This window comes from Camellia sinensis, chromosome 9 (genome assembly GCF_055761805.1).
Source record: "Camellia sinensis isolate YWXY chromosome 9, ASM5576180v1, whole genome shotgun sequence".
NCBI lineage: Eukaryota > Viridiplantae > Streptophyta > Magnoliopsida > Ericales > Theaceae > Camellia > Camellia sinensis.
In genome coordinates, this window is record NC_138969.1 from 159969119 (window position 1) to 160030931 (window position 61813).

Consider the following 61813-nt stretch of genomic DNA (forward strand, 5'->3'; position numbering starts at 1 on the left):
ATCGCACCCTCTCTCATTTGGCAGTATGAAGAGGGATTTTTGTCCAGCAGCACCGAGTCAGGTAGTGAGCCGGAATCTGATTCCACCGAGTCTTGTGAGTCAGAATCAGGTTCCAGCTCGATTGAGTCTGAGTCTGGTATTCCTGGGGATGATAACCCGGATGCCACAGTCTTGTCAAGGTCATCTTTTTCTTTCTCTTTTGAGTCTGTTGTAACCGAAGAATCGGACGATTTGGATGTGCTTAATGAGAATCAAGTAGCTGTGGTTTCTGAGTACTTTTCTGTGCCCTTGATTTATTGCATTAACTCAGACTTTCAAAATTTTGATGAAAACGACGAGGACAAAATTCCTCCGATTTTGCAACGCTTAATTGAACAAGAGCAGGAAAGATTTGTTAAACCCCTAGTTGATGAAATCACTACAGTGAATATTGGTACCGAGGAGGACCCGCGGCTGGTCCAGATCGGGTCCACGTTGTCTTCAGAGAAACGCGAGCACTTAGTCGCTTTATTAAAAGATTTCAAAGATGTTTTCGCGTGGTCCTACGAAGACATGCCTGGAATCGATCCTGAGTTTGTACAGCACCGGATCCCTCTTGATCCCGAGGCCCGACCTGTTAAGCAGAAACTTAGGAGGATCTGCCCGGATTGGGCTCTCAAGATTAAGGAAGAGGTCACCAAGCAAATCGACGCAGGCTTCCTGCTGGTATCCGAATACCCGACTTGGTTGGCCAACATCGTCCCAGTGCCGAAGAAAGATGGCAGAATCAGGGTATGCGTGGATTTTAGGGATTTGAACAGAGCTAGTCCGAAGGATGACTTTCCCTTGCCGCATATTGACGAGTTAGTGGACTTCACAGCGGGGCATACTTTGCTCTCGTTCATGGATGGCTTCTCAAACAATCAGATAGTGATGGCACCAGAAGACAGGGAAAAGACTGCTTTCACCACCCCGTGGGGGACCTACTGCTACAGAGTGATGCTGTTTGGGTTGAAGAACGCTGGAGCTACATATCAACGGGCCGCGACCACAATATTGCATGACATGATCCACAAAGAGGTTGAGGTGTACATGGACGACATGATTGTCAAGTCCAAAGAAAGAGAGGGCCACTATACCGCCTTACAAAAGTTCTTTCAAAGGATCAGAGAATTTCGGTTGTGGCTAAATCCTCAGAAGTGTATGTTCGGTGTTACAGTGGGAAAAAAGCTGGGGTTTCTGATTACACAAAGGGGCATCGAGGTCGACCCTTCAAAAATCAAGGCCATCTTAGAAATGCCACCACCAAGGACTGAAAAGGAGGTGCGAGGCTTTCTAGGTAAAGTGCAATTCATAAGACGGTTTATCTCAAAATTAACCTTGACTTGTGAACCACTTTTTGGTCTCCTGAAAAAAGGCAAGAAATTCCAATGGGACGGTCGATGCCAAGCTGCTTTTGAACATATCAAAGAATATTTACAGAATCCGCCCGTGTTGTCATTGCCAGAGCCGGGGAAACCGTTGATATTATACCTTTCAGTGACTGAGACCACAATGGGCTGTATGCTCGCGCAAGAATCCGATGACAAGGTGGAGATAGCTATCTACTATCTGAGCAAGAAGATGCTAGAGTATGAGACTCGCTACACACCATTAGAGAAGGCTTGCTTAGCTTTGGTATGGGCTACTAGGAAGCTGCGGCACTACCTGTTAGCTCACTCCATAATGTTGGTTTCACGACTCGATCCCATCAAATATCTTTTCGAGAAACCAGCACTTACGGGTAGGCTAGCTCGTTGGCTGCTGTTGCTCTCCGAATTCGATCTGAAATATGTAACACGCAAGTCAGTCAAAGGAAGAGCAGTGGCAGAGTTCTTAGCCGATCATCCAGTCGAAGGAGGTGAAGCAGTTGAGTACTTATTCCCAGATGAAGCCATTTTGCACATCGACGACGAATATTGGACGATGTACTTTGACGGAGCGTCAAATCAATACGGGTACGGGATAGGAGTGTTGCTGATAGCACCCGACAATTCCCGTATCCCTCTAGCCTTCAAACTCCGGTTCAAAGTCTCGAACAACGAAGCAGAATATGAGGCATGCATTGCCGGTCTAGAAGCAGCCCTGGAATTAGGGGCAAGACGGTTGGACGTCATCGGGGATTCAAACCTTGTTGTGTCTCAAGCAAACGGAGACTGGAAAGTCAAAGAAGAAAAGATGATGATGTACCACCAGACCTTGGACTTGTTAATTCCTCGGTTTGAGAAGCTAAACTTTGCTCATCTACTAAGAGAGAACAATAGGTTCGCAGATTCTTTAGCAACTCTATCTTCCATGATAGACATCCCGTTCGGAGTCCGGATGCGTCCCGTCATCATTGACCAGAAATTTGCGCCAGCCTACGAGTCAATTGCTTCTATAGATGAGGTTCAAGACGAAAACCCCTGGTATTACGACATTTGGAATTTCTTGGAGAAGGAAGCATACCCGCCAGGGGTAAATCCCAAGGATAAAAGAGCAATCAGAAGAATGGCCGTTCAGTTCATCATCTGTGGGGGTAAGTTGTATAACAGAGGTCATCTGGGAATGCATAAGTTGTGTGTTGAAGCCGAGGAATCGAAGCGCCTGATGGAGGCCATCCATGGAGGAGAATGCGGTGCGCATATGAACGGAGTAATGCTAGCACAGAAGATCCTCAGACAGGGTTCCTACTGGTCCACCATGGAGGAGGATTGTATCGGTTTTGTTCGGCGATGCCACAAGTGTCAGATCCATGGAAACCGCATGAACATCCCGCCGTTGAAGCTGTACAACATGACTTCACCATAGCCATTTTCAGTTTGGGGAATCGATGTGATCGGGGTTGTCTCTCCGAAGGGGTCGAATGGGCATGAGTTCATCCTAGTCGCGATAGATTACTTTACAAAGTGGGTCGAGGCCCAATCATATGCCGTGTTGAAGGCGTCGCACGTTGCAAAGTTTATTAGAAATAACATCATCTGTCGCTATGGGGTCCCAAACGAGGTCATTTCAGATAATGGTTCCCACTTTAAGAAGGAAGTGATTGACTTGTTGGAAAAATACAACGTGACTTTTCATAAGTCATCCACATACCGGCCGCAAACCAACGGAGCGGTCGAGGCCGCCAACAAGAATATCAAACACATACGGCAGAAGATGGTGGAAACCTACTGGGATTGGCCAAATAAGCTGTCGTTTGCTCTGTGGGGCTACAGGACTTCAATTAGAACTACTACCGGAGCGACTTCGTATTCATTGGTTTATGGGATGGAGGCCGTTTTACCTATCGAGATTGAGGTTCCGTCATTGCGAGTATTGGCTGAGTGTCAAATAGCCGAAGCAAATTGGCAGCAGAACAGATTTGAGGAACTCATGCTCTTTGATGAGAGAAGACTGAAAGCACTGTACCATGTTCAAGGCTATCAGCGCAGAATTGTCTGGGCTTTTAACAAGAAAGTTAAGTCCAGGAATCTAAAGGAAAGAGATTTGGTGCTCAAGGACAACCGAGCTCCCATCCACGACCTAAGGGGCAAGTTCAGACCCAATTGGACTCGTCCCTACATCATCAAGTCTATCTGGTCAGGTGGAGCTGTGGTTCTGATGGACCTAGATGGCCTAGAATTTTCACAACCGATCAACAAGGACAAGTTAAAGAAATATTATTCCTGAGAGGCTCGCTAGGTCGAAAACCCGAAAGGGCAACCTAGGCAAAAGTTAGAGCATAAAAAAATTGGAAAAATATAAAAACTGAGCTCGCAAGGTTGAAAACTCGCAAAGGGCGGCCTTGGCAAAAGATAGAGCGTAAAAGGAGAGTGAAAATACTCGAGTGAACCTAAGCCTGAACTACGTAAGGCTTGATTTCCATCTTTGGGATACGTAGGCAACTTCATCCTGAAGTTCAGCCATAAACTTTTCCCCGATCAACTTTGTCCATTTGATCATCTCAGTTATCTTTGTCTATCAGCATCCATTGGAATCTCCGGTGTAGTGCTATTCAGACTAAGGGCAACTTTCCGTTGCCATGCAGTGCCGCGGTATTCTTCAGACTAGAGGCAACTTTCCAGTTGCAGGGATCTGGGGTTGTGCATTTCAGTGACAGATCTCAGGCGTGTCCAGTTCTGATCCATATCGAAAATGGTTTTGAAAAGTTTTAATAAAAGTTGTCTTTGTTCAAATTAATCTTTCTACAACTAAGACCATTTTTGGACCGAAGCAGAAAATTTTCAGTACCACAACCTTCAATTTCATTGATTTCAAAACAGAGTTCTCCTGCTCTTGCATACAATCGAAGTTACTTTTTATTACATTCATGAAGAAAACTTGAAAGTACTAATAAAGCAACAAATCAGGGGCATAGTCAAGTCAGGTGTCCCTGCACCCCCTCCCAGAGCTGGTCGAAGCCTCTGATGCCAAGCTGGGCCCAATCTGTGCCTCTTCATTGAGCCAATCCAAGCACTCGTCAGACAAAGTATAACTGAAAGTGGGAGCGGGGGCCAGGAGTTCTCTCGTCCTCCATGCTGTGGCATATCGAGCAAGCTATGCACCTCGAACCGGGAATGAAGCCGGATACTCTATCCCCTCTAGTGGACAACTCTGATCATGACCGAACTGGCACTGGAACCGAAACGGAAAGTAGAATACACAGTGGGTCAGACCAATCAACTGGATCCCGATCAGCCGGGACATGCTATAGCTCATTGCCGGGAGATTGAGCCAAAGGCAGCTCCAAGCAATGCGATCTGTAGACAAATTGCACATCCAGTCGAACCACCATCCCTTATCAAGGGCATCGACTAAACGTTGTCGAAAGAAGTAGCCGCGGGCTGAGTAGGCTGGGCAAGAGTCCACAACCTGTAACTTATCCATCAACCATACCTGAGGAGGGATGAAAAATGAGAGAATAAAGAATAGAGAGATGTACGATGAGAGAAAAGTAAGACAAGGGTTTTGTGAGAAAAATCAAGCTTGGGTGGGAAACATTACCTACAGCAGTATTGGACTTCCCACAAATCTGGTCGTCTCCCGGCGATAGAAAGCATCCAAGCCCATTAATGTTTCGGCCAATGCCATGGCAATGCAGCTCTTTCCTTCCTTCAAGCCTTGAACAACTTCAATCAGATGAATGCTAGATCCACCGAAGCCCAGAGCAAGTAGAAAGTGAGACAGCAAACACAAGCAGAGGGCATGTTGTCGGAAACCTTGCCAATGATGGTCGCCACAGTCGCCAGCATCAGAAAAGCGATGAATCAAGCCGATGATGTCCAGTCCCCCATTACAGATCAGAGACCGAGTGTCATGCAGGGTGAGTCCGCACATCCGCCCTAAAGCTTGAGCGTGGCCAAAACGAAACTGAGGCAAGATCTCCTCAGAGCGTTCAGATTCCATCAAAATTTGAAAATCTTCAAAAATTTGACATACCTCTTGCCCGCCGAAGCTAAAGACATGCGTTACTGGGTTCCAAAACCTCGCCGCGGCATGCAGAAAAGGAAGGTGCAGCGGAGTACGACTCAATGTAAATAGTGCATTCAAGCCGAAGCCCCGGAAGTTCAACTTTTTCGAGCCGTCTAAAGAAGCGATCCAAGCTGTGAGATTTTCGACGAGAAACACCTCCATTTTGGTGCAAAACTGAGATGAAATGAATCAACCACAGAGCTAGGTCTTTTAAAGGGGATAAGGCACTGTTCGGAGGGACACGTGTCGAAAAACTGGTGGTGCCTGAGCAAAGTGGCCGGCCTGCCACCTTTTCTGGTAGGCCGGCCACCCCTCTCCCCTCTAATGCAAAAAGCTGGTCGGCCAACCCCCAAAGGTGGCCGACCATGCTGCAATCTGTGTATTTGGTCCTGTTCTACCCTTTGGAAGAAAGTTCCTAACATGTCCATGCATCAGGAGTGTCGAAGGCCTCAATTTCCCTCTACTTCGGATGCGTTCCATCACCCAGATCGTCCGAAATGTGTTTTGTTTATTGAATTGGTGTTTAGTCTTGCTTATCGAGTTGTTGTTTTGCTTATCAAGTTGTTGTTTTGTTGGTCGAGCTGTTTCGTTTACCGAGTCTTGTTTATCGAGTCGCCGAGTTTTGTGCATTTGAGTTGTTACTCTTTGTTTATCAATTTTGTTGTGTTGTAAACTTGCTAAGGTTTTGTTGTCTCTTAGTAAGTTAGGTTGTTTAGTTTGTCGTGTCGGTTCGCTACCTGACTTGGCAAATACACAATGCACATTTACCGTTTAATCTCATTATTTGCAAAATGATGCGATGCGATGCTGAGAACATAAAGTACAACACTTTTTCAAAAAGCTGTTTCATTCCATCATGCTTCCTTTGTTACAACATTTTACAACAAAGGTACAAGTTTTACAGAAAATAAAACTGCCTAATAATGTACAATGTGCTACAACTACTAGTAAAAAAGGTAAATAAAGCAGAAAACAGCTGCACCAATGCTCTTAAGAGCAAGAATAAGAGGCCCTCTTCGTCCTCTTCTGCGGAACTGGCTCTGCACCACCGGCACCATCTGAGTCGGAATTGTCATCCTCAGGATCCTCCTCAGCCTCCTTTCCGCTCCCGGAACCAGGGTCGGAACCCTCCTCTCTGTCAGCAGATGTCTCTGACTGACGATCTGCAGCCTCCTCCTCCTCTTCGTCCTTATCGGGCTCCTCCTCTATGATATGTGCTCTGCGTCTGCGGGACGACTCCCCTCTCCCGACCCCGCGAGAAGGCCGAGATGGTCCGACTCTCCGAGAAGGTCGAGATGGCTCAGCTCCCCGAGAAGGCCTGGATAGCCCGGTCCGTGGCTGATATATTGGAGGCATCTGAAAATAAAAAGTGCAGTTTGAATACATCAGCTCAAATGTGTGTATCAGATACAGATACAAGCAAACTACATGAAATGAGGGTGAATGCAGATACAATATATGAATGTGGTGTGTGTCAGATGTGCTCTACACAGGCAACCTACCAATGCAGTGAAATGATCAAGTTCAGCATGTCATCGGAAGTATGATAAATGCGAGAAAATTAAAGAGTACCTGGACACCCATGATGGACAATTGTGCCTCTCTTCGTAAGACCATGCCCTCGAGTGCGGCCATCATCTCAAGCATCTCATCCATATACTCGACCGGAGGCTGCAGATACAAATGCAAAATATCAGTAAAGGAATGAATGTCCAAGTATCTGAGTGATAAATCAAAGCTATAAAGCATACCGGCGGCGAATCAGGATCTCTGACATATCTGTGGTCAGACATGGGAGGCTCTATCGGAATCGAGTAGGGAGTCCCGAATTGCCATCCCGTCAACTCAGTCGGCATGTCTGGCCACCCAGGATGATGATGAGTCGGAGGAATCAGGGGAGCCAATCCACCCCCACCTCTGGATGTACCAGCCTTACTAGTGGAAGGAACGTCCGCAGCCCGAGCCCAGCCCGATGAGGGCATACCAGCGGGTCTCCTCGTCGGGGTATGGACTCCCGTCAATGAAGGCATCAAGTATGTGTGACGATAAGTCGCATACTCTCCCTGCTCCAGATGAAGAAATGCATCAATACCCAACCTGGCGTCGACAACACCCTGGGGAGGGAGCCTATCCGCGGTTCGCATGTTGTCTGGGGATGCTGAGGGAATGTCCTGAACGGGGTAGCCCCATGTTTGGCGCAGGAAGCGCTCCCCTAAAAACTAGGCCCTGCCAACCGGCCCCTCTAACAGGATCCTGTACCGAGAGGCACCCCAGGCTCCGGCAAACTGGAACCGGAGGTCACTACCCAAAGGCGCCCGAGGCTGCCATGCGATCTGCGGGTAACCAACGCATAAGCTGATCAGAAATCGTAAATGCACAAGATAAATCAAAGATTAGAAACATGAAGAACTGAGAGTTCTGTAATACCTCTGATGGTCGTACTGTGTCAAAGTATTGCCGTAGATAGAGAAGAGACTCCCGAGGTCTCGACCGGTACGGGCCCTCAAATACCAACGAGTAAGGGGTTATGGGAGGCATCGCCACCTCGAGCTTTGGGGCTAGTGTCGGGAAGTACGCATAGATCCACAGCTGTGGAAAACAGGGCAGTAGCCATCAGAATACAGAATGCTGAGTGCAAATTGTAAATACAGAATGCTGAGGGCAGAGTACAGAGATACAAAATGTAAAGTGTACCGTGTGTGCAGTGTACAGAGAATGAAAGAAGAAATGTAAATCAAAGGGGGCAAAAAGTACCTCCCAGGCTCTCCAATAACCGCCAAGTATGTTCTTCCGTCCGCGGGAGGTCGCACTCATATAGCAATAAAGAGTGGCCAGGCTGGCGCCACCCCAATCATACCGCCGGACCTGTGATAGGTCCACTAGGGCACTCAACAGATAAAGTCCAACAGTGTTCCCCCTATCGGCGAACAGAGTAGTCCCAAAGAGGAACATCAAAAATCCACGGGTATACTGGGCTACCTCCTCAGGAGTCTCAAGCTCCATCTCCACCCTTCAAAAATGGAAAGAAAACCAAGTATATCAGACCCTGCCCGAAGATCTATCAACTGGCGGGCGAGCTCCCAATAAGTAGATCCAGGCGGCCTCCCACTGGCCCATGTCCTCATCATATGGGATCGCCCAGCCTCCCATATCAAGGCTGGTCAATACGACGAAGTCAAATGGGGTCATAGCCATGTCTCCAGTGGCAGAGAAATGAAAGGAGTTGGTGGTGTCCCACCATCTCTCCACCAAAGCACCCATCAGCGTCCTACAAGCCGAACAACGAGATATCCCAGAGCAGAAGGGCCCAAACCCTACCAAGTCAACAAAATCCCAGACAGCCTCCGGGAGCTCTACATACCACTCCCTAGCCGCAACGGAGCCGTATCCTCGTGCGATACGGGAAGTCACCTGTATTCAGAATGAATACATACATTCAGTCTCAAAATGAAATAAATGAGCTGCGTGCAAATGAAATAAATGAGTGGTGTGCAAATGAAATGTATTAACTGTGTGTAAACTAAAACAGATACAATGCAATAAGCTGCATGCAAATCAAGTATTTGGGCTGTGTGTTCAAATTTCAAAATCAGTAGGCTGCGTGTTCACCTCAAAGTTCGGGCTGCGTGTTCGACGTCAAGTATTTGGGCTGTGTGTTCAAATTTCAAAATCAGTAGGCTGCGTGTTCACCTCAAAGTTTAGGCTGCGCGTTCGACGTTAAGTGTTTAGGCTGTGTGTTCAAATCTCAAAATCAGTGGGCTGCGTGTTCACCTCAATCTGGGCTGTGTGTTCAGAGATTCAAGGTTTGGGCTGCGTGTTCAACCTGTTAATCAGTGGGCTGCGTGTTCGCCCTCAATCTGGGCTGTGTGTTCAAGAATTCAAAGTTTGGGCTGCATGTTCAAATTTCAAAATCAGTGGGCTGCTTGTTCACCTCAAAATTCGGGCTGCATGTTCGACGTCAAATGTTTTGGCTATGTGTTCAAATTTTAAAATCAGTGGGCTGCGTGTTCACCCTCAATCTGGGCTATGTATTCAGAAATTCAAAGTTTGGGCTGCATGTTCAAATTTCAAAATCAGTGGGCTGTGTGCGTGTTCACCTTAATCTGGGCTGTGTGTTCAGAAATTCAAAGTTTGGACTGCATGTTCAAATTTCAAAATCAGTGGATTGCGTGTGTGTTCACCTTAATCTGGGCTGTGTGTTCAGAAATTCAAAGTTTGGGCTGCGTGTTCAACCTTCTGTCAAGTGTGTGCTGTGTGTGCACCTTCCATTCAGGCTGTGTGTTCGGAAATTCAAAGTTTGGGCTGCGTGTTTAACTTTCTAACAAGTGTGTATGTTGTGTGTTCACCTTCAACTCATGGACTGTGTGTTCAGAAATTCAAGTGATTGAACTATGTGTTCAAGATGCAAACAGAATACGGTGTCATAGACTAAAGCATTCTAAACAAGCGGTGCACTCAAATGAGCGGATAAACATAACATGGAATGCATGGAAAATGCAGGTTACATCGCAGAAAATATGAAAGCGAGGAACATACCTCCTGGGCCTGATGGGAGAGGTGGGACTCCGGCTCCCGCAATAAAAGATCCTCGGGTGCTCGATCATCGAAATCGGTAAAATGGTAGAAAACTGCCTGGGGGAGCACATGTGTCGGAGGGTCGTACCTCTCGGGTATGAAGGGTCGAACCCTCGGAGGCAGAGCCATGATATCGGGATCATCCCTGGCGCCTGGAGGACCTCCACCGTGAGGGAAATGACCAGCCATTTCAGAAAATCTGCAAAAAGGAGCAAAAATGAGCAAAATGAGCCAAAATTGGAAAAAGTCAACAAAAGTCAACTCTCGGGAAATGAAAAAGTCAACAAAAGTCAACCCCTGAGGAAATCTTCAAAATGTTGAGACAAACTTACCTCAAGTGGTGAAAATGAGAAAAGAAGCACCGAAATCAAAATTTAATCGGTCCAAAGTGACGAAAACTGAAAGATTTCGCGAAAACAACTTGCGTGGGGCATTGGAAAACGCGTATAGAGCACAGATCTGAGAGAGAAAATGCTCTAGGAAGGTAGAGGAGGCAATTTCGGAGCTGGAGTTGTGAGGAAAAATGCTTTGGCCGAATGGATTTAAAGAAAAGAGAGTGAAAGTACCAAAATACCCACGGTTTTGGAAAAGTGGCTGGCCAGCCACCTTTTCGGGCAGGCTAGCCACCCCTCCCCCTCAACCCTGGCCAGTGGCCTCTCCTTGGAAATAAAGCTGGCCGGCGGTGTTCCCTAGGTGGCCACCAAGGTCTCTGCAAATTTTGGTGAGGATTGGAGTCCCTGGGACCCGGGAAAGTACAAGAAAAGTGCACTTTCCGGCGCGAAATCGTTTCACCAGAACCTCAACTCCAACTTTCGACGCGTGTCTCATCATCACTCGCCAAGAGCAAAGTGTATCCTTTTTGAATGTGTTGTGACCCCTCCGGGAGGTAAACCGGGGGTCGCGATTGAGCATCTATCGCCGAAACTCGCGTTTCTTTGCTCATTGTTTCATGACAAACATGCATTCTAGTTTGCACTTGCTCTGCATTGTTATGCACGTCACATGCATTCTCATGCACACCACTCATACTATTGTGCACGTTTCACGGGTATTGTTATACCCTCATGCTTAGCTCACGTTGTTACGCACATTTCTTCTCGCATTGCGATGCACTTTCCATCAACATCACGTTTGTTCACATTCGAATATCACGTTGAACATATGTTGTTAACAATGTTATGCTTGTTGAGTTTCTCTCTTTTACAGGGCACGATATTGTATGTACGGTTTATTTGAGACTGGCGCGACCAGATGAACCGCGCAGGTATTGTATCTTCTCCGTGTGAGACACGACGAGGATTGAATAATTCTCTGCATCTTTTTAACTGCATGAAATGCAGTTGTCGCTTTGCGTTCTTGCTTAAAATTATTGCATTTATTTGTGAATACTTGCTCCATTACAGCTTGCTGCATTTGCATGATCATGAGGTATCTTCGGCTTTTTGCATTGTCAGTTGCATTTTGCTCCCTGCCCGCGGGCATGCCTGCGGACACATCTCTGTTTATCTTGTCTATTTGTCTAAGTCTTCGGCCTTGTCAAAAATGGGTCGTCTCTGGGCTTTGACATTCACTCCCGTCACTTATGACTTCCGAGTTCTGTCAAAGAGGGGCAACTGTAGAACCCCATTTTTGACCGATCTTAAGACTCAGACGTCACCAGTTGAGCACTCGGTGATATTCCATATTGTGCTCGTTCAGAAGTTTCAGAGTCTCGGCTGCAAGCCTTGCCTCCGGACTTCCGGACTCTTTCGTGCCTTGCCTCGGTTTGCGAACCAAGCTCTGTTTTCTCTGTTTTCTCTTCCCAAAGGGAGGGAGAGGTCTCGTAGATCATCTCTCAGTGGCCGTAGGCTACGTTTCGTGGTCGTAGGCCATTTTTCCCGTTTGGAGGCCGGTTTCCGATTTTTCGGAGCCGACGGCCATGTGCCTCGGTTCAGGACCGCCTAACCACCTCCGTTTGCTCCGGTTTTCAGCATACATCTTATTTACTCCCTTTTGGGGGGCACTATGGCTCGAGAGACCAACTTCGTGGTCGAATGCCACCTCCGGTGTTTAACAGCCCATTTTCGGGGCCCCAGGCCGCGCGTTTCGGTCCCCGAACCTCCGTTTTGCATCCGTTTTGGTTCATTTTTGGTGGAGACCTTATTTTTATTGCTAGAAAGCTTGTAGGAGAGTGGGAGGCCAGCAATTGTTCTGAAAAGCCATCTTTATTTCTTCATCGCTCTCCGTCGCCCGTTTTCCTCACTAAAAAGCTAATATTGACCACTCCCGGGCCACTTTCTTTAGCCCTAAACCCCATATTTGTGTTGTACACACCTGGGAGGCCACCAATATTGATAGGCCGACCAGTAATTGTCTCTGACCCTTTTGAACCCCTCTATAAAGTTGGCTTTTCTCTCTCCTAGTTCACATTTTCTGGGTTTTCACCACATATGCACACAGGGGAGGCCACCTTTTTGAGATGGCCGGCCAGCAATCTTCATTGACCCTTTTGACCCCTGGCCGGCCGGCCATGGGGGATGGCCGGCCAGCCATCTGAACCTTTTGAACTTGGCTGGCCATGATCCTCTCTCCAAGTGTGTTCCAGCTGTGCAATTTGTTTTCCCCCAGATTTTGTATCCCGGGGGTTACCTTTTGGGGGGGAAACTTGAATTTGATTTTCCCCCCTTTCCTTGCCTCTCTCCCTCTATAAAACCAGCACCCCAGCTCCATTTTGAAGGGTTACAAAAAATTGTTTAGGGCCATTGCATACAATCCTCCCTCTCCCTCTCTTCTAACCCTCAAAACACCATTGGTTCTTGGCCATTTACACACCAACCCATAGCACAAGGCCTCCATCCTCCATTCCAGCATTTTGGGACTATTTTGAAGAGGTTGAGAGCTCAGAAATTTGGTCCAAGAGCTGCAGAAGTTTGGTCTTCAAGGGTAAGTTTTATTCTCCTCTTTTCTTGCCTTATTTTGCTCTATATCTAAGCCATATTTGCTAGCAGTTTTGGGCTCTGACCCAAACTATAAATGGTCTTATTTTGAGCTTATCTTCATGTTTGATCAAGGGTTTTTCTCTGTTTGAAGCCACCTGTTACCCCTTTCCCTTTATCCCTCTTTTATGGCTATTTCTTGCATGATATGTTAGCCCTGTTTGTAAGTATTTCTGGGCTTTGAGCCAAACTGTAAAGTGCTTCATTTTGAGCCCCTCTTCAACTTTGTTGAATAGCTTTTCACTATTTGAGGCCAGATACTGCCTCTTGCTTTCTATCTCTCTTTTAGGGCCTTTTTTACATCATATTGTAGCCCTACTTGTGAGCTGTTTTGGACTTGGTCATAAACTGTAAAGTGCCTTATTTTGAGCCCCTCTTAAACGTTTTTGAAGGGCTCTTCACTATTTGAGGCCAGATTCTGTCCCTTGTCTCTATTCTCTCTTTTAGGGCCATCTTTGCATGATAGTTTAGCCCTATTTGTGTTTGTTTTTGAGATTTGTTACAAACTGGAAAAAGTTTTGTTTAGAGGCCCTCTTGATGTTTGATTAAGGGCATTTTCTTGTTTGAGGTCATCTCCATCCTTGCATGCCTTATTTCTTCATGTTTTGAGCCATACATGTGAGCATTTGCATTGGCCTTGTTTTGGCCTTCTAGCCACTGAGCCAAAATTAGAGGGGGGTGACCCTCTCTCTCTTTCTCTTGTTTGGTGGCCTTTTGGGCCTTCCAAAGAGACCCTATCTTGCATCCATTGAAGCCACTTTCCAGGGTCAATTTGGTGAGTTTTAGGACTACCGTATTTGATTTTCATAGTTTTTTATGCCATGCTAAATGTCTACCTTGCATGTGCTTAATAACTCCTTGCATGGCCCTCCAAAGTAACTCATTATTTTTGCATACCATGGTTGTATATCAGTGGTTATTTGGGCCTATTTTCATATGATTTATTCACTGATTTTTTCTGGTTTGGTGAGATTACATTTGCTTCATATACTTGCCATGTAAACCATGATTGCTAGTCAAGATTGCATGCTATTTTGTCCACCATGCTAGCATCTTTTGGCCATGCTTTGAACTGAAAATGTTCATGTTTTGGGACTGCCTTGGCTCTGTGTTCATGCTTCATGATCAAATAATGCATGCTTTGTATAGCTATAAGTCATTCCATGTGCCTAGTTTCGAGTTTCGGGTTTCATCTCATGCATCGGGTGCCATTTTTCCATGTTTCGGGGCTGTTTAGCATCATATTTCAGTGCTGAAATTTGTGAGTTTGTATGCCATATTTCATGCCTTGCCATGCCTTGTTAGAGTTGCATACTATGCCTTAGGTTCGGTCCTCGATTTGCGTGCATGTGTGCACGCATTTCGATAGTCCCATTTTCACCTAATGACTACTGATGTGAGTGTGGCTGAGGTCCAATGATGTTGGTGTAAGTCCATTGTGCATTGTGGATGTCTTTTCAATTCGTAGCATTGCGTATGCTAGGTTGCGTGTTAGAGCATTGTGTATGCCATGTTACATCGAGCATTGTGTATGCCATTTCATAGCATTGCGTATGCTAGGTTACATGTTAGGATCGCATACATGCATGTCATGCATATTGCATAGTGCTTGGGATATGAGTTAGCCCAAGCACGGGAAACGAGGGATGTTTCGTACTCCGAGTGACAGAACGCGTCTTAATTCCCTGTCGTCGACATTTCGGATTACCCATGATGGAGTTTAGGCCTTGTTGTGTCCATATGTGCATTCATTTCATATTGAGTCGTGCAAATCGACCACTCGGCCATCATGCATCGAGATATGTGATTGGTGGCACGAGGATCGAAGACTACACTCCCTGAAGAGTAGTCATGCATACATATGTGAAAATACTTTGCCATGCCCCTTTGTTGCTCTCTGTTGCAGCAAATCAGAAATTGACAGCCTTCCGGAGCTTGGCACGTATCCCGAGAACAATTGCAAACAAAGGCAAATCGGGACATCGCAGTGGATTTTCACGCAAGGCGACTCAAGCATGCATCATCCATCATTCGGAACAGAGCTGAGACAGTCCATGGATTTGCGTGCCAATTTACTGCTTTCCTAGATTAATTTGTTAATTAATTAGGATTTTGTATTTATTTTGACTGTAATTATTTATTTGGGTCTATATTATTTATTCGGACCTTCCGAGTGAGGGCACAACTGTAATAAGTGTGCGTGTGTGTGATGTATGTCTTCCAACCCCACGTCATTCTTCCTTTTATTTACCCGCTTATGATGGTTAGATTAGGACATGTTTCAATTAGCATACAGTATGATAGCATGTTTGCATTCATTCATCTGTTTTGCATGCACCGGGCTCGGCGCATCATACTAACTGCATTATATTTCAAATCTAAGTTGAATACTTGTTAGTTGTAGCATTTCGCAAGCCATCTTTAGAATAGCCGAGCCTTCTATAGTTGCATTTTTGCATGTGTTGCATTAGGCATTTCTGTATAGTTAGGATCATGCATGGATTTCTAATTAGCTTCTGTTTTGGCTTGGAGTACTCGGTAAGTCTTATGCTTTAGCATCCTTGCATGTGTGTGAGTGACTGCCATGATAACCTGCTTACCACGAGGCTATGTGCTTATGTGAAATAAACTACCTGAATGCCTGTGGGTGAAGGCTGGGTTATTTGAATTGGAACAATTCGTTGACTGTGAGTTTTAAGCCCACTAGATAGTGGCAAAATCATATTTTTTAAGCCCATCCGAGAGTGGCAAATCCACGTCTTAGCCTACTTGCGGGTAGCACCATCAAATCATTTTCAAATAAACAAACATGAAATGTTTTGTTCCAATTTAGGCGACCCAATCTATACTTGTATGCTGTGCGCATCACATAGTAAATCTAGGCTAATAACCGGAATAAGAACGCATAATGTTTTCAAAAATAGATATCATGGTTAGTAGAGGCCGATCTTTAATCGGGTGATCGGGGGTGCTCACGAAGTGACCTTCCCCAATCGTACCCAAGTTCCCGAGCCGAGGCAACTTTGGTGATGACGGACACGTGGCCTTAGGCAAATGAGTCAGGATTTCTTAAATTTCCCCAAAATAAAACATTTAGGTGGCGACTCTGTATCTGGCAAAGCAGTCCATGTTTGGCACTTCTTTCAAAATCTGTTTTCTCAAAACGATTTGCCGGATTTGGACTCTTTGGTTCAGATTTAGAACCGTGACAATTTGAGAGTCCGAACATGTAGTGAGCCCAAATGAACAAAACGGGACTCATCCTCCCGGGGCGTTCGGGGACGTCTACACTTCTTTACTTGGCTAGCTATGGTGTATATCTGTCTAGTCTGGCTTTTCTGTTTTGCTTTGTTGTGCTTCTGATTTGGCTATTTTGATTATGTTGCTGGTTTGCTGTGTCCTGGATTTATTGGTGAAAATGAGCTCTAGTTTGCTGTGTTGCTGGTTTTCCAGTGTAATCAGCTACTGTAAATCTGCTATTCTGCTCTGGCTACTGTGAAGCTCTGTTTGCTGCTGTGTCACTACGTGTTCTGCTTTGTTTATCTTTGCCGATGTGACGCTGAGGTCATTGCTAAGGTTACAGGGGCTCTTCTTTGGACCATCTAGTTTAGGCATTAATGTTGATAGTATTTTTCAATGTATGGAATCTATTGTCAAGTTACATTTCCTTATGGGAAAGTATCAAGATAAAATCTATCTCGTTTCTTGCTCATCCCTACATTCTACTTCACTGCTAAGTATGGTGGCGAGGGTCAGATGTTAATGCTCACATCCTTCTTAGGACTAACAAGTGGTCATCTCACTGTCTGTATCTTCATAGAAGCTCCAATAGGTTACAAAGGTCCTAAGAAACATGTAGTAGAGCTTATGCTAGTTTGATGTTGCTATTGGGTGTTCACTTCAGTTGGCTGCTGTTGGTCTGTGTTGGCTTCATTTGGTTGGTATTGGTAAAGATGGGATACTAATAAAATGAGTAACTACCTTATGATGGCTACTGCTGCTATATTTGAACTACTGGTGAGCTGTGTGGTTGTTTTGGTTTGTTTATTGGTGAAGATGGGCTACTGATAAAAGGAGTACTTACTCTGTGGTGGCCTCTACTGCTATTTATATGGATTGTTGTCTTGATCTACTTTGATCTATCAACTAGTTTTGGTCTGTTATTTCATTATTTTGGGTGAGGTTGTTTTGGTGTTTGTGGTTAGTTTCTCACCAACTCGTGATGATGTGCTAGCATATGATTGGGCGACCTTATTAGTGCCAACCTTGATGGGATTGATTAAGTTCGCTATGATGATTTTTGCACTCATCCTCCTCTTTCTTTTTTGATGTAATAGTTTTCTGTTTCATCAATAAAGTTCCTTTTCTTTGCTGATAAAAAAAAAATCATAACCATTTCACTTTTTCTCTCACAACCATAAAGTCAACTATAAAAAAATAAATAAATAAATAAACTATCTTTCAAAATATAACTTTTTTACCAAGGCTAAAATAGCCCAACTTTCCAAATGAGACCTTAATTTGATAGTTGTGAGAGAAAAAGTAAAATAATTATGATTTGAATGTAGTATTACGCCTTATTGACTATTTTAACATATTTTGTATTTATTGACTACATTAGTCAAAAATCATCTTCCCAAATACCCCTTAAGTTACAACGTATCAAACATAGAACATTATAAAACAAAACTATTTATATTATTTGTAAACTAAAACTACAAAATTAAAACATACTTATATTAAGATATAAGTTTTTTTTTTTTTGTTACCTATTACATTAGATTATTTTTAAAAGTTTCATGAAAATTTTCTTGATAAGATATTTTTATAATGAAATCTAACATTACTCATTTCATATATCATCTCCAGATCCTTATATTTACTGCAAGCAATCAAACATAACCAGGAAATATTAGCCTAATTATATTAGAATTGTGAAATTAATTGTATTATTTTTTAAATGCAAGAGAAATAAATATAATTTGTCCTAAATTTTAAAAAATAAAACCATAAAACGTGTTTGAAGGATTAAAACACAAAGGCCAAGTCAAAATGTTCAAAACATTTTACTCGTATCGTCTGTCCTTTCAAAGCAAATACAAGTCTCTTCACAAGGTCTCATCACTGGAAATGTAGAATTCTTTTCCGTGAAAATAAAATTGAACGTTTCCTTTAATCAAATCATCTATAAATACTCACATATCCAAACATTCTCCAAACTATAAACAAACGTAACATACTTAGCTCTCTTAAGTCAATTTTTAATTTATTTTGAGTTATATTATTTTTTACATGTTTTACATACTTTTATAAAAAAGTGAAAAGAATCAAAAAGTTAGTTTTTAACCATCTTTATAAAACACCTTTTTAGTTGTACATAATCAACATCTATTCTTGAATTAGGGCAAATGCAGTTGCATTTTGATTTTTTTTCTGAAATACCCTTCTCACTCTATAACTACTTCTTTTTTTTTTTCCCGTAATTATCACATAAAATACTCTTTTTCATTTATCAAATCGTTCAAACTTGCTAATTAATTTTTTTTTTTTTTATCTAAAAATTTGAGCAAGTAACCTTAAAAACCCACAACAACATTCATACAATTATTAGGGTTTTCAAGCCTTGTTCAAGAAGCCATGCAACGTTCATTACCATACCCGCAAATTCTCCGGTACCTGACCCAAATCCAAGCCAAAAAACAGCCACGCACCGACGTTTTCATCAACCACAGGCGAGTTGACACGAACAAGAATGTTGCAGGGTTGTTGTATGATCAACTTGCTAGGCTAAAACTGAGGCCATTTTTGGACAGCAAGACATTGAAGCCCGGCGACAAGTTAATGGAGAGGATCGACATGGCGATACGTGATTCTAAGGTTGGGATCGCAATTTTTTCGCCCCATTATTGCGAATCATTTTATTGTCTGCATGAGTTGGCCATGATTATGGAGTGTAGGAAGAAGTTGATACCGATTTTTGTGGACTTAAAACCGTCGGAGCTTAGGGTTGTCGATGATGGAAGCCGGCAGGCCATGGAGTTGGCTAGGTTTAGGTGGGCTGTGGAGGAGGCTAAGCACACAGTTGGACTCACATTCGACTCATCAAATGGGTGAGAAAGCACAAACTTTTCTTTGTAATTTTCTTTGTAGCACATTACAATGGCTTCTAAATTTTTGAATGCATTCATACCTTGGTTTTAAATATTGATATATCTCGGTATATAGTAGAAATGAAAATGATATGCATATTGTCCAGTTTGAAATACGTATCGATGCATAGGTGATGCATTACTTGATTCATAGCTGAACACGGCTAGTTTACAACCGACGCTGACTTTTTCTTTTGGAGGAGGATACTCCTCACTTTAGATTTTGGATTGGAGAGCACTGTTTGGATATATAGAGCCTATCACATATTTCGTTTTAATAATTCGAATTATTTATTTTGTTTTGGATTTCATGTATTTCATTCATATAAAAAATTAGATTAATCTAATAATTGTAACTTGTTCAATTTTTTACTAAAAAAATAGACAACAATTGTGTTTTTAAAAAATATCATACAATTTTTTTAGTGACAAACGTAATGAATTGAATAAGTTACAGTTATCGAATCGTCTTAATTTTTTTTGAAAGAAATATACAAAGTGCCCAACAAAATGAATAGTTTGAATTATCGAAACGAGGCCCGCGACAAATCTCACAGACCCAAACAGGGAAAATTATTCAATATTCCTGGAGCACCATATGTCCATACTCCAAACCAATTACTAATTAGTTAGCCCCATGTTGTCCCCCCATCTCCAACATAAATCGTGAGCCCTTGTGTCTCTTCACCAATCAAAACCTTGTGTAGCACCACATGTCCATACTCCGGGAGTACTGAATAATCACCCCCCAAACAGTACCCTCCAATCCAAAATCTAGACTGAAAAGAATCCTCCTTTTTTTTTTATCGAGAAAATAAAATGTTATTTAACTTAAAAATTGGGAGCACATTCAGATAATTAGGATCAAGCTGAAAATTTCATCCCACGCAACCTATTCCAATTAAGTTGACACATGACCTAAGCAAATTCCATGCGGCTGATTTTGCTATTGTAAAACTCTTTTTCACAATTGATAATTAAATACAAAAATGGTGATCATGTCATTTGACTCATGATACATATGGTTTGATTGTTCTGATGTTGGTACATTGCGACCAATATTGAGTCATCTCCTGATGTCGCTACTTAAATTCTTAATTTATATACCTATATATATTATTATGAATATGTAATTGGTTTTATATATGGAGCTATTCTTACCAAAATAAATAAATAAATAAATAAATTATACAAAATTTGTTAACTAAATGACCTGGCGATAATATTTCTATAATTAACTCTCTCTCTATATGTAGTGTTTATATATTGATGTTGAACACATATATGGTGTTTGATAATACATTAGGTCTACAAATTCAGATAAAATAAACAGAAAATTACCAAAAAAATTTCATCAAAGACTAAGATTTATTTATACTATGAATCTACAACAACTTGGTTAAATATATACACCATTGATTTGATATTTTGGACACTTTCTGATTTTGTTTTTCTAAAACAATAGACTTTCTATTGATAATATGATGGGTATATGCAGGGATTGGTCAGATCTCTTAAGAAGTGCTTCGGATGTGGTGATGAAGAACTTGCTTGAGGTTGAAGGAGAAACACCACTCCACAAGCACCACAAGCCACTCCAAAATCTAAATATTAGAAAAAAACTACAAAAAAAATTAAAATAAAATCTTAAGATTTGAGTCTTATAATTAAATAAATTCTCGAGTTTATTTTTGTTAATTTAAATATTAATTTTTTTAAAAAAAAATTCAATCTAAACTATTTGATTATTTTTATTAAGTAAAACTGATGGAAAAATAGTATTTTAGCTATTAAACTTATTGAAAAGGAGTATTTTAGGCATTTTCTAAACAATCTTTTTCTATCAATTTTTACTTAACAAAAATAGACAAATGATTTAGATTAAAAATAAATCAAAATATTATTATTTAAATTGATAAAATTTAAAACTCGGGATTTAAATTGACAAGGCTCAAATGTTGAGGTTTTTCTTAATAGTTTTTCCTAAATACTATTATTTTGAATTTTAGACTTTCCTGACTTTAACAAGAGGCATGAACTACCTTTATTTGTTTTTTGTTTCTCAATTTAATTTATTGTATAATAAACAAAAAAATTCAAGTGGGCTACTGGCTTACTCATGTTGATAATTCCATTATACCTCTTTCAAAGGGTTTGTGGCTTCAACAAAATTGTAAAACTTCAAAAAATAAAAAAAAAAGAATCTTTCTTTCATGTAATCTATGAAAAGTTCTAGTGATCAATAAGGGCTCTCTTTCTTGAATTAGTTATATGAATCAATTCATTTATGTCACGTGTGTGTAGAAATTTCTAAAATTAACACATAATTTTTTAAATTATCAAAAATCAAAATTAATTTTCAACCATGGGTGTTGATTTTGGTTTTTTTTTTTTTCTTCTTTTTTTAAAACTTTATTAACTCGGGATTGAATATTGCACAATGAGATAATAATATAAATTAAAGAAAATGCATGATACTATTATTAATCATGATTATCGAAATTCAAGATTAATTTTCAACCATGGGTATTGATTTATTCAAGCTAATGGGTGACTAAAATTGTTATGCTACCATTTTTTCCCCCATTTAGGAACATGACATATATATTCAAAATTAATCCATGGAATGTTTCAGTTTATGTACAATGGGTTATTATTTTTTCAGCATTATAACAAACTAGTGATAAGATCTCTGAAATATACTTATTTTTTCAGCATTAAATTTATTTTTTTTAGCAACTTAAACTTTTGAAACAGTGATGATCCAATATAGTATCAGAACTATAACAACTGGGGGAGTATTAATTTGATATACAATATTTGCCTTAAATCTAACAACTTAAACTTCTGGGATAATTACTGATTTATCATAATATTTGTCTAGGATCATGACAGTTGAGTACTTTAAATAAATAAATTATACTCATGGTCCCTGTATGAGTAATTAATGATTTTCCATGCAAAAATGCCAACTATTTTTTTTCTTCTTCTTAGTCTCTCTGTCTTATTCTCTCACGAACATGATGGTGAAATGTCAACTATAGCGTGAGAACCAAACAACTTCCTAATGATCCAACATTGTCGCACGGAAATGAATGAGATGAGTGTGGACCATTTGTTTGACGGTGCCCTTCCTGCAAAATCTAAAATTTCAGTGCGTGTTGGGAATTTGTGGATAAGCTTTATTACTTTTCAAATCTTCATATTATTTCATTTTGAGTAATACTATCTAAATCAAATTTATATATAAATTCTATATAGATTGATGTGTCACATTTATATTCATTTATTACAAATAAAAATGTCTATCATTATGGTTTATAATTATATGTTAAATTTTGTATGAAATTTCTGTATAAATATTATTTTCCTTTCATTTCTTATCTTATTTTCTCATTCCTAAACACAACTGAATAGATCCTATGTGTATTTATTTTTGTGAGTCCCACTATTTTGAGTGAAAAATGAAATGAGAAATGAGATTAAATATGACATTCCAAAAAGATAAGTGAGCAAGAAAATATCTACTTACATGAATTGTTAGAGCAATCTTTTGTGTATGTTGTGTGTTTATGTAAAACCAAAAACTAGAAATCAAAATATAATTAATTATAGAAAAATTGCAGATTTACAAAATTTATCAAAAATCGAATTTGCAAAAAATATAGCAGATCAAGTCAAGTGGGATAAGTGAAACACACCAATTTTAATGGAAATCTACTAACATGAACCATTTTCAAATGGGAGTTTTTTTGATAAATCCATTTTCTAAGAGTTTTATTCCATCCAACCCATATTCTTTTTGATTATTCCATTAGGTCCAATTTGAGATAAGAAGACTAAAATACCCTTTTCATCTACTTATGTTCCATTTAGTTCACATTATTTTCTTATGTTTCAATAAGTCCTATAGGTGACATAATTACTAAAATACCCTTAATGTGAATGTTCACACCGTCAATATAAATGTTTATATCGTCAATGTGTAGGGGCCCAGCTCATGTCGATCCTCGTGGGTGCCCGGAAAAATTTGAGTCGGGCCGGGCCGACCCACAAGCCAAAAAAATAGGCCCGACCCGGCCCGTTGATAATATGAATATTCACATTGACAAGTTAACATTCACATTCATAGGAGTGTAAAATTGGCTTACGACCCGTGGGCGGCCCGAAACGAGCCCGTCGCCCAGGGCGGGCCCGGGCTAGCCCGTTCACAATATGAATATTCACATTGACATATTAACATTAACATTAATATTAACAAGAATGTAAAATTGGCCCATGACCCATGGGCAACCCGAAGCCCGGGCCCCGCCCCGGGTCGGGGTGGGCCCGGCCCGGCCCGGCCCGGCTCGGCCCGTTGACGATGTGAATATTCACATTGACATGTTAACATTCACATTGATAGGAGTATAAAATTAGCTCGCGGCATGTGGCCGGCCCGAAACCCGCCTGCGGCTCGTGGGCTGCCATGGGCGGGCCCGACCCGACCCGTTGATAATGCAAATATTCACATTGACATGTTAACATTCACATTGATAAGAGTATAAAATTAGCCCGCGTCCCGTGGCTGCCCGAAACTAGCCCACGGCCCGTGGGCGGCCCGGGGCGGGCCCGACCCGGCCTGTTGACAATGTGAATATTCACATTGACATATTAACATTCACATTGATAAGAGTGTAAAATTGACTCGCGTCCCATGGGCGGCCCGGGGCGAGCCCGGTCCGGCCCGTTGACAATGTGAATATTCACATTAACATATTAACATTCACATTGATAGGAGTGTAAAATTGGCCCATGGCCCGTGAGCGGCCCGAAGCCCGCCCGCTGCCCATGGCGGGCTCAGCCCGGCTCGTTGACAATGTGAATACTCACAGTGACATATTAACATTAACATTAACATTGATAAGAGTGTAAAATTAGCCCGTGACCTGTGGGCAGCCCGAAGCCCAGCCCCGGGCCGACGCGGGCCCGGCCTGTTGACAACGTAAATATTCACATTGACATGTTAACATTCACATTGATAAGAGTGTAACATTAGCCCGTGCTCCGTGGCTGCCTGAAACACGCCCACGGCCCGTGGACGGCCCGAGGCAGGCCCGGCCTGGCCTGTTGACAATGTGAATATTCACATTGACATATTAATATTCACATTGATAAGAGTGTAAAATTGACTCGCGTCCCATGGGCGGCCCGAAGCCCGTGGGCGGCCCGGGGTGGCCCGTGTTTGGGTCCGGGCCTACCCCGGGAAGCAGGCGAGCTTCGGGCAGCGGACAAGTTTTACACTCCTATCAATGTTAATCTTAACATATCAATGTGAATATTCACATTGTCACGGGTCGGGCCAAGCCCGCCTCGGGCTGCGATCGGGCTCGGGCCACCCCAGGCTGCGGGCCAATTTTACACTCCTATCAATGTGAATGTTAACATGTCAATGTGAATATTCACATTGCCAACAGGCCCGGCCCGCCCTGGCCCGAGGTCGGGCTTCGGGCTGCCCACGGGTCACGGGCCAATTGTACACTCTTATCAATGTGAATGTTAACATGTCAATGTGAATATTCACATTGTCAACAGGCCGGGCCGGGCCCGCCCTGGGCCGCCCACGGGCCGTGGACGAGTTTCGGGCAGCCACGTGGCGCGGGCTAATTTTACACTCCTATCAATGTGCATGTTAACATGTCAATGTGAATATTCACATTGTCACGGATCAGGCCAAGCCCGCCTCGGGCTGCGGTCGGGCTTCTGGCCGCCCACAGGCTGCGGGCCAATTTTACATTCTTATTAATGTGAATGTTAACATGTCAATGTGAATATTCACATTGTCAACGGGCCGGGCCCGCCCCGGGCAGCGGGCGGGCTTTTGGCTGTCCATGGGCCGCGGGCCAATTTTATACTCTTATCAATGTGAATGTTAACATGTCAATGTGAATATTCACATTGTCAACGGGCCGGACTGGGCCCGCACCGGGCCGCCCATGGGCCGCGAGCGGGTTTCGCGCCGCTACGGGACGGGGGCCAATTTTACACTCCTATTAATGTGAATGTTAACATATCAATGTGAATATTCACATTGTCAACGGGCCGGGCCGGGCCGAGTCGGGCCCGCCCTGGGCTGTTGTCTAGTTTTATACTCTTATCAATGTGAATGTTAACATGTCAATGTGAACATTCACATTGTCAACAGGCTGGGCCGGGCCTGCCCACGGGCCGTGGCACGGGTTTCGGACAGTTACGAGGCGCGGGTTAATTTTACACTTCTATCAATGTGAATGTTAACATGTCAATGTGAATATTCACATTGTCAACGGGCCGGGCCAGGCCCACCCTGACCTGCGGGCCGGCTTTTGGCCGCCCATGGGCCGTGGCCCAATTTTATACTCTTATCAATGTGAATGTTAACATGTCAATGTGAATATTCACATTGTCAACGGGCCGGACCGGGCCTACCCCGGGCCACCCATGGGCCGCGGGCGGGTTTTGCGCCGCCACGGGACGGAGGCCAATTTTACACTCCTATTAATGTGAATTTTAACATGTTAATGTGAATATTCACATTGTCAACGGGCCGGGCCCGCCCTGGCTCGCAGGCGGGTTTCGGGCCGCCCACGGGCCAATTTACATTCCTACAAATGTGAATTTTAAAATATGAATGTTTACATCATTAAATTGCTAATCGTTGAAAAAATATTTATAAGGGTATCAAAATTAAATATAAGGGCATAAGTGTCCAAGAAAATAGTGTAAATCAAGAAAATGGACTTTATGGAATAAACCTATACATACATGGGACTAAATGGGTTAAAAAATTCCTTCATGGACTTCTTGGGTTAAAACACTTCTAAATTGGACTTATCAATAAAAATCCCTTTTCAGGTAGCTCACTGAGAGGGTAATTTGCGCAGTGCAAATGGCCGAGCTAAGTTTGCGCAGATCTTGGTTTTGGATTGTGCAAATGAGCCGAGCTAAGTTTACATGGGCCTTGTGTTTGCGCCGTGCAACAAACCGAACTAAGTATACACAGACCATGGGTTTGGGCCGAGCTAAATTGACTGTCTTGCTCTCTATGTTATTCTAAGTTGAAAGGGCTTTGGGACCATGCTATCTTTAGAAGACCGGACAACAGTTAGCAGGTTATGATAAGGCGAAGTTGGCCATATGACCGAGCCAAACAACGGAACTGAGTCTTGTGTTTAAGGTTAGCATGGCGTAATATTTTGCTTGACAGTCTTAAAGACAAGCAAGGTTCATTCAGTACGGTTACTTGGTTCTTGACTAACTAGAATGACGTTCTTAACTTGGTTGTCAGGCTAAGAGTTGTGCTATTTTACTTGGTTTGTAGTGATCAAGGGTATTAAAGGATGGGTATTATTCTTCAGGAAATGAATTCCTAATAGGACTCTATCAGGAGGAATTAGAGTCTTATTAAGTGTGTTTGGTTTGAGCTTTTTAGATTAAGTTTTTTGAAATCTGAGTTTTTTGGTTTTCATGTTTTTTTTGTTTTTAGTGATTATTTTTAAAATTTTAAACATTTTTTTACTTTTTTAGATGCACCTTACTTAGATGTATCTAAAAAGTAAAAAATTTATAAAAAAATATTTAAAAAAATTAATATATACATAAAAATACAAAAAATGTACTAAATTCTTATATTTTTTTTATATTTTTGGTATTTAGTGAATTTTTAAAAGATTTTTTTTACAATTTTTTTTACTTTTTAGGTGTATTTATGTTAGGTGTGTCTAAAAAGTAAAAAAATTTCTTAAAATATTAAAAAAATTCAATAAAAACAAAAAAACACGAAAAATAAGAAAGTAGAATTTTCTGAAAACTATTTTTGGAAAAATGAAACCAAACAAACTTATTACGATTCTACCTTACAAGGCATAAAACCTAAAATGAGGTATTGCAATTCTAACTCTCGAATTTATAGAGCTTTCTCCCATATTGATCCTGTGAATTGACTTAGGCATCAGAGGGGTTTTCCGGCACACACCTGTCGGGTAGCTCACCAGAGTTGTTTTGTAGGAAGAACGACAATGTATTGAAGAGTTCGAGTTTGGTTACAAGGAGTATGCGTGCGGTGAATATTTCATTCCCGTACACTCACTATGATGTCAATTTCTCAATCACAGTAAATGATTTGACCAATCAAATACATATTCACCACCAGGGGTGGTGGTAAAGTGGAAACGTGTCTTCCTTCCACACAAGTAAGCAAGGCTCGACTCTTGGGAGGCTCGACTAGAGGCCCGTTTTTCAAATGGTAAAATTAACTATGTTATATTTCAATCGTGACTCTACCTCTTGTGTTGGGAATTAGTACATTCATCTCTTACTCCGATGGTGGGTTCCTTCCTTCGGGTTGGGATAAGTCTCACCTTCACACCGACGCCTAGGGGTTGCAATATGCTTGCTTGGTTCCCATTTTCTAAAAACAGTTTTCAGAAAAATCTACTTTCTTATTTTCTGTGTTTTTTTGTTTTTACTGAATTTTTTTAATATTTTATGCAAATCTTTTACTTTTTAGACATACTTAACATAAATACACCTAAAAAGTAAAAAAATTATAAAAAAAATCTTTTAAAAATTCACTAAATACAAAAAAAAATATAAGAATTCAGTACATTTTTTGTATTTCTTAATTTTTTAAAATATTTTTTCACAATTTTTTTACTTTTTAGATACATCTAAGTAAGGTGCATCTAAAAAAGAAAAAAAAAATGTTTAAAATTTTAAAAATGTTCACTAAAAACAAAAAAACGCGAAAATCAAAAAACTCAATTTTCAAAAAACTTAATCCAGAAAACTCAAATCAAACACACTAAATGATACTACCAATAAGCACCATTTTTTCCTCAATAAAAAAAATAAATAAATAAATAAATAAATAATGAAATGAAATACATATTCTTAATCTTCACATAAACATAAACAACTTTATCTCTTAAATCAATCTAAAATGTCCCACACTAATTTAGCCAGCAAGACAGTCAAAACTCATGGTTGAAAAACCATTTTTCCAATGTGAAATTTTTATACAACTCTTCAATTAGATACATATGTATCGATTCATCATACATATATTATGTGAGAGTATTGAAATTTCTAGAACTAACACATTATGATATATATATAGATTATTGAAAATCAAATAAAAAATTCAAAAATGGGTATTTATTTATTCAAGCTAATGGTGGCTTCTGATCCTCTATCTCAATTTTCTATTCCAACAATCTGTCTTATACGTTGCCATGTAGTCTGCACCTAAAAAGGGGCCAACGAGTTCACTGTGGTAAAGAATTTTTTATGCAAAATGACAATGTGACATAATACGGAAATAAAAGAGAAAGTTCTATTTTTTTTTTTTATATAATTCATTTTTACTGTTGAACTTATGAGATCAACAACTCGGATTATCGTCATGTGTTCAGACGAAACTCACAAAACAAAATTGCAGGTTAGTGGTATAGAAGAAAACGATTCCTTATTTATCACTGCTGGTGCAATGAAACTTACCCAAATGCTAATAATTAATATATATATATATATATATTTTAGAGTTGTGACCTTAAACAATTGAAAAAAATTACATATTTAGAAAAATATTTAAATTTAAAAAAATAAAGCATGAGATGCAATTTTGAATTTAGGTTTAGTTTGGTAACTTACTATTTTAGTTTAAAAGTTAAAAAATTACTAAAAAAATTAAAAAGTTAACAACTTACATAAAAAAGTCAAAAATTTTATTTTTTCTTTACTTTTTTGCACATCTTTTCATAAAAAATCAAATTATTCCAATCATATTTATTTTTTTACCTTATATTTTAATAAAAAAACAAAAAAAATTACCAAAATAATATATTCTTAAACGAGACCCAAGTACAGCGTAAATCAAACTCAAATTTTTTTTTGAGTCATACATTTTGGCTCATTTTGAAAAGTGGGGCTTTTAACCCACTTTCCTCTCTCACAAAAAAATTTAAAATCAAAAAATAATTTTTAATCATCTTTTCAAAATACTTTATAAATTATTAATTTTTGTTTCCAAATGAGTAGTATTTACCAACAATTAATTCCTATATTTAAGAGCATCCACATCAGTTTCAGTAAATTTTGAGTCAAATTATAACCCAAAATTCACTTTTGTATTTTAGCTAACCTCTTTTTTATATACACACTCCATCAAACTCTCTATTTTAAAATTCTATTTTATTAAAATATTATTTTTATATACAGCAACAACACAGGAGCCAGAGTAGTCGACCGGGCAGTCGACATGTTAAGCAAAATTTCAGCATTTTTCTTCTTCTCATGGGACATCCTCGGGGACGACCCCAGTTTTGTTTCAGTTCAGTTTTGCTGCCTGCAACATACATACAAGGAAGCTTTGCTCCAGTTCAGTAATGGTGGTATGAGAGAAAACGCAGGAAATAAAATATAATAAAAAATTGATTACCCTATGAACAGTTTATCGCTTCATCAGAGGAGGAACTGTAACTTTGTCAAAATCAATGAAATCGATAACGACTCTGATGCATCAATATATTTATAATTTGACTCTCTATAATAACGTCAAAGTTGTTGTAACGACTCTGTGAGATCAGATGCTCCAACTCAACAATGTGGTAAGCTTTCTAGAAGGAATCATGACTCAGTGTGTGAGAGAAATAGTGTGATTTTTCCAATGAAATGGTGCTTTCAAAAAAGGGCAGTGTGGTTTTCCTTTCTTGACAAGGCTTTAATTCCTTAAGATGACTGACATAATTAAAAATAAATTGAAATTACAATATATAATTGTATCCACCGACTGTTTAGTCAAATATTTTGGATATCAAAATTATAAGATTGGGGTTGGACTTTGAATATGAGAAAAAAAAATGAGGATCTGTCGGGTTTATTTCAGTTTCAATAATTTGAATTGTTGATTTTATATGATTCTTAGTGTATATTATTCATCAAAAAAATTAGTTCAATTTAAAAATTGTAATATTTTCATTTTATCACATTTATTTTCAAAAAAAAATAGACAATAAATATACGTTTGAAAATATACCATCCATATTTTTTAGACAAACTAAATAAAATAAAAATATTATGATTATGGAATCCATCAACTGTTTATTATAAATGACATATATAAAAATCTTTATAAAATAAACTGTTCAAATAACTAAAACCAAACTTATGATCACCTAAGTTCATTCAAATTCAAATATAAATTTGAAAAAAATTTAACCCATAAATTAAGCTGAACAATTAACCACATAAGAAAGTCAAAATAAGACAAACCTCTGACAATATTACAAGAATGAGATAATAGGAAGAAATAAACAAGTAAACCAAAATAATAATAATAATAATAATAATAAAGAATAAATAAAAATAATTGCAAATCTATGTATTTCAAATTCCGGAAATGCTGGAGATCCCCAGCATTCCAGCACCCCTAGTGCCACATGGGGGGTTGCCAATAGCCGAAAATAAAGAAAAAAAAATAATTTTTTCAGCCAATCACAAAGGATCCCAGCACCTCCACTGGGATCTCAAGCTTTATTCTTCAAATTAAGATAGCCTTTCTCTTTCTATCTAGATATCTTAACTGTTCTCTTTCTTTATTTAGGCATTATTTGGTAACTCATTATTTTAACTTAAAAGTTAAAAAGTTACTAAAAAAATTAAAAAACTAATAATATATATCAAATAGTCAAAAATTCTTTTTTCTCTTTAATTTTTACACATTTTTTTATAAAAAATCAAAAATTCATTCTATGCATACTATTTTTTTTTACCTCATATTTTAACAAAAAAATCAAAAAAATACTAAAATAATATGTTTCCAAACAAGGCCTTATTCTCTTTGCAATCCCTTACCTAGGGGCAAAGGGCGGTGGTTCTAGATTTTCCCCGTCTCTATTTCTTCTTTGACCATTTCTTTTTAATTCATTACTATACTATACACTACCACCAAGGAAGCTTTCATATCATATTCGTGACTAAAATTCGATGTTGCTCAACGCATTTTTATACGTTAAATGATTATTTTAGATACACAATAATTTGTTTTGAAGGTGGAGATTATAACACTATAATTATTGTGATGATTAACAGATCGTGAAGGTATTTAGTAATATTTATTTGGTATAATTATTTTTATTTTTTAATATTTTAATAATGCCTCTTTGCGTATATGTTTTTATCTTCTTGAAAGCTTTCTTCTTCGTGCATCTAAGCTCGCTTTACCCCTTTTGAAATTCATACTTTGATTTGATATATTTTAATTGAGCAACTTGTAATCGAATATATAATATATTAAGGGTTGGTTTGGAGTGTACTAAAAAAGTGTATTTTTTGTCTTTTTACGAAAAGATGTGCAGAAAAGTAGAGAGGTGATGTGATGAAAAAAAGATAAAAAGATAAAAAGATGGATTATATAGTAGATGACAAACAAGGCTTAAGTATAATACTTTAGAAAATGAGTGAGAGCACTAATTAGTGCTATCACTAATGATGTGGCAGTGAATCTCACCAGGAATGATATGATGTTTTGACCTTGGTGTTATATATATATTTTTTTTATTGAGTGCTATGTCATTAGTGATTTTTTTAGAACTCCAAAATTAATAATCTCTATCATTGTTGTAATACTTTTTAATAAACATAAATAAATAAATGAAAAATATTTATCTATGAGAAGAACTCACCTGTCCTCTCAATTGAGAGTATGGCTGACCATTGATTAAAAAGACCACTAATTGTCACAATGTACGAGAAGGTATATTTCACTTGACTATATATGGCCTAGTTTGGGAAGATTGAAAAAAGACAAAAAGTCAAAAAGTCACTATCCTATTTAAGTCACATCATCTTATTTAAGTCACATCACCTCTCTAATACATCACTTCAAACCCAACCCAAACTCAACCCATATTTCATAAAAAGTCAAAAAGTGCACTTATTTAGTCTTCCCAAACTAGGCCATAGTCTTTATTTGGAATATGTGCTAACTTTTTAATTTGTGACTTTAATTATTTTAGGTTGAGTATAGAAAAGATTTGTTTGATGCGTGAGTTGATTTTTTATATTTTTTTTTTGAGGTTTTGATTATTTTAGATCTCGTTGGATAAGTGGTTGTTTTAGTTTAAAAATTAATTTTTTTTAAAAAAAAATTAAAAAGTTAATAATTTATTAAAAAGTTAAAGATTTCTTTTTTTTTTTATTTTTTACACATCTTTTCGTAAAATATCAAAAAATCATCCCAAATATATTAGTTTTTTTTACCTCATATTTTAGTCAAAAAGCCAAAAAATTATTAAAATAGTCTGTTTCCAAACAAAGCCTTAATATGAAGTTAAAAAGGTTCGTTTGGGATAAATTTTTTGATTTTTTGATTTTTATATAAAAAAAAATAAAATGATTATGGTTTACATATGACATTTTGTCTTATTGAACTAAAAAGTTTATTCTGTCTTTTCATGACTAAAATAATCTCAATCTCATCCAAACCCATATGTCATGGGATGAATTTTTTTTAACTTTTTTGACTTTTGTAAAAAAAAAATAATTATAATTTAGTTATGACATTTTATCTTATAACTTTTTAACTTATTTTTTATTTTTTTTATTTTTTTTTCCTATTTCAATCCAAAAAAATTATGGCAAACATAACCAATTGACTTATGGGAATCCGAATCCCATTTCTTTGCTGTCTCTAGCTCGCTCCTGCAAGGAGGGAGTGCAAGGGGAGGATCTCAATTCCACACTATCATCCATATGCCAAGCTAAGAGTTTCCTACAAATAGAATCATAGGCATTGTTTGGAACATTTAAAAAAGTCAATTTTTTGGTTAAGAAAATAAAAATTAAAAATTGTCATCAATAAAATATGTTAAATATTACATCACATTTTTCATTGACAAAAAAAAGTAACGGATCGTTGCAAAAAAAAGTAACTGATCGTTGCAACTTTTCAACACATTAATTTTTTTAACTTTTTAAAAAGTTTTAAAACCACTAAATAAGCCAATCCTCAAAGAGGGGCTTCATTACATTTTTTTAATCTTAAATTATATATTTTGTGCCATTTTAACTTTCAACATTTTGATTGTAAAATGGTGTTATATATATTAATTGGTATATCAATATATATTATGATATTACTATTTCAAAATTATAGGTCTCATCCATTATACAAATTATAAGACCCAAACCTTTTAAAATTATGATACATTATCTATTAATATACGAATTAGTACATATAGTTTTATTCTTTGATTGTATCATATTCTACCCTAAATAAATGTAGTTACCTTTTGTAATTTCTTTCTTACTATTAAGATGTTATTTTTTATTCTAAAAATACTTTTAATTCTAACCATGAATATTAATGGCATTAGTCATGGAAATCTTTCCATACTTATCTAATACTTCTAAATTATATTTAGATTATGAATTTAGATATAAATTTAAAAGGAAAAAAAAGTAATAATTGTGATAGAGGCTCTCACACATACATTACCCCCACAACCCCCACTCTCAACCCAACTACTCATAATGTGGGGTCCACACATACATGAGTGGAACCCCACACACATGAGTGGACCCACACACACATCAAGGGCTAAGATCAAATTGGGGATCATAGAACTCCCCAAAAAAAAGGGATCCCAAACATTTCTGAACAAAAAACAAGAAAATGTGGTGAAATGGTAGGTGAAATTTAGCTAAATTTTATTTATATCAAAGAGGCGGAAGCAGCACATAGCACGTAAAACAAGTTAAAATAACTAAATTAAATAAAACAAGTTAAGCACATAAGACAAGTTAAAATAACTAAATTAAAATCGGATATTCATAAATAAAACAGGTAAGCAGAAATAGTAATACAAAATAAACTTACAATTGTTTATTGAAAATAACTGAAATATACATAATTGTTTATTGGAAGTAATTGGAAAATACAGCTTCAATATGCATCCTTAAAAACTGAATTTTAAGACAACAAATTAGAAATTTTTACAAAAATTGAGAGAAACTGCGAAAGAAATTTTTTAACTATTTCCAACTTTGAGTTTGCCTTGACTAAGGAGCTTTTTTTATAAGCAAAGTGGATAACTATTAGACTTGTGAACTGGGAACTGTAAGACATGTGATTGGAGCTGTGAGGCTTGTGACTTCAAAAATTGAAAAATACTATAAAACTTGTGACTTCAAAAGCTAGAAAATAAGAGGCATATGGGTGCTGAGGGCATCTTTCTATGATCGAGAACTTTTTTTTTTTTTACTTGTAGTGAGGAAACGTGACTGCACAGTTGACTGATGGGGAATCAATATATATATCAGCAGCTTTTCTCAAAGTAAGAGTAGTGATTGAAGCTGATGTATATATATGGAATCCAATGACTTTTTTAGGCATATGGGTCCTGAGCATCTTAAAATTATGGACCATATGGATCACGACTAGTTGAGGCTTCAAAGGAGGCTGAATCATCCGAGGCTTCATCTTCAATTTGTGACTTTGCTTGAGCCATCAATAATTTGGCCATTTGAATCAATTCATCACTAGAGGTTGACTTGGGCTTTGCTTTGGGCTTGGCCTTGGAAGACTTGGATTTGGAAGGTTCAATGCTGGTTGATGGGCTTCCAAGTCTAATTATAGTGAGAGGAAGTGGGCTTCCTTGTGTGACTGAAACATTTGGGTTTTGCTGAGACTTGACCATTGCAAGAGTTGGGACATGAATGTTAACTGGAAATTCTTGCTAGACTTGTTCAATAATGCGATAGGCTTTGAATGCGTCCCACCATTTAACAAAATGTTGACGACTTACTATGTTATTCGATAGATTGTATTACCATTTTAAAATCCAAGGGACTTTATATTTCGACATAAAATGGAGTAACCAAGGAAACTGACTTTTATGCTAGATGAGCTTGTAAATTGAAGAGAAGTAATTGACTTGTTCTATTAACTCAGAAGGAATGATTTCTGGGATAGCACCATGTTGTGACCACCATCTCAAGAACCAAGAAGGGAATTCTGATTTGAATTTGTGGTCAAATGAGAAAAACCGAGAATGAATATATGACTCATTTTGATATACGAGAATTTTGAACCAAGCATCAATGTAATCATAGTAATTATATTGTATATCATGGTTGGGAAGGTCTCGGAGCAAAAAAAGGAGATCCCATTCTTCCATGGAAACAATATTATGAATGTACAAAGAATGATAAATGATTTTACTTATCTAGACTCGATCATAGATAGGTTTAATGACTATTGACTTATGGTAGAAAAGAATATCCTTATAAAAGGCTATTGACTTATCGGGATAGGAAGGAATGAAATGCCATCCATTAGGGAAATAGGATTTGGCTAATTCAAGAACATTGTGGATATTTTTATGGACTGGTTCTTTGTAAAAAAAAAGGTTGAATGACTGTTTAAGAACATAATATGTTCTTGGGGTAGACTTGTTAGGAGGCATTGTTGTAATTGGCGGGCAGGTAAGATGGTCTGAAGCCAGAGCCGAAATATAATTAGGTTTATGAATATTACCAAGAATTTGGTATCGGTTTACTAGATCAATTGGAGGTGTAGCAATGGGTTGACTGGTTAGCATAATGGCAAGAGGTTTTGTAGTAGGTTTGTGGCTTGACATTTGTAATAAAAGTAACAGAAGTAGATTAGCATCCACTAAGAACATCTAATCTATCCATATGAAAATTAACTAGATTAGTGTAATGAGTAATGAAATTACGATAACTTCTAATCTAATTGAATTGAAGGTAAGGGTCTTGATGAAGGTAAGGGTCATTTTGTAGTGATTTTAAATAGGATATTTTAAACTTGTAATAGCGAATAATTTTGCGGTATTGGGTGACTTGTAACCTGTTTGTAGAACAATAAAGAGTAGGCATGGTGCACTATCCTCCCTGTAAAAATTCTCGGGTAAGGAAATCAGGGATAGAATTTTGACTACCAGGAATATATTCAATATCAAACTAAAAAATACTTAAAATGGATTGCCATCATGCAAAAATATGTTTACTAGCAATATTTTGAACATCTTTTTCCAAAACATATTTAGCACTTTTGCAATCAATACGTAATAGGAATTTTTGATTTAAGATGTCATCTTGAAATTTACTAATACATAAAACAATAGATAAAATTTCTTTTTTAATAGTACTATAATTTTTTTGTATTTTTTTCTAAACACCAGAATGAAAATGAACTATTTGTTCAGATGATTGGGGAGTGATTTTCTAAAGGAGAATCCCACCATAACCAACATCAGAAGCATCAGTCTGAATAATTTTGAATGAATTTTCAGTAGAAATGCCAGGACAAGGCAAGATCTTGACATATTTTTTGACTTGTTGAACAATAGCAGTAGGAGTAAAAGACCAAGGAGAAGGATTATCTTTCAACTTATCAAAAAGGGGTTGACAAGTTTTCCTAAGGTCTTTGTAAATTCAGCAATGTAATTTAAGGAACCTAAAAACTATTGTAACTGGGTTTTGTCTAAGATTTCATCAGGGAATTTAGAAGCAAACCCAATAGATCAACTGATAGGAAGAATAGTACTTTGGTGGATATCATAACCTAAGAATCTAACTTTAGTTTGGAATAGCTTAATCTTAGGAGCAGAAATGACTAGACCATTATATTTGATAATATAGATAAAAGAATTAAGATGTTTCCAATGTTCATCGATTGATTTAGAGAAAATGAGAATATCATATATGTAGACAATAGAAAAATGACTAAAGGGATTAAAAATTTCATTCATAATGTTTTAAAATTCACTAGGAGCATTTTTTAATCAAAATGGCATGACATTCCATTCGTAATGGCCAAAAGGTGTAGTAAAGACAGTTTTATAATGATTATCAAGATGAATTTATATTTGCCAAAATCTACTTTTAAGATTAAATTTACTAAAGATAACAACTTGACTAAGTCTTTTAATGAGATCTTTTTTATTAGGGATTGGATAGCGTATCCATTCTAAAACTTTGTTTAACGGTTTATAATTAATGTCTAATCGCGGAACACAACGTTCAAGTTCAGTATTTTTATCAACATAAAAAATAGAGCAAGACCAAGGCGACTTACTATTACTAATGATGTTATTTTTTAATAATTCATTAATATCTTTTTTTACACATTTTCACTAATTCATGATTTATTTGAATAGGTCGAGACTTATTAGGAATTTGTCTTTTACCAAAATTTTTAATATAAGACAGTGTAACTACATATTTTTTTCCTATGCCAGAAAGCACTAGGTAAAGTGGAACAAACGGTATTTTCTAATTGGTTTTTAAATTTATCAATTTTGGATATAAGAATTAGATTAGTCAATTGAGTTTCAATTCTTTCATATTTTACTTCTTCTTTGAGAAATTTGAGTTGCTTGGTTAATCGATTAATAGATTGGGATATAGAATATTCTTTTCATTGATTTAATTCTTTGATTTCAGGATGAGACAAAAATTCAAAAGTCATTGTTTGACCAAAAACTTGTGTAATTATTCCATGGTTAGTAGTGGTAAATGGATATAGTAAAAAAATAAATTGAGTTCCTAAGATGACTTTGTCGGTCATATTTCTGACTAGAACAAAGGATGTTTTAAAACAAACATTATTTTTACAAATATATACTTTGGGTAATTTATATTTAATATGCATTTGACTTCCATTAGCAGAACTTAATTGTTCACTAATTTTATGATAATATTTTGTGGGGATTAAACCTTCTTGAATACAATTTAAATCAGTACCGGTATCAATGAGGGCTATGACTTCTATTTTAAAATCATTAATAACTAATTTGACTTTTGAGTACCATTTTTGAATATGAATTCTATTAATAATATTTAAACGATGACTATCATTGCGATTATCACTATTAGATTTAGTTGATCGATTATCAAAGATGACGTTGCTAGGATCAAAACTATAGCTAGATTCATCAGAGGAAGTATCATTATTATTTTGAAAATCATTAAGATTTTTATTGATTTTAATATTGCAATTTCTTCTCCTAATGATTTGTCTTTAGCTTTTAACTCTTGAATGGTTAGTTTAATTTGGTTAATCTCATTTTGTAAATCTTGTAAAGTGATTTCTTTATATTTATTTTTTCGGAATCTTTCTAAAGTAGTTGTGAGACTAATAATTGGTTTATCATGATGAGGTTTTTTATCTTTATTTATTAGTATAGATTTTAACTTATTAGTGTATTTTCTTTTTAATTCAGGATTTTCTAATTTACTAATTAATTCTATTAAAGAATCTTATTGTTGTTGTGATTTACTAAGAACATTGATTTGTTTACAGCAAGTATCATTACATCCTAATTCAATCTCTCCGTCAGTATTCTCACTGGGAGAGTAATAAGTAGAAGTATCACTCAAGGGAGTGGTGTCACTGGATGATAGACTAGAATGATCAGGAGATTAATTTGAGGTATTGGTTAGTTTAAATATGTCGAATATTTGATTTTGATGTTCTTCAGTAATTTGTAGTTGATTAAGCTTATTCTTAAGTTTTTCTTTAACTTTACATTTATTAGAATAATGACCATTTTTTCCACAATTGTAACAAATAACATCTTAGGTAGATTTTGGCTTCTTCTTAAAATGATTAGTTTACTTGTGATATTTCTTTTTTGGGATAGCATAATACTTATCAGGTGATTTGGTAGGTGAATATTTCTTCTTATATTTAGCAGGGCATTTATGTGAAGATCTCTTGTTATTATGTTTGCGTTGTGATGGGGCAACAGGAGATAGACCATATTGTTCGCAGAAATTTCCTAATTCGTATTTAGCTTTGTGTTTATCCTTAGCAGCTTTTTGACTAAGTTTCATGTCTATGCACATTTTTAATCATTCTTTTTGAATGGTACTAATTATATCACCATAAGTAAATTATCATATTCTATAATACCAGTATGTTGACTAAGAACATCTCGAATTTTATAGGCAAAAAGATTGAGTAATCCATTAATGAATTTTTCTTTCCAAAATGACTAAGTACAATCATCTCTAAGCATGACTGTAGAGGTAAAAATATCTTTATACCATCAAAAATCGCTTAAAATAGCATGGATGCGAGAATGGACATTAGAATGTGTGCTAATAAAATGTTTGATTATAGTAAATATTAAAGCATTAATACCATAAGGCTTACTTGATCCTATATCTTCATCAAAGATTGGGATATCATTTTCATCTAATTGGATTGCATATTATATAGATTCACGTAGATTTGAAGTAAGATATTTATCCCACCAAGATTTGAGCATACCAGTAAAACCAGAGGTAAGTAAAGAGACTATTTCAGGTTGAGTGTAATCAGGATAATTACTAAGGTAACTATTTGCAACCATAGACATATGATTTAATTTTTGAAGAATTTTATTTTCACTAAGACCATCTATATTCCATTCATATAATTTCTTAGCCAAAACAGAAAATTGATTGTTAATATTGGTTTGTTCGAATTGAAGATCGGGAGGTGTAGGTTTAGGATATCAATTTTTGGTAAGAGTAGTAGGATTAACTTTGGGATGCGTGATTCGATTAAGATTAGTAGTCTGGAATTGTTGGGTTAATTTATCAATTTCATTTGTGGATGTGTCGGAGTCACTACTAAATTCAACTGGTGGTTGTTGTGTTGGGATAGTAATTCTTTTTTCGTTAGATGTAGTAGATATCTTAGTAAATAATTGTTCAATAGCTTCAACAGTATTAGTGTCTTGGGTTACTAGGCTTAACCGTTTTCTAGTGCTGGGAAGATTAATAAGAGATTTGTCTAAAAGTTTACTAGTGGATATATGACTAGTGGAGTAATCCTCAAAATAAGTTTTTATTTTATCTAATTGATTACCAATAGTTTTTAAATATTGATTGGTATAATTATTTTGTTCAATTACTTTTTTGATTTCAGATTCATCACCAGGAAGTTTAAAGGAAGAAGCATGTGCAATGGAAAATTTTATTAGCTCACACCATTTACTCTTAGTGTACATCCCTCTCAGTTCACACACTAAAATAATTATAATTTGCTCACTCCACATACAAGCACACACTTTTATTCCAAATATGTCCTTTCATAATGAAAAAATCAAAATGTACACATCCACTTTACACACGCACTCAATTATAGAGATATCGCTTCATATGATAAACCCTATCAAACCTCCATTGTTGCTTCATTCCGTAAAATCATAAACCTTAGAGAATGAAACTCCATTGTTGAGATTCATGTTAAAGATATATTATTATTGGGAAGGAGTATTAACTGTATTCAATTTTCATTTGTGGGGCACAACACCTCTTTGTATTGTTAAGAGATGATGAATGTCCCCATGTCTAGTACCTATTTTTTACTTCACCAAAGAAATTCTACAATGTTGACAAAACAAAATAAATAAATAAAAACTCTTGTCTTTATTGTCAATTTTATCGTGAAGAATGATTTCTATATTAAAAATCTAAATTTTTATCTTTCAAATCCTCCATAACAATGACACAAATGATTCAAATACTAAACTAATGAGAGGTTTGGGTGACAAAGGACTTGGAAGATGAGGACTTTTAAAAGATGTGGATTTTGAAAGGTTGAGTGAAAAATAATGGAGAATAACACTAGGGTTTAGTGTGTTTAATTTTACATTTCTAATGCATGTGTAGTGAGGGTTTTTTAATTGCAAAGATGTGTACTGAGAAAATTTAAATTTGAAGTTAAATGTGTTTACTCATGTCTATATTAGTAATTTTATTTAGTGGTAAAATTGTAATATAAAATTTATTCATTAAGTAGGTGTACATAGAGTAAATGATGTGTAGAAATAGAATCACCCATGTACAATAGCACCTTTATGTTCAATGAGAATCGTTTCTAGAGGGGGATGACTGGAAGAAACAAAAGTAGTAGGGGAAGTTTTCTATTTAGTTTTTGTAATAGTATTTATCTTTTGATAATAATTTTCAAGATAATCAAAGAAGTTAATTTCAATATTTACTTCGTTCATAAATTTATACCATTTCTTGGAATCTTGGATTGTTGGTGTTCATTATAATTATTTCTATAGGTTTTTCATTTAGACTGATTGACTTTAAATTTAAATTCAGCATGGAGTTTATTAAGATCTGGAGTAAAAGGTTTACTAAGAGTTAATAATTGTGGGTTAACAGGAGGAATGACTTCAAAGTCAGTTTGAGTAGGTCAATCCTGAGATGTGGTTTCATCTTCATGGAGATATGTGTGAGTTGAATAAACTGGTTTAATAATTTGGGAAGTAGATGAATTATCTATTCCTTTTAATTTATTATCTGAATGTTCACAAAGATGAAATTTCCTATCTTTGCGAGTAAATAGAGGTGTATTAAATATTTCATCATGCTATCAAAAGGGATGCTATTTGGGATGGCACCATGCTGTGACCACCATCTCAGGAACCAATAAGGGAATTCTGATTTGAATTTGTGGTCAAATGAGAAAAACCAAGAATGACTGTATGACTCATTTTGATGTGAGAGGATTTTGAACCAGGCATCAATGTAATCATACTAACTATATTGTATATCATGCTTGGGAAGGTCTCAAAGTAGAAAAGGGACACCCCATTCTTCCATGTAAACAATATTATGAATGTACAAGGAATGATAAATGATTTTACTGGTCTGAACTCGATCATAGATAGGTTTAATGACTATTGACTTATGGTGGAAAAGAATATCCTTATAAAAAGTTATTGACTTATCGGGATGGGAATGAATGAGATGCCATCCATTAGGGAGATAGGATTTGACTAAATCAAGAATATTGTGGATATTTTTGTAGAGTACTGGTTCTTTATAAAAAAGATTGAATGACTGTTTAAGAACATAATTTGTTCTTGGGGTAGTCTTGTTAGAAGGCATTGGCGTAATTGACTGGCAGGCAAAAGGGTCTGAAGCTAGAGCCAAAGTGTAATTAGGTTTAGGAATATTACCAAGAATTTGGTATTGGTTGACTAGATCAATTGGAGGTGTAACAATGGGTTGACTGGATGGCACAATGGCAAGAGGTTTTATAGGAGGTTTGTGGCTTGACATCTGTAAGAAAAATGAAAGAAGTAGATTAACATCCATTGAGGACATCCAATCTATCCATATAAAAGTTAACTAGATTAGTATAATGAGCAATGAAATTGCGATAACTTCTAATCTGATTGAATTGAAGGTAAGGGTTTAGATGAAGGTAAGGGTCATTTGTAGTGACTTTAAATAGGGTATTTTAAACTTATAATAGCGTATAGTTTTGCGGTATCTTGTGACTTGTAATTTGTTTATAGAATAATAAGGAGTGGGCATGATGCTCTATCCTCCATGTAAAAATCCTCGGGTAAAGAAATCAGGGATAGAATTTTGACTATCAAGAATTTATTCAATATCAATATCAAAAATACTTAAAATGGATTTCCATCGAGTAAAAATATATTTACTAGCAATATTTTGAACATTTTTTTCCAAAACATATTTAGCACTTTTGCAATCAACACGTAATATAATTTTTTGATTTAAAATGTCATTTTGAAATTTATTAATACATAGAGCGATAGATAAAATTTATTTTTTAATAGTACTATAATTTTTTTGTGCTTTGTTCCAAACACAAGAATGAAAACGAACAATTTGTTCAGATGACTGGGGAGTGATTTTCTGAACAAGAATGCCACCATAGCCAACATCAGAAGCATCAGTCTGAATAATTTTGAATGAATTTTCAGTAGGAATGCCAAGACAAAGCAAAGTCTTGACATATTTTTTGACTTGTTGAACAATAGCAGTATGAGTAGAAGACCAATGAAAATGATTATCTTTCAACCTATCAAAAAGGGGTTGACAAATTTTCTTAAGGTCTTTGTAAAATTCAGCAATGTTTTTTAAGGATCCTAAAAACCATTGTAACTGGGTTTTGTTTAAGATTTCATCAGGAAATTTAGAAGCAAACTCAATAGATCGACTGATAGGAAGAATAGTACTTTTGTGGATATTATAATCTAAGAATCTAACTTCAGTTTGTAATAGCTTAATCTTAGGAGTAGAAATAACTAAACCATTATATTTGATAATATGAAGAAAGGATTTAAGATATTTCCAATGTTCATAAAGTGATTGAGAGAAAATAAGGATATCATCTATGTAAACAACAGAAAAATGACTAAAGGGATTAAAAATTTCATTCATAATGTTTGAAATTCACTAGGAGCATTTTTTAATTCAAATGGCATGACATTCCATTTGTAATGCCCAAAGGTGTAGTAAATGTAGTTTTATATCGATCATCAGCATGAATTTGTATTTGTCAAAATCCACTTTTAAGATCAAATTTGTTAAAGATGACCACTTGACTAAGTCGTTTAATGAGATTTTTTTTTTTTTTTTGGATTGGATAGCGTATCCATTTTAAAACTTTGTTCAACGACCTTGTTTCCTTATTTCCTTGTTTTATAGTTAAATTTTATTTATATTTCACCCACCTTTATCTTTGGATAGCGTAGTCAGTTTTCTCCTTTTATAGTTAAATTTTATTTATATTTCACCCACCTTTATCTTTTTTGTTTTCAAAATCCTATCTAAATTCATAATTGAAACATGACCTAATAATGAAATTGATAGGGTTAATAAATAATTTCATTGCAAAGCCAGAAGTGTTTACAAATATCATGTTTATCCTACTCAAATATCATCTTATATTTTTATTTTTATTTTTCTGTTTTAATATATTTTCCAATTAATCGTTGTGATCGGAATTTGCAAAATACCACCATCTAACTAAAAGTTTATTAGAACAGATAAGAGAGAGAGAGATTATGCAACTATCATCATAATTTCAAGACAATACCATGATTAGACCTAACAAAAAAAGTCGTTTCATACTAAAATTTTTATTTTTCTACTCCAATATATTTCTAATTGCTCATTGTGATTGGAATTTGAAGATACAATCGTCCGATTGAAAGTATATTAGATCATCAGGAGGATAGATAGATCGTGCAACTATGAAGAATTTCAAGAGATAATTGTAATTAGACCTAGCAGAAAAGTCACGTTTGTTTCACTCAAGTCATGTCATACTTAAATTTCTATATATCTATTTCAATATATTTCATATTGCTTGTTGTGATCGGAATTTCAAGACACGATTATCTGATTGAACATTATTAGAACAAAAAGAGAGAGAAAAAGCAACTGTGATAAGAATTTCAAGACATAATGGTGATGTGATTAGAGAAGAAGATGGCATCTAGAAAATCAATTATGAGTTTTTATGCCTTATTTTATATCAGTCCAGCTAAACTTGACATCTTATTATCTAAATGGGTAGTAACAACACTCATGATGTACAAGTGATCAGTCCAAATTGAAGCCCAGCCTGAAGAGGCCCAAACCAATCACATCTAAAGCAAAGTGGACCATTTCTTGGCAATTTTTGGATATTTTTGGTTACACATGTTTTCAAATCCAAGAAAGTCCAATGATTAACTAAACTTTGTGTCATATTTTGAAGAAAATGGCTTAAATTGTTTCTTCATCTCTCATGATGAGACCAATATATACAACATTTTTATTTAATATTTTGAGGAAGAAAAAAATAGAAAAGTAACATTTACTCTGTTGCTAAGTATTATATTTTCACAATCTTCACTAGTAAAATATAACAATAATTAATAATTTAATGTAATGATCTGTCGTCATTGTTTATGGGCTTTAACGCGTGGCCCAATGAATGGCCGAAAGATGATGATGTCAAATTTATAATCATATTTGACTAATAAGATCTTTTACAATAATTCACTCTTGTAATAATCTTGTAATAGTGATTAAGATCTACAAACATAGTTATTAGTGGTTCAAAAGTGATTTATCCTTGCAATGATGGTAATTTACAGTCTTTAACCCATAACTACAAGATTATTGAAAGAGTGAATGGTGGCAGTATATTTTAAAATGAACAGCTAATCATATTTTTTATAATATTTTATTTATCATCTGATATTATACACTGTCAAACATTAATGCAATAGGCCTTACTGGAGTCTCATTAATACCCAACTAAAGCCACATCAAATTTCACTTTAGCAAATCGAATTTTCCAATTTATACCAATTGTAGTTGGAAAAAACAGTAGTTAAAAAAAAAAACCGAATGTGGTTGGACTAAAATTCGGTACTTTAACTTTACAGTCCTATCTATAAAAGTAAAAAGTAAAAAGTAAAAAGTAAAAAAAAAATTACAAAAATAGAGGGAAAATATTATACTATAGCATCTTAAACACCATTGCAAGCCAAAATTTGATAATTAGATGGTTAAAATGATTTTTTTTGCATTGGAGATGCTCCGAGTCTCGTTTGACAACTCAATATTTTAATTTAAAAATTAAAAAATTATTAAAAAAATTAAAAAGCCATCAATCTATACAAAAAGTCAATGATTCCATTTTTTCTATACTTTTTGCACATCTTTTCGATAAAAAATCAAAAAGTCATTTTAAACATTTTTTTTAACCTCATATTTTAGCTAAAAAATCAAAAAATTACTAAAATAATTTGTTCAAATTCAAATTTAATGAAAAAAGGGAGAGAATACATTTCTAATCGTTTCATCAAATAGATATCAAAAGAAGAGAGAGTTATTTTTTTTTATCAAATCAAAGGAGTTTTATCCTTTCATCAAATTTATAAGTGGTGGCATTAGCCTTAAACTATATTAGTTATTAATTTAAAAATTGTGCTAATTACTATTTAAAGTAGTGACAACTCAATAAGGTAGATCTTAGGACATCTTCAACATTTAAAAAAATCCATCACCAAATTTAAATTTGGTGAAAAAATACACTTTTTTGGTCTCCAAACGGTTTCATCAAAGCTGTATCAAATTAAGAACATTCCAAGTCTTTCACCAAACTGAGGACTTGGGGCAATTTTCACCAATTTACTATGCGTGTATGTTGGGGGTGGGACCCACTGAACATCCGGCCGGTTGTCCCTCCAGTCGTCCGGCTAACTCAACAATTCCTAGAACACTACCATGGTTTGGACTGCGAACTGGCTTGCAATATTGTTTGCTTTTTGTGGCACCAAAACGATATTCCTTACTAACATTATGCATGTTTAGCAAAGGCAAATGCATTGCATATAAATTTAAATTTGTATCAAAATTAGCCGTTCATTTAGCAGGGTGCAACTCCAATAAGGTTATTGTTGGTTTTGCAGAGGATTTGAAAAAGTTACCATTGTTGTGGTCTATAAAATAAGAGTCTACCAGTCTTTTAATTTCACAATATCGTTACAATTTTTCTTTTCTTTGTCATTGTTAACTTTAATCTTCACTTTTTTTTTTCGTTTATCTTCTTATTGCGTGATCTTCAGCCCATATTATTTCTTTAATTTTTCACTTTTTTCTTTATTTTTTCTTCTTGTTTCTTTTACAATATATTTCACTGTGTGTTAGATGTTGTATTCTATTAAATTTTTTAACTTGTTTATTTGTACAAATTTTATCTTAAAACTCTAGAAGATTTTGAAATGTTTGAGGAATCACAAATTTCATAGCAGAACACCGATATTACTTTTATTTCGGAAACTTCTCGTGTTTCTCGTGGTAAAACGTTTACCATTATAGAAGATGAAACTTTATGTAGATCATAGTTGGCTGTCTCTCAAGATTCCATTGTTGGTAATAGTCAAACCATGGCAATATTCTGAGAACGAGTACTCGTTTATTTTAATTCACAATTGAATGGTGAATCAAATCGAAACCGTATTTTTTTGTCTCACCATTGGTCTGTCATGCAAAAGGCAATTAATAAATTCTGTAGTTTTCTTGAGCAAATCCAATTGAGGCAACAAAGTGGAACAACTGCGCAAACATAGTAATTTTTATTTCTATTATTAAATATCAATTTTTTGAGTTCTCAGTCTACTTTTTATTGAAATGTTTATAATTTTCGTTTTTTAGGTCGCTGAAGCTAAGCGCATGTATCATGCAATACAGAAAAAACACTTTATATTTGATAAAAGTTGGAATATTTTGCGCTGAATTTGTAAGTGGGATGAAATTATAACACAACCCAAAAAAGCCACGCCACAACCTTATCCATTTTCGAATCCAGCAACTGAAGGTGAGCATTTTCAACCCAACAACAATATTGAGGAAGATCAACAACCGACTAATACATCAACAAGACCAATTGGTACTAAGGCTGCAAAAGAAAAGTTGAAGAATCAAGCAATTCACGATATTAGATTTGATGAAATGGCTGCCAACCAATCTAAAATTGTTGAAGTGTTGTCAACTATGTCCGCTAGAACTGTTGAGTGAGATGAAAAAAAGGCGATAGAATGTGAACAGAAGGTTATAGAATGTCGAAGAAGAGCCGAGGATAGGGAGCAATAACTAAAATTATTATCTATGATGAATAAAAGAGAACAACGAAATGAGAATCATAAATAATGTCAATGGACATGGCCAATTTAAATCCTATACAAAGGGCTTACTATGAAGAGCTTCAACAACAAATCTTATTTCAATTAACAAATAGATTTCCTTGATTGTTTAATGAAGACCATGATTTTAATTGAATGAAGAGCTTTAATGGCAAATCTTACACTGGCATGGTATTGTGTCTATATAGAGTGCATTTTCAATAACTTTAAATGAGGTAGGTGGTGGGTCAATTTGTTTAATGAAGTAGTTGGATGGTTGTATGTGTAAATGAGGCATTCATGAAACCGATGGTGATGTTTGCAGGCTTCTTCATTGCATGCAAAAAAAATATAGCAAACTAGTTGTTCATAATCATCCATAAAAATATACAAAGAATTAGTAAACATAACAAATTCACTAAATACACAAATTTGTGTGGTTGGGGCATACCATCCAAAAGTAATCTGTCATGGAAGATGTTCTCCGAATTTCTTACACTAACCAAGATATTGATTTCGTGAATGGTGGATATATATAAGAATCATGAGTCATTGGTAATTTATTAAATGTAGATACAAAATAAGTAAATTAGTTATTCACTAAAGTAAGCTATATGTTATAGGCATCTATATCAGTAGTCCAAATCCAAATCAATAGTCATCATTTTAATTGACACTATGATCATCTAAAATTCAATCTTGAGGACACATCAAAACAAGTGCATTGAAATAATACAATGACCATATTCACAATATGTCAAAATAATCAATTAACAAAAAAATGTGTAAATGAATGGATTTAAGGGCATAAATACCCAACACCAATTTTGTAATTTCAAAATAATATGCGCAATCAATTGAAATATTTTGTTACTAGAATTACATCAATTCCTTAATGGCTATATTTGTAGTTTTATTTTTTTGTGTTAATGTAGTAAATATGTTGATAAAAACCACTTTCTTAAGAGTACATTTCACATGCACACTTTAGAACATCAATAAATTATCGCATCATTACATTCAAAATTAACACTATTTTCGATATTGACAAAGTTAATGAACCAATCATACTAGCAAAAACGGATGTGTACAGGTTGAAGAGCACCAACAATAGGTTGAAGAGCACCAATCAAAAAGCCAACCAAAAGTTCATGGTCCACGTGGTGAAGTTAGTTTTCACCATAAAGATGCCATATATGTTCTATTAAATCATTGCAAAGGGCATGATATGCATTCTTATCTGTGATACCTAAATGACGGGACATAAATGATTGAAAGTCATTGTTACTGCTATACGAAAGTAGTACTGGTGATTTGGTTGATGAAATTTCATAATCAAAATCAAGATGCTCATCTCTCTCATCTTCGACAATCACAACAACAAAAAAGGTCTTTGGTGACGAAAATATATGATGAAAAAAAATTTCGTCTCCAAATATACATGTTTTAGAGATAAAAGTAAGATTTTGTCTCCGCTTGTAGTATTTTTAGAGAGAAAAACAAATTTCGTCACTAAATGCTTAAAATCAATAAAACAATTGGTGACGAAAATTTTATTCGTCTTTATATTTTATTTTTCGTCGCAAAAACTATTCTCACCCTCTGAAAATTTCGCTGAATATTTGGGAGCCATTTTAGAGACGAAAATTTTCATCACCATTAAACAAAATTTTCCATGAGGAAATAATTTCGTCTCCTCTAGTTTATTATGCAAAATAACGTTGTTTCATGCTATAAGTGAGAAGCCCTTTTTGTTTGCCCCAAATCAATTCCTATTTTGGAAAGCCCTTTTTGGGTTAGACAGGAGTACCTATTTAAATGGATTTTCCTACTATCATTGCCACCACTCTAACACCACCACCATCTCTGTCACCACGGATCCATTACCACCGCCACTACTACTGCCACCACTCCACCACCACCTCTCCTCCACTTCTATCACCACAACCACCAATACTCCACAACCATTGTCGTCACTACTCTACTACCGTTGTCACTCCACCACTACTATTACTACTACCACTATTTATCTTCCACCACCGCCATCACTACTTTACCATTGCCGCCACTAACTCTCTTCCACCACCATTACCACCGCTGCCACTTTACCACCACCACCTCTACTATTTCACCACCACCATTACCACTACTGCCGCAACTCCAACATCGTCGCCCCTCCCACTGCATCACCACCACTACCACCATCACCTCTCTATTATTTCCATCACCACAACCACTACCACTACCGTTACCCCACTACTACTATTACCACCACTGCCGCCGCTACCATTTTTCTCCCACCACCACTGCCTTATTTTACCAAAAAAAAAATTATTCCCAAAATTCCCCCTTCTTCTTCTCCTCTTGCTCACAGTCGCTCATCTCTCACTCTGTCTCTCAGTCGTACTCATCTCTCTCTCTCTCTCTCTCTCTCTCTCAACGACGTAGGGTAGCAGAGGCGGTGGCGTGCAGCAGCGGCATCATCTCTCTCAGTCGCTCATCTCTCTCTCAGTGGCGTCTCTCTCTCTCTCTCTCTCGCGCACTCACTCAGTCTCAATCACCTCTCTCTCTCTTTCTCTCTCTCTCTCTCTCTCCCCCCCCCCCCTTGTTCTTGTTTACGGCTGATTAACTGAATGCCGAATCAAACCCTTGTTCTCATCTCCATCTCTTGTCTCTTATCTCTCGTCCCTCTTTCTCCCTCGCCCTAATTTATGAACCTTAACAGGTTTTTTTTCTACACAGTGCAGTCGTTGCTCTCAATCACTAGTGCCACTAGCTTCGCTACTCTCAAGTAACTCCTTTTCACTCTCATTCTCTCTCTATTGCTCCCCCATTTATGGTTTTGATTTTTTTTTTTTTGAAGTAATTTTGAAGAACTTATTTGCTGTGTATATATATATATGAACTTGATTCTTTGATAGTATTTTTTTTTTCCTCAGAATTTTAGTAATTTTCTTTGATTCTTGTGGCTTTTGGAAATGCTATGAAATTCCTAAATATATATATATATATATATATATATCAGCATCACCAAGATTATCATACTCTATTAGTGATTTAGAGTATTTATTCTACATTAGGTGAGATTCAGTAGCAGGGGAATAGGATGATTCATTGTTATTGCTAATTAGTAGTGACTAGGTAGGTGGTTTGTTGCTATAGATGGCTAGGTTTAGCTGTTGCACCTGGCTGAGTTCTTGCTGAATTATGCTACCTCACTTGACTAAGTTATTCTTCAGCAAGCAGGGTTGTGCCAAAGGTGTTTTGTTTGTGTTTTTCCCATGAGTTTCTTTGTTTGTGCTGCTCTTTTGTTCTGCTGGTTTCTCACAATGATGCTTTTGATGTAAATAAGCTACATAAGCTAAGAGCCAAAGGTGGGAAGAAAACTGATACTGTTGTTAACATGATTTCCAAAGAAGAGCCAAAGAAAAAGATAACAAAACAGAAAGAAGAAAGGGTGGTTTTCTTCCATGTTCCAGAGGTACATTATTTTGCCTCATTCATCACCATTTTTTATTCAATGCTTGATAAATTTGGTTGATTTGTATCATAATTTAAAAAAAAAAAAAAACACACAAAGCAAACAAAAAACCAAGAGGACTTCCCTTTTTCAAGTTCGTTTTATTAGGGAAATGCAAATCATCTATTGGATATCAGTAATAGGATTTCTGTTGGATTGATTTGTATGGTTAAACCAATCAAACTGTTAAAATCCAAAATTTAGATTTCATTCATTTTATATTCATATAATATATAATAATATAATTGAAGCAGAAGAAGAAGAAGGTTATGTTATTGATGTTCTAAATATAGTGTGCACGACTTAGTGAGAGCATGTTTCTCTTTCAATCCCTTCCCTTATTAAATGATGCCTTTTTCATTGCTATTATAGTGTTTTTTCCTCCTTCAAATTCTGGTTGTGTGTTAAGGTTTAACCATGACTTGATGTGGTAACCTCTTATATTTAGAATTGTTAAAGAAAGTTTACTTGTCACTTTAAGATGATATATCTAAAAAATTTATTGTTGAAAACTTCAAATGTTGTTGCTTGTGATGCTAAGAAGTCACAGTTTGAACTTGAAAAAAAATTGAAAAAAGAAAAGTAAAAGAAATCAGTTTGGGAACTTTGTTTTCCTCACATTTTTATAGTGGGAAAAGTTGTTGGATTTTTGTAGATGGTCCGTTTTATTATACTAGAACACTATTTGGTTTTTTTCAAAATATGTTTTCTAAATAACTACACACTAGTTTGGTGAAAAAACTAGATGTAGCTTGAATGGTTTGGTGAAACTAGTTTGGTGTTCATAGAGAAAGAACAAGCAGCCAAAGAAACTCGAATGAGAAAAAATAAAATAAAAAGAAAACTCATTCAATGGTCCATAGATTTTCTGCTATAATATTATTTTTAGAGTTTTGGCTACACAATCCTCAGTTGGCTGCAAGCAAATCAACAAATTCATATTGTAGGGACTAGGCCTCTAAATAATTTGGAGCTTGTTGCCCCTCTCCTACTTTTCCTTCAATTTCTGTATCCTAATAATATTTTGATTTCAATTACAGTTCCTGCTAGTTAGAGAGCCAAAGACAAGCAACTTTGTTACTTGGGCAATTTGCTGCTACAGATTCAGACTATAAAGTGGAATGAAATTGAATTTAAAAAATTTAAAATTGAATTTAAAATTTTTTGAGGACATCCCATTCCACTGTTATACACTCTTTGTTATAGTTTTACATATGATTTGTGCAGGTGCACATTGTTCAAAAAGGTGTTGTCCAACAACTAATTCAGATGATTCAGTCCCCACACGCACCAGTGAGAGAGTTAACATTTGCATTGGGAGCTTAGCACAGGTTTTTGTCCTAATTGAGATGTTTTTGTTTTGTTTAAAAGAAAAAAGGTTTAATTTGAATGAGGTCCAAATATCTTGGTTTTTCTTTTTAATATTCATTTTCCTTAAAGAGATTGAAAAGGTTTTGTGAAATTTTCTCTTTGTGAGCAAACAGTTGGCCGATTGGCCAAAATGTAGTGTCCGGTGATCTTTTGAATTTTCCTTTAATTGGTAAATTTCTAATTGGATTGTAGTGGTGAAGTTTTTTGAAAATAACTTAATGCATCCGCTGTTAAAAGTAATCTTTTTAACACTAAGAGGTTTGGCATACTCCTAACACTTCAGGAGGATCAATGTATATTGTGAAAACTTACGGAACTAGCACATGACTCCTAATTTAAAAATTTAGTTGTTTGGAGTAAACTAAAAAAGTATTTTTTTTTTTATCTACATATACTTATTTAGGTCACATCAATTAACATTTATCAACATCTCTTCTCTACTTTTCTAATCACTTTCTCTACTTTTTTACATATTTTTTTTTAATAAAAATTCAAAAAGTGCACTTATTTAGAACATTTCAATCCATCCCTAAATCAAAAAATGCACTTTTTCAAAACTTAGGCTTGAAAATAGATCATTGGAGACCAAAATCGTGTAACAGTTACAAGAAGGCCTGAGGAACATCTCAGAATGGACCAATATAAGTTGTGGAAACTTATGAAACTAGCACGGGGACTCTGGGCTTGAAAAATGCACTTTTCCAATACTAAGGTTTGAAAATAGGCCATCGATGGCTAAAATTGTAAAACAATCACGAGAAGGCTCGAGGAACACCCCGAATACCACGGAAGGGACCAATGTAAGTTGTGAAAACTTACGGAACTAGTACGAGACTCCCAGTTTGAAAACTAAGTCTAAAAATGCACTTTTCCAATACTTTAGGTTTGAAAATAGGTCATCGAGGGTTAAAATCGTGAAACTGTCTCGAGAAGGCTAAAGGAACACCCCACACACCTTGAAAAGGACCAATGTAAGTTTTGAAAACTTACGAAACTAGCACGAGACTCCAAATTAAGTCGAAAAATTGCATTTTTCCAACGCTGGGGCTTGAAAATAGGCCATCGGGGGTCAAAATTGTGAAACAATCACGAGAAGGCCTGGGTGTAAGTCCAAAAAAATATATATATAATATAATACATAATAACATAAAAAGAGCCTTCGGCTCCAAGGTCCTTCCAAGGTACGTTCTTGGAGGAGGCATGTCATCGGTACCTGAAAATGGTTTCCTAAAATAGGGTGAGCCAAAGTCCAGTAGAAACAATTTATCACAATATATGAGATTTAACAAAGTTATAAGTACAATGTGGATATACTATGCCGGTGACAAAATCTCTACATTTTATATAATCAAAAGATACCAAGGTTCATATCTCAATTCATTTTACTTTAATTCGTTTAGAGCTCATTCAGTATTCTCAATTCATGAGTCAATTTCATCATTTTTCAATAACCTAAATGAGACTATAATTCAATGGTTTCCAATTTAATACACTACTACACAAACATTTTAAATTTGTCATTTTACGAAAATTTCGTTTGCGGGATCGGCATCCATGTATACACAAGATTTCAGGACTTTCACCATGGACACTCCGACCAACTTAATTTCAATGGAGTCCATCTCTTATCTCCTTCCAAACAATCATACATATATAATGTATATAAACCATAGTCATATTCAATGACAATCAACAATAGATTGGTTTTAATTTACTTAATCCTCATGTAATTTCTACAACAATCACGACTATCCTCCATTGGTAGTCCAATACTATTATTTCTAAATAGATATTCAATCTCAAGGCAGATAACTTATTCAAATTTCCATAGGTATGAGATAATACATATCTAATTCCACAATTTCTACCAATATCCAACCAATTTCATGTTTGCAACACCAATTTCATATAGTTATGCAAAATAAATATTTGAAACATTTAGGGCAAAACTCCTCTCCTCCCTTCCCCCTTAAAAAAAAAAATAGCAACCCAAGTGGCCCAAATCAAGCATTTGGCCACAATACAACCTTACAATTAACTCCATGACCATTTATTTCACATTGCTCAAAACCCCTTTTTTGATTTTATATCTCAAACCCTAGGTTTGTCCATAATACTTCCAAAACCCACCATTGTTACACAACCACAAATAACTAAGTTATAACAAAATGTATAAAGTCCCTACCTCAAAGAGAGAAGATGAGCCAAGCAAGGGTGTAACTTCAAAAATGTCCAAACCCAACTTTATTCGGATCAAAGTGTAGATCTTGAGATGCTCTAACTTTTTAACAAAGGTGAATGGGTGGAGAAACCATTAGAACTAGGTAAAAATGTAGAGAGAGTGTGTGTTTTAGAGAGAGAGAGAGAGAGTCTCAACTTTAGATTTTAAGATGAAATATATCTGAAAAAGTGATGTAAGAAGTCATTTTTGCGATTTGATATACGCACAGTCCGCTTGAGCGCAAGAGTTGACGCTCGAGTGTCAGATACAACAAGTTGTTCCGCTCGAACGCAAGAAGTCCTGCTCGAGCGTAGATTACACACCTCCAATACTTTTGTAGACAACAGATAAACCGCTCGAGCGCAAGAAGAGACGCTCGAGCGCCCACCTGCTCGAGCGTAGGAAACGTCGCTCGAGCGTGGAAAACACCCCTCTAGTACTTTTGCAGACGTGCAAAGTACTAAGAGTTTGCAAATCCCGTTCAAGCGCAAGAAGGGTCACTTGAGTAGAGGACCAAAATTCTGGGCAACACAAGGTTGGAAAACCAAGCAACCAACCTATTCCAAACACACTCAACACGCCCAAATAACCAAACTTAAAGAGAAATAAAGAGAAAAAGACAATGAACAATATCCATAAACCATAAACCCGAGTCCGGGCTACTACAAGAGTCGAGTCAAAACTGAAATCTCTATAACGTTCCCCCCTTAAAGAATTTTGTCTCTGAAATTTCAAATCAAACTCAGAATCGTTATTAAACCATTCACAACAATAGTAGTATAGTCAATTCCACATCACGACCCACTCACCGGCCATCCATTCTTACCAACTCGATATACAAGTCTTAATATCAGGCACGCCAATTATAATTTTCAAAACATTTACGATGTTTAAACCAAACCCAAGTTCCTTTTCCAAACTTTACTTAATACATATACAATGCTCCCAAAAGTGGTACAATGCACAGAATATTCCATATTCTTAAAACATATACAATGTTTATATTGAATTCATGTTTCCAAACTCCCATAACATACACAATGTTTTCACAATTTAAAACATATACATTTCATTGACATAATCAAAATCTTAAAACATGCTCAGGCACTAACAAATAAGTTCGGATATTTCTCTCGAACTTCCAATTCACGCTCCTAAGTCGCTTTCTCTACCCCGTGATGTCTCCACAATACTTTTACTAAAGAAATTGTCTTGCCTTACAAGACTTGGTCCTGAGTATCCAAGACGCTCACCGGTCTCTCCTCATACGAGGCATCCTCATCTACCTCTAAGTCGGTCCAATCTAACACGTGCGATAGATCTATCTCATACTTCTAAAGCATGCTAATATGAAACACATTATGAACCCTAGAAAGCTATGGCGACAACGCCAAATGGTAAGCTACCTCTTCAATTCGCTTAAAGATCTCAAATGGCTTAATAAATCGAGAGGATAACTTCCCACTCTTTCCAAACCTCATCAAACCCCGCCGAGGTGATATCTTCAAAAAGACATGATATCCCACCTCAAAAGACAAAGGTCTTCTCCTACGGTCAACATAACTTTTCTGACGACTCTGAGCCGTAATTAACCGTTTAAGGATAAGTGTCACTTTCTCCGTCGTTTTCCGAACCAACTCTGGACCCAACAAAGGTGCATTACCCACCTCGGCCCAACACACAGGGAACCTACATGGTCGACCATACAAGGCCTTAAATGGTGCCATGCCAATGCTTGATTGGAAGCTATTGTTATAGACAAACTCCACTAAGGGCAGGTGCCTCTCCCACGTCCCCTTGAAGTTAAGGACACAACCTCAAAGCATATCCTCAAAAATCTAAATAGTATGCTCAGATTGCTCGTTAATCTGAGGATAATACGTGGTACTAAAGGTCAATCGCAACCTCTGCCATCACCTCTTCGAAGTCGATGGTTCATCCTCTATCACCTCTCTCTCCACCTTTTTTACGCTTTCCCTTGTTCTTCATGTGCCCACATTTTCGAAATCTTTATTATTTGTTCATCAATTTACTAAATATAATAATGTTTTATTTGAATTTTACCCTTCTCATTTTGTGATTAAGGATCAAATCTCCAAGAAAATTCTACTCCACGGCAAGAATGATGGTGGTCTTTACCAATTCTCTCCCTCACCTGTTTCTCCTACAGCATTCTCCTCCGAAGTTGTGTCCTCTACCTATTGGCATCGTTGTTTTGGTCATCCACATCACCATGTTCTTCGTCAAGGTCTCAAGTCTCATAATCTTTCAGTGTCCAACAAGTCCCCGTTGCAATGTGTCATGCTTGTTAACTTAGCAAATCCTCAAGACTCTCCTTACCATCTTCGTCTAGTCATAGTTTAGCTTCATTAGATCTAGTTTTTAGTGATGTTTGGGGTCCAACCTCCGTTCTGTCGAGTAATGGTCACAAATTCTTTGTAATATTTCTGGATGATTATTCAAAATTTATTTGGTATTTTCCTCTCTCTCATAAATCTTATGTTTTTCACATTTTGCCAAAATTTCAAGCTTTGGTTGAACTCCAATTTTCATGCAAAATCAAACCTATTCAAACCGATTGGGGTTGTGAATATCGCAAACTAAATCCATATTTTCAATACTTGGGCATTATTCATCATCACCCCTGTCCACATACACATGAGCAAAATAGCTCGGTTGAATGTCGTCACCGTCATATTATTGAAACCGGTCTCACCTTTCTTGCTCATGCGTCTGTGCCTTATAAATATTGGACTTTGCATTTGAAACTGCTGTTTATCTCATCAATCGCATGCTCTCTAGGGTTACTAATAATATTTCTCCTCTTTAATGTCTTTTCTCCAAATCCCCTTACTACAAATTTTTAAAGATTTTTGGGTGTCTTTGTTTTCTGTTTCTTCGCCCCTATAACAAACAAAAAATGTCTTTTCGGTCTACTCCGTGTGTTTTTCTTGGGTATAGTCCATCTCACATTGGTTATCGGTGTCTCGATCCCATCACAACTCGTATTTATATTGCTCGCCATGTCCGATTTGATGAATCGACCTTTTTATTTTCAGCTCTACATCCTTCTTTGTCTATTTCCACTCCGTCTTCCTCGAGTCCTTATATTGCGTCACTGATACATGTTGAGTCCTCTTCCATTTCCTTTCTTATGTTCCATCTTACACTTCTATCCCCATCAACGGTTGCTTTACCATCCCCTGCTGTCTCACAGCCTACTGCTCCCGTGCCGTGCACTAGGTTACGGCTCGCTGCTGCCGCTGCTCTACATCAACCTACTACGGCTCTGCCTCCGCCTCTTATTCCTCCTTCACCCACTACCTTACCACTGGCGTCTTCTCCACCGTCCTCTACCTTCTCTTACATTACTCTTACCGTTTTACCTACCACCCTGGCTTTCTCTTACCATAATTCTTGTGGTCTTAATTCCATGGTGGATCTCAATTCCCCTTTCACCTCCTTCCTCTGCTAGCCACCTCATCTATTTTGGATGAATTGCCTGAACCCACTTGTTTCACTTTCGCAATAAATCACCCATTTGGCGTCAAGCAACGATTGCAAAAATTCCTGCTTGCATTCAAAATGGCACCTGGAGTTTGCACCCCGCTATTCCCGGTATCAATATTGTAGGTTGTAAATGGGTGTTTCAGAAAAAACATCAGGCCGATGGTACTATTGAGTGCCATAAGGCGCACTTGGTTGCAAAGGGGTTTCATCAACAAGAGGGTCCTGATTATTTTGAAACTTTCAGTCCGGTGGTTAAACCGACCACCATTTGCGCCGTCTTATCTCTTGCTACTACATAAGGTTGGTCGGTCCGTCAACTTGATGTTCACAATGCCTTTCTCCATGGTATTCTTCAAGTGGAGGTGTTCATGCTTCAACCACCTGGGTTTGTTGATGACAATCATCCATCATTCGTATGCAAGCTTCACAAATCCCTCTATGGTTTAAAACAGGCTCCACATGCTTGGTTTTCTCGCTTCACTGTCTTTTTAATCAAGCACAACTTTACTCCATCCAAATCAGATAACTCTTTGTTTATTTATCGACATAACGGTATTTTGGTTTATCTCCTCATTCATGTTGATGACATATTACTCACTGGTAATTCTCATCTTTTTTTTATAGCAACTCATTCATACCCTTGGCCAAGAATTTGCCATCAAGGATCTTGGTGCACTACATTATTTTTTGGGTATTGAAGCTCATTACCAACCTTATGGGTTATTCCTTTCTCAATGAAAATATATTTTGGATTTATTAACCAAGTCTGGTATGCACCAATCCAAGCCTATTTAGACCCCCATCTCCACCACCTCCAAGCTAACTTCTGCTCACAGACATTCCCTAGTTGATCCTACACAATATCTCATGGTGGTTGGGTCTCTTCAATACCTCACCTTGACGCGGCCAGATATCTCATTTGCTATCAATAAGGTTTGTCAATTTATGCATTCATCAACCAAAAACCATTGGCAAGCTATGCAGCAAATCCTTCGCTATCTGAAACATACTTGCAATTTTGGCATTATGATTAAATCCTCATCTCCTACTCGTCTGTAAGCATGTTCTGATGTCGATTGGGCAGGTTGTGTTGATGATCGCAAATCTACAAGTGGGTATGCAATTTTTCTTGGTGACAACTTAGTGTCTTGGTCCTCCCAGAAGCAATAAACGGTGGCTCGCTCCTCTACTGAGTCTGAATACAAGGCATTGGCTGACATATTCGCCGAAGTTTCATGGCTTACATCCTTACTTACTGAACTAGGTGTGCCTTTATCAATCCCATTGATTTTATGCTGCGAGAATCTTGGAGCTACCAATTTATCAGCTAACCCTATCTTCCATGCTCGTACCAAGCATGTCGAGATCGACTTTCACTTTGTCCGCGAAAGGTGGCTCACAAGGAGCTTCAAATTCAGTTCATTTCCACTAAGGACCAAGTTGCGGATATCTTCACCAAAGGCCTACCGACGCAGTCTTTTCGATTCTTCCGTGACAAGCTGTAAATTCATCAAATGGAATGTCCAGCTTGAGGGAGGCTGTTGGGATAGGATTTTTTCCATATTCAAACAGTCCAGATTATATCAAATTGTAGTTTAGATTAATTCCTATTCTATCACCCAGTTGCATGTATATATCAATTGTGTCTATCCTTATCTTCTCATCCTTATCATCCTAGCAATAGTGTATAAATATCTCATCAATAATGTAATACGAGTATAGGTGAAAATTATCATCATTGAATAAAGTATTTGTTAAATTCATATACTCTGTTTCAAGTATAATATTTAGAGGGTGGGTCTAATAGATTCGCCACTCCCAAAACCCACGACAGTGTTGCATTCTCTTCTCTCAAACCCATCACCGACCCATTATAGACCAAGCACCAGTAGCTATATTATAAATGAAAAACTTATAGCCATTATGGCCATTGCACCGAATAAAATATAATTAAAAATATAAAAATACGAATTGAAAATCTAAAAAATTATCTTTGAAAACTCAAAATCAAAAAAATCTCTACTAATTTAGACTAGACTCTCAGGTGTTTTGAGAAGATAGTTAAAAATTTATTTTTTTATTTTTTTAACTTTTTTATGTGAGAGGTGATGTGACTAAAAATAGATTAAAAGTTAATTTTTGACTTTTTCGACTTGTTCTCAAATGGCCCCAATTTTAATCTTCACTTATGATTATTATTATTATTTTAATCTAGCCTAGTCTTCACTTTTGTAGTTATAACTTCTAGGAGATATATTTTTTAAGATTTTTGTTATTAAATGACATATAATATTTTCATACTAGTTAAGATTTTTAAACATTTCTTTAGAGAAAATTCAATTCAGAGAAATTTTTTTCGACCCAAAAAAATTTCAATTTTCACAAAAAAAATTCAAAATAATTTCTATGTAATCATACCAGATAAATTTCAAATTTTTTCTGAGTCGGGCAAAATTTTTCTAAGTTGAATTTTCTCTATAAAAATGTTAAGGAACCTTAGTAAATAAAAAAAATCTTGGATCTCTTCAACTACAAAAAGTTGGAAAGCGTAATTTTCCCTAACTTCTAGTTGTATGATACTTTTCATTTTATAATCCTCATAAAAGTTTTAAACAATTATTAAAATTTCGTTTGGGAATAAGTTATTTTAATATTTTTTTTATTTTTTACGAAAAGATATTTAAAAAAATAGAGAGTGATGTAATAATTTATAGTAACTTTTTAACTAAAAGATGTAGTTGCCAAATGAGACCTAATCATAAAAATTAAAGAAAAAAGTCCAGGGTTGCAGCGTCTTGTCCAAATTATGATTTAATTATTTGTTAACCTATCATTTAGGGTGTGCTTGGTAACGTTTACATTTTCAGTTTATATTTACAAAAAATTTATAAATTGGTTTTTGTTTATTTTTTGTTTATTTTTAGAAAAACATAAACTACAAACGCGTTTGATAATTGACAAAATGTTTAAAAAATTTTAAAAATATAAAAAAGAGTGAGAAATGGCAAGTGGTGGCAAGTGGCGGCGGAAGACGGTGGTGGAAAGTGGTAACGGTTGGTGGTGGGTAGCTGGTAGTGGTGGGTGGTGGCGGGTGGGTGGTGGTGGTGGGCGGGTAGGTGACCGTGGCTGGTGGTGGGTCGTAGCGAGTGGGTGGTGGTGGTGGGTAGTGGGTGGTGGTGGCAGGTGGGTGGCGGCTGGCGGGTGGTGGTGGTGATGGGTGGGTGGTGGTGGTGGTGGCGGGTGGTGCTGGTAGGTGGGTGGGCGATGGTGGCGGGTGGTGGGTGGTGGTGACGGTGGCGGGTGGCGGGTGGTGGTGGCGGTGGCGGGTGGTGGTGGGTGGTGGGTGTGATGGTGGGTGGGTGGGTGATGGTGGTGGGTAGTAGGTGGTAGCGAGTGGGTGGTGGTGGTGGTGGTGGTAGCGGGTGGTGGGTGGTGGTGGTAGGTGGGTGGCGGATGGCGGGTGGTAGTGGGTGGGTAGGTGACGATGGCGGGTGATAGGTGGTAGCGAGTGGGTGGTGGTGGTGGGTGGTGGGTGGTGGTGGCAGTTGGGTGGC

The 61813-nt window shown here is 36.7% G+C and overlaps 1 long non-coding RNA gene across 2 annotated transcripts; it reads left to right on the forward strand.

Annotated features, from left to right (window-relative positions):
- The first annotated feature begins 49996 nt into the window (after nucleotides 1–49996).
- Nucleotides 49997–60022, forward strand: LOC114267900 (uncharacterized). 2 transcript variants are annotated; one of them, XR_014340516.1, is made up of 4 exons: nucleotides 49997–50428; nucleotides 50990–51118; nucleotides 52385–52488; nucleotides 59344–60022. It is a non-coding gene; the product is annotated as an uncharacterized LOC114267900 (long non-coding RNA). The 2 variants fall into 2 exon arrangements; XR_014340515.1 differs by having other exon boundaries at nucleotides 50027–50428; nucleotides 52385–59192.
- The last annotated feature ends 1791 nt before the right edge of the window (nucleotides 60023–61813 follow it).